Raw genomic sequence first — 72089 nt, 5'->3', positions numbered from 1 at the left:
AGTAAAGAGTACTTGTCAGGAGACGAGGTTGAACAAGGTATAGAGTGATACCGAAGATCAAACCTCGGACAAGTAAAATATCGCATGACAAAGGGAATTGGTATTGTATGTGAATGGTTCATTCGATCACTAAAGTCATCGTTGAATATGTGGGATCCATTATGGATCTCCAGATCCCGCTATTGGTTATTGGTCGGAGTGAGTACTCAACCATGTCCACATAGTTCACGAACCGTAGGGTGACACACTTAAAGTTGGATGTTGAAATGGTAGAACTTGAATATGGAATGGAGTTCGAATATTTGTTCGGAGTCCCGGATGAGATCCCGGACATCACGAGGAGTTCCGGAATGGTCCGGAGAATAAGATTCATATATAGGATGTCATTTTATGTGAATTAAAATGTCGCGGAAGGTTCTATGGAAGGTTCTAGAAGGTTCTAGAAAAGTCCGAAAGAAACCACCAAGGAAGGTGGAGTCCACATGGGACTCCACCTCCATGGCCGGCCAACCCTAGTGGAGGAGGAGTCCCAAGTGGACTCCCCCTTAGGGGGCCGGCCACCCCCCCATATGGGAGGTGGAAATCCCACCTCTAGTGGGAGTCCTAGCTTGGGTAGGTTTCCCCACCATATGGAAGGTTTTTGGTTCGGGTCTTATTCGAAGACTTGGAGACCAACACTTGGGGTTCCACCTATATAATGAGGGGCCAAGGGGAGGGGGCCGGCCACCCAAGAACCACCAAGGTGGCCGCATCCCTTAGTGGCCGGCGCCCCCTCTCCCCAAACCCTAGCGGTCTCTCTCCTCCACCACATCCCGCACGCTTAGCGAAGCTCCGCCGGATTTCTCCACCACCACCGACACCACGCCGTCGTGCTGTCGGATTCAAGAGGAGCTACTACTTCCGCTGCCCGCTGGAACAGGGAGGTGGACGTCGTCTTCATCAACAACCGAACGTGTGACCGAGTACGGAGGTGCTGCCCGTTCGTGGCGCCGGAACCGATCGTGATCAAGATCTTCTACGCGCTTTTGCAAGCGGCAAGTGAACGTCTACCGCAGCAACAAGAGCCTCATCTTGTAGGCTTTGGAATCTCTTCTAGGGTGAGACTCGATACCCCCTCGTTGCTACCATCTTCTAGATTGCATCTTGGCTTGGATTGCGTGTTCGCGGTAGGAAATTTTTTGTTTTCTATGCAACGTTATCCTACAGTGGTATCAGAGCCGTGTCTATGCATAGATGGTTGCACAATTAGAACACAATGGTTTGTGGGTGTTGATGCTTATGTTATCTTTAGTTTGAGTACTTTGCATCTTTGTGGCATAGTGGGATGAAGCGGCTCGGGCTAACTTTACATGACCGCGTTCATGAGATTTGCTCCACGCTCGACATGCAACTTGTATTGCATAAGTGGCTTTGCGGGTGTCTGTCTCTCCTACTATAGTGAAGATTCAATTTACTCTTCTATTGACAACACTAGTATCACCGTTGTGGTTCATGTTCGTAGGTAGATTAGATCTATATCGAAAAAACTAAACCACGTAAAATATGCAAACCAAATTAGAGACGTCTAACTTGTTTTTGCAGGGTTTGGTGATGTGATATGGCCATAATGTGATGATGAATATGTATGAGATGATCATTATTGTATTGTGGCAACCGGCAGGAGCCTTATGGTTGTCTTTAAATTTCATGTTGAGTAGTATTTCAAAGAAGTTGTAATAGTTGCTACATGGGAGAACAATCATGAAGACGGCGCCATTGACCTTGACGCTACGCCGACGATGATGGAGATCATGCCCGAAGATGATGGAGATCATGTCCGTGCCTTGGAGATGAAGATCAAAGGCGCAAAGACAAAAGGGCTATATCATATCACATATGAACTGCATGTGATGTTAATCCTTTTATGCATCTTATTTTGCTTAGATCGCGACGGTAGCATTATAAGATGATTCCTCACTAAAATCTCAAGATAATAAAGTGTTCATCCTTAGTAGCACCGTTGCCAAGACTTGTCGTTTCGAAGCATCTCGTGATGATCGGGTGTGATAGAATCAACAAGTGCATACAACGGGTGCAAGATAGTTTTGCACATGCGGATACTAAGGTGGCCTTGACGAGCCTAGCATGTACAGACATGGTCTCGGAACACGAGATACCGAAAGGTAGAGCATGAATCATATGGTTGATATGATGAACACTTTGAATGTTCGCCATTGAAATCACACCTTGTCTCGTGATGATCGGACTTAGGTGCGGTGGATTTGGTTCGTGTGATCACTAAGACAATGCGAGGGATATTGTTTTGAGTGGGAGTTCACCTAGTTTTTAATTAAGTTGAATTAAAATTTGAACTCAATTTGTCATAAACTTAGTCTAAACTATTGCAAATATATGTTGTAGATATGGCGTCCCCAATCAATTTTAACCAGTTCCTAGAGAAAGAAAAGCTTAAGAGCAACGGTAGCAACTTCACCGACTGGTTCCGTCATGTGAGGATTTTCCTCGCTGGCGGAAATCTGCAATATGTGCTTGATGCACCGCTAGGTGACCCTCCTGCAGAAACAGAAACCGATGAAGTAAAGAATGTTTACGTGACTCGGAAAACTCGGTACTCTCAAGTTCAGTGTGCCATCCTATGCAGTCTGGAAGTCGATCTTCAAAAACGTTTTGAGCACCACGATCCACATGAGTTGATAGAAGAGTTGAAGACTATTTTTGAAACTCATGCGGCCGTGGAATGCTATGAAGCATCGAAACACTTCTTCAGTTGCATGATGGAAGAAGGTAGCTCCGTTAGTGAGCACATGCTCGTTATGACCGGGCATGCGAAGAAACTCAGTGACTTGGAAATAGTTATTCCTAACAGACTGGGGATTAATCGTATCCTTCAATCACTGCCACCTAATTACAAGAACTTTGTGATGAACTACAATATGCAGAACATGAACAAAGAGTTACCTGAACTTTTCTCCATGCTTAAAGCTGCTGAGATTGAGATCAAGAAAGAGCACCAAGTGTTGATGGTCAACAAGACCACCAGTTTCAAGAAACAGGGCAAGTCTAAAGGCAAATTCAAGAAGGGTAGCAAGAAAGCTGCTACGCCTCCTGTGAAACCTAAGACTGGCCCTAAACCTGATGCTGAGTGCTATTACTGCAAGGAGAAGGGACACTGGAAGCGTAATTGCTCCAAGTATTTGGTGGATCTGAAGAGCGGCCTTGTCAAGAAGAAGAAAGAAGGTATATCTGATATACATGTTATAGATGTTTATCTTACTGGTTCTCGTACTAGTACCTGGGTATTTGATACTGGTTCGGTTGCTCATATTTGTAACTCGAAACAGGAACTAAAGAATAAACGAAGACTACTGAAAGATGAAGTGACGATGCGAGTTGGAAATGGATCCAAAGTCGATGTGATCGATGTCGGCACACTTCCTCTACATCTACCTTCGGGATTAGTTTTAAGCCTAAATAATTCTTATTTTGTACCCGCGTTGAGCATGAACATTATATCTGGATCTTGTTTAATGGAAGACGGTTATTCATTCAAGTCTGAGAATAAAGGTTGTTCTATTTTTATGAATAATATCTTTTATGGTTGAGCACCTGAAAAGAATGGCTTATTTCTGTTAGATCTCGATAGTAGTGATACACATATACATAACATTGATGCTAAGCGAATTAAATTGAATGATAATTCTACTTATATGTGGCACTGTCGTCTTGGTCATATTGGAGTGAAACGCATGAAGAAACTCCATACTGATGGATTACTTGAATCACTTGACTTTGAGTCACTTGATAGATGCGAAGCATGTCTAATGGGAAAAATGACTAAGACTCCATTTTCTGGTATGATGGAGCGAGCTACTGACTTATTGGAAATCATACATACCGATGTGTGCGGACCAATGAGCGTAGCATCGCGCGGTGGTTATCGTTATGTTCTAACCTTCACAGATGATCTGAGTAGATATGGGTATATCTATTTCATGAAACATAAATCCGAAACTTTCGAGAAGTTTAACGAATTCCAAAGTGAAGTAGAAAATCAACGTAACAAGAAGATCAAATTTCTACGATCTGATCGCGGAGGTGAATATCTGAGTTATGAGTTTGGCATGCATTTAAAGAAATGCGGAATACTTTCACAATTGACACTTGGGAACACCACAACGTAACGGTGTGTCCGAACGTCGTAATCGAACTCTCTTAGATATGGTTCGTTCTATGATGTCTCTTACTGATTTGCCGTTATCATTTTGGAGTTATGCATTAGAGACAGCCGCATTCACTTTAAATAGAGCACCATCAAAATCCGTTGAAACGACACCGTATGAATTATGGTTTAACAAGAAACCTAAGCTGTCGTTCCTTAAAGTTTGGGGTTGCGAAGCCTATGTAAAGAAGTTACAACCGGAAAAGCTAGAACCCAAAGCGGAGAAATGCGTCTTCATAGGATACCCTAAGGAAACTATAGGGTACACTTTCTATCACAGATCCGAAGGCAAAATCTTTTTTGCTAAGAACGGAACCTTTCTTGAGAAAGAATTTCTCACTAAAGAAGTGACTGGAAGAAAAGTAGAACTCGATGAGATTGATGAATCTTCACTAGTTGATCAGAGTAGCGCAGTACCGGAAGATGTTCCTATGCCGCCTACACCAACAACAGAGGAAGCTAATGATAATGATCATGAAACTTCAAACAAGATAGCTACTGAACCTCGCAGATCGACAAGGGAACGTGCCACTCCTGATTGGTATGATCCTTGTCTAAATGTCATGATTGTGGACAACAATGATGAGGACCCTGCGACGTATGAAGAAGCGATGATGAGCCCAGATTCCAACAAATGGCAAGAAGCCATGAAATCCGAAATGGGATCCATGTATGATAACAAAGTATGGACTTTGGTAGACTTACCTGATAGCCGAAAGGCTGTCGAGAATAAATGGATCTTCAAGAGAAAAACAGATGCTGATGGTAATATTACTGTCTATAAAGCTCGACTTGTCGCAAAGGGTTTCCGACAAATTCAAGGTGTTGACTACGATGAGACTTTCTCACCTGTAGCGAAGCTAAAATCTGTGAGGATTTTGTTAGCAATAGCTGCATTTTTCGATTGTGAGATTTGGCAGATGGATGTCAAAACGGCGTTCCTTAATGGAGACATTGAGGAAGAGTTGTATATGGTACAACCCAAAGGTTTTGTCGATCCTAAAAATGCTGACAAAGTATGCAAACTTCAGCGTTCAATTTATGGACTGAAGCAAGCATCGAGAAGTTGGAACCGACGCTTTGATAAAGTGATCAAAGACTTCGGGTTTATACAGTGTCATGGAGAGGCCTGTATTTACAAGAAAGTGAGTGGGAGCTCTGTAGCATTCCTGATATTATATGTAGATGACATATTATTGATTGGGAATGATATAGAACTATTAAGCAGTGTAAAAGGTTATTTGAATAATAGTTTTTCAATGAAAGACCTTGGTGAAGCATCGTATATATTAGGCATCAAGATTTATAGAGATAGATCAAGACGCCTAATAGGGCTATCACAAAGTACATACCTGGACAAGATTCTAAAGAAGTTTAGAATGGACGAAAGTAAGAAAGGATTTTTACCTATGTTACCAGGCAAGGGCTGAGCGGAAGATTCGTATCTCTTTTATCCAATTACACTATTTCAGAAACCTAAGGACTCGATCGTATGGATAATGTGTTCCACTTATTGAACAGGGTCTATGGTCGGTCCGTGACCCCTGGACGCCGAAGGCGTCCTTGGGGTGATCTCGTAGTAGCTGCTTCAGCTTCAGCCACGCGAATTCTCGATATTCCTTTTTTATTTCTCATCAAACGAATGGCATCTTCTAGTAAGACTCAAGGACCGGCTACGGCAGAAGAAAGAGAAAGGATGAGTCAGATCCCCTATGCCTCGGCAGTAGGCTCTATCATGTATGCCATGCTATGTACTAGACCGGATATAGCACATGCTGTCAGTTTGACTAGCAGATATCAAAGTGATCCAGGAATGGAACACTGGACAGCGGTCAAGAATATCCTGAAGTACTTGAAAAGAACCAAGGATATGTTTTCTTTGTTATGGAGGTGACCAAGAGCTCGTTGTAACCAGTTACACCGATGCAAGTTGGAACACTGATCCTGATGACTCTAAGTCACAGTCTGGGTACGTGTTTATATTGAATGGTGCTGCAGTAAGCTGGGCAAGCTCAAAGCAGTGCACGGTGGCGAAGTCTTCAACAGAATCGGAGTACATAGCGGCTTCAGAGGCTTCATCAGAAGCGGTATGGATGAAGAGGTTCATTGTAGAGCTCGGTGTGGTTCCTAGTGCATTGGACCCATTAGTCATCTATTGTGACAACATGGGTGCCATCGCCAATGCACAAGAACCAAGGTCACACAAGAGGCTGAAGCATATCAAGCTGCGTTTTCATTCGATTCGCGAGTACATCGAAGATGGAGAAGTAAAGATTTGAAAAGTACACACTAATCTGAATGTAGCAGATCCGTTGACTAAAGCTCTCCCTAGGGAAAAGCATGACCAACACCAAAGTGCCATGGGTGTTAGGTACCTTACAATGTAATCTAGATTATTGACTCTAGTGCAAGTGGGAGACTGTTGGACATATGCCCAAGAGGCAATAATAAAAGTGGTTATTATATATCTTTATGTTTATGATGAATGTTTATATACCATGCTATAATTGTATTAACCGAAACATTGATACATGTGTGATATGTAAACAACAAAGAGTCCCTAGTATGCCTCTTAACTAGCTTGTTGATTAATGGATGATTAGTTTCATAATCATGAACATTGGATGTTATTAATAACAAGGTTATATCATTATATGAATGATGTAATGGACACACCCAATTAAGCGTAGCATAAGATCTCGTCATTAAGTTATTTGCTATAAGCTTTCGATACATAGTTACCTAGTCCTTATGACCATGAGATCATGTAAATCACTTATACCGGAAAGGTACTTTGATTACACCAAACACCACTGCGTAAATGGGTGGCTATAAAGGTGGGATTAAGTATCCGGAAAGTATGAGTTGAGGCATATGGATCAACAGTGGGATTTGTCCATCCCGATGACGGATAGATATACTCTGGGCCCTCTCGGTGGAATGTCGTCTAATGTCTTGCAAGCATATGAATAAGTTCATAAGAGACCACATACCACGGTACGAGTAAAGAGTACTTGTCAGGAGACGAGGTTGAACAAGGTATAGAGTGATACCGAAGATCAAACCTCGGACAAGTAAAATATCGCATGACAAAGGGAATTGGTATTGTATGTGAATGGTTCATTCGATCACTAAAGTCATCGTTGAATATGTGGGAGCCATTATGGATCTCCAGATCCCGCTATTGGTTATTGGTCGGAGTGAGTACACAACCATGTCCACATAGTTCACGAACCGTAGGGTGACACACTTAAAGTTGGATGTTGAAATGGTAGAACTTGAATATGGAATGGAGTTCGAATATTTGTTCGGAGTCCCGGATGAGATCCCGGACATCACGAGGAGTTCCGGAATGGTCCGGAGAATAAGATTCATATATAGGATGTCATTTTATGTGAATTAAAATGTCACGGAAGGTTCTATGGAAGGTTCTAGAAGGTTATAGAAAAGTCCGGAAGAAACCACCAAGGAAGGTGGAGTCCACATGGGACTCCACCTCCATGGCCGGCCAACCCTAGTGGAGGAGGAGTCCCAAGTGGACTCCCCCTTAGGGGGCCGGCCACCCCCCATATGGGAGGTGGAAATCCCACCTCTAGTGGGAGTCCTAGCTTGGGTAGGTTTCCCCACCATATGGAAGGTTTTTGGTTCGGGTCTTATTCGAAGACTTGGAGACCAACACTTGGGGTTCCACCTATATAATGAGGGGCCAAGGGGAGGGGGCCGGCCACCCAAGAACCACCAAGGTGGCTGCACCCCTTAGTGGCCGGCGCCCCCTCTCCCCAAACCCTAGCGGTCTCTCTCCTCCACCACATCCCGCACGCTTAGCGAAGCTCCACCGGATTTCTCCACCACCACCGACACCACGCCGTCGTGCTGTCGGATTCAAGAGGAGCTACTACTTCCGCTGCCCGCTGGAACGGGGAGGTGGACGTCGTCTTCATCAACAACCGAACGTGTGACCGAGTACGGAGGTGCTGCCCGTTCGTGGCGCCGGAACCGATCGTGATCAAGATCTTCTACGCGCTTTTGCAAGCGGCAAGTGAACGTCTACCGCAGCAACAAGAGCCTCATCTTGTAGGCTTTGGAATCTCTTCAAGGGTGAGACTCGATACCCCCTCGTTGCTACCATCTTCTAGATTGCATCTTGGCTTGGATTGCGTGTTCGCGGTAGGAAAATTTTTGTTTTCTATGCAACGTTATCCTACACTTAACTCAATTAGGTTTTTGTGAAGAGAGAAGGGGTTAGTGCATCACAAACATTAAGTTGTATGATTGAATTCAACTTAGTATGTTTGAATTTCAAATTCAAACATCACATGAATATTTCATAATTCAAATCGAGGTAAATCATTAAACAAATATAAATAATCAAGAATATAAATAGTACATCTTATATAAAGCTCATTAAGGAAAAATGGAGCTTTATTGATATTCACACAAGATACAATGTCAATTACAATATTCAGAATTGAATTATGAATTTACAACACATTACAAGAATTGAAGAAATAGAAAAAAGAAAAAGAAAAATTACAAATAAATGAAATGGCCTAAACTACACAAGAAAATCTTCATAAAATGCTTGTGCTGAATGATCTTGATCTTCATCTTGATCATCTCATTGATCCCTGCAATCACACACAAAGAAAACATTGGATTATGCCAAGTGGCATTGCCACTTGGCAAGTTAGCAAAAAAATGGAAAATGAAGAGGATATGACCCTGGATCAGCCGAGCTGATCTACTCACAGGACCAAGTTCCAACAAGGAACCACACAGGCAGCACACACTGCATGTGTGCATGCCTCACAGCACACAAACCAGGGGAGTCACCAAAATGGTGCCAGGCTCAGCTGTCGACCAAGAGAGCCAAGTAAGGACCATATAAAACCTTTTCCACTGCCAGAACTAAAGCAGCTCATCAGCAGCAACTCACAAGAGGTAAGAACATCAAGAACTAGAAGAATATAGAACCACCAGAAACCATCCAGTTCCAGTTCCACCAAGAACTAGAGGCTGTTGAGCAGAAATTGATGGAGTGAAACACCACCAGCAAGTCAGGAGGAGCAGGGCAAGCACATAATCCAACCAGAAGCAAATCCACTACATCAACACTCATTCTAGGAGCTGGAGTGAGGTATACACAAAAATCATGGGCAAACATCTGTTTTGCTCATAAATAAGCATGTGCATCAAACACACACAAGCCATAGGGTGTGAGTACCCTGTTTGTGTCATCATGTGGCTACCAAGTCAGTTGGTGCAAGCAAATTTGGGTGAAGCCAATAGGAAATCACCAAGGGAACACTGGTTAGACCAAAACAGTGGCAAACCAAGGCAATCCATCAAAGAATTGATCCTATCTATTCAACCAGAGTCACTTAGCACCTAAAACCTAGCATACCATCAGACAGATAGATAATATGTGTCTATTCTTGTTGGTCAACATCAAAGATCACTGGTAATTCAACAAGGAAATTAACCAGTAATGCATTCACTAAGCCACAGCAAGCCAACAAAGGTGGGAGCTACCTAAACAGCAATGAATGGTTGTCAAAGTCACCTCAACCACTTAACCAGTCCAATAAAATAAGCCATGCTTAGTTATCATCAACCAGAAGGGTTCAAAGGAGGGCTAGGGTACCCAACCAAGGGTTGGCATCCATCTAGCCCTGCCAAAGTTAATAAAATAATCATTACTGCAAGCAGTTCACATCACTTATCCATTTAGTAAAGCCAGGTAATACAGATAAATGAATCATACAAGTAATCAAAGCACCAGAAACTTGCAGATGATCCAATGGATCATTACAAGCATCAGCAGCTGCTTGAGCAAGCACCATCACACACCAACACAAGCCTGTGTGACACACACACATCACAGAATGAGCAGCAGTGAGACACAGACACCAAACAGCAGCTTTTATTAGCCACTGATGATCATCTGATCATCAGGAGCTTGCTAAAGCATGACAGAGCATGTTACAGCTCAGCCCAGCAACAATACATTAACAATATGAATTACTCAGCCACAGGACATTAACAAATATATCACAGATAATTAAATCAGTCATATACAGGAGCAAACCATCCAAGGATGGTGAGATCTTGTAGCAAGCATGCTCAACAGAGCATTAATATGAACAACATCACAAGGGGTTAGCCAATTAGAGGCACTGGCACTTGCATAATGCAAGGCTTATGCATAATAATCAAGCCAGAGGCAAGGAAATGCACACACAGGAGAGGCATGATACACATAGCAACAACAGGAACAACTTAATTGAGCATAAGCATCACAGTATGCACATGAGCAAGAGCTCATGAGTTACAACAGCAAGACATAGAGAAGAGCAGCACACACAGAAGCAGCATATGCACAGCAGCAGCATACGCATAGTAGCAGCTGACATAGGCATCCCCAATGGGCCTGCCAAAGATAGTACCCAGGGTTTACTGAAGGCCCACTACTCGAAGAATATGAAGTTTGGAAGCCCAAGATAGTGTTAAGGAAAGCTAGAGTTGTATTAGAAAATATACACTTGTAATCTTACGAGACGGGTTAGAAACCCTCCCGGACTCTGTAACTTGTGTATTACGAATCCCTCGACTCCGCATCCTATATAAGGAGGGGTCGAGGGACAAAGAAAGCATCGATTCATTGTCTCACGCAACCCTAGTTTTCATAATCTTCGAGTACTTTTCGGCTGAAATCTTCGAGATCTACTTGCCCTCTACTTCCAACTAAACCTAGTCTACAATCTGTAGGCATTGATAAGTTAATCCCTTGTCAGCAGCACAAGCACAGCAGCTAGAATCCATGGCGCATATGGCAGCAGCAACTAGCACATCATAGTAGCACCAGAGCTAGCCTGGCAAAGAGCACATAGGCGCAGGAGTAGCAGCAGCACAACCAGATGGATGCCAGGGCATCCAGAGGAAGGGAAGAGGTAGAACAGGTAGCAGAGGAAGGAGGATGAAGGGGAGAACTTACAGGTGAAGCGAAGAGAAGCTCGGCCATGGCGGCACGGCGGCACACGCCGGGCGAATGGGGCGCCAGGCCAAGCCGAGCCAGGCACCACCTCGCCGCAACGCCAGCTACACCACGGCGGCGCCACGGCGCCAGGATCGTCGGCGGGCGACGAATCGCCGCGGATCACCACGGCCTAGCAAGCAGATGAGTTGGGGGCGAGAAGAGGAGGCGACGAGGACCAGATCGACGCAGTGGATCTGATGCGCCGTCGAGTGGCGATTCAGATGTACCCCATCTCACCGCCGGCGATGGCCGGAGGTGGCCGGAGAAAATCGGCGAGGGCGACGGCGACGCGAGTCGCCAGAGCTCGGGAGGAGCTAGGGTTAGCGCGAGCGAGCGAGGAAGGGGATGGGTGCGTCCGACCGAGCCGGACAGGCGGCTCAGGTTAGACTTAACCGATGGGCCACCCTGACAGGTGGGCCCAGGGGCATTTCAGTCTTTTCACAAATCCATTTAAACCAGAAACTTTGAAATTAGATAGAAAATGGATAAAAGCTCTAAAAAAATAATTAAAAATATGAAAACTGCTCAGCATAAAATTCTCTATCAGAATAAAATATAAAAAGGAATTTTTGAAGACAACTAAGATTAAGTCCTAATTTGATGATTATAATAATCATATAAGTCACACTTTATATTTTCAATAATGAAAATAAGTCCATAAATTCTTTTGGACTTTAAGAAAACCTTGACAACATTTCAAGGTAGTATTTTACCCTAAACAGAGTATCCCTAAATTGTTCTTAGTATTTAACTCTCACATAAAATGATAAGACACCGGAAGGGGGGAACAAACCCTAAAAAATGGAAAGCATGCATAATTGCTTCTTTAACCATTGCCCTTATCGGACAATGATGCTATTTTTCAGCAACAGAGGACAAGGGTCAGTCCACACCATCCAACTGCAACACTTTGCAGTGTTCAGGCAAGTTCATCGCTTGCTCATGTCATTCGAGTATTTTTTTCAAATTACTTTCAAAGTACTATGTTTATCACTTATGCATAAAAAGGCAAAACCACTATTTTCATAACTATGAATATGACTATGTGGTTGGCAATGGAACCATGGATTGTGTTGACATGGTGGAGGTTCCATTGCAATGGGTTTATATCCATCTAGGATTAAACAACAAATGTCGTCCAGTGATTCTTGTGCCGTAATAATCGTGTTAACCATAAGATCTGGAGTGGGACGGAGTAGTCAAAAGTGTTTCCACCTCTCGTACATCAACGGATGCGCTTACCGTAGCAGTTGTATCTTGCGAGAACAACCGGAGGGTGGGGATCCCATTCTAATTCCCCACGGTAATGCGGTCTATGATGGGTTGCATCTACCGGCGAAGCAGTTCATGGTAGAGCCCAGAACTGTTGTCGCGGTCGGGGTCCATCCTTAATTGGTATAAGAGGACCGGCGAGGACCCATGGTCGGGAGTTTGCAAAAAAAGGTGGGTGTGCGAGGTAGCGGAGGAACATGATTGGCTAGACCTTATACCGGGCCTCACACCAAAGGAAGTGTGGACGGGAAAGCTGCCCGGTTGGCACCAAGGTTAAGATCTCTTATGGGTAAAGCAACACACCTCTGCAGAGTGTAATGAATCGTGACCTGTCACTCCCTGTTCCGGGTTTGGAACTGCGAACGCTGCCGGAAAGGAACTCCATGAAGTTCTAGTAAACCGGTGAAGGCTGACGGACATAGTTCTTCTGAATAAAAGCAACCTCTTGAAGAAATGATTATAAAAACCTGCATTGGTATTAGACTTTCTGGTCTGATATCATAGCTAGTGCATTAAACACCTCTTTTCTATAATGAACTTGTTGAGTACGCTCGTACTCATACCACTCTTTAATCCCCTGCTTAGATTGTCTGAATCGACTGGAGGAGGACAGCAACGACCCTGAAGGAGAAGAAGTCATCGGCTATGAAGAACCAGACCTCTCCGGAGGTATAGAAGGAATAGACTATCTCATCGTCTACGGAACCGGCGAGGGTTCCGGAGGAGAACAAGCATAGACATACCGAGTAGTAGTAGTATCCGAGCAGTACAAACTCTTAGTACTTAACTTCTCGAGGAGAATAAATGTATAACCTAGTAAGACTCTTATATTGTAAGTTGAGTCGGGTTCGCCTCGAACCCAGGAGCATTCCTCTTAGGACCCAAGAGGAACTCCGAGATGATATGTACATGTTGCTTGTAATAATAAATGAATGAGTTATGGACCTGCTATGTTCTATTGTACTACTCTGAGGGATGTAATATTTGCGGATTGGTACTTCGTGAATGTTATATCAACGACTGGCATACTACAACATGCAGTGGTATGCAGGGTCACCACAGGCGCTTGGCAATTTCTTCTGCAAGGCGGAAAATCCACACAATTATGCACTGTGTTGGTTCATGATAAGACACGCTAGCAACTCGGAGTTTATACCTTCATAATTTTTTACGCGGGTTTCCGGGATTGACAAGGTCTTCTGGCTATTCTCGGCGTTCTGGCGCAGCCCTACAATCTCTGTCATTTGCTCCAGCACATGGACGCGCAGGTCTTCGTGCAGTTTCCGTGCATTCTGAGAAGCAGGCAGTGGTTAGCCGGAAATTCAAAATTCTGGGGGCTGGCGAGTGATACGTCTCAAACGTATCTATAATTTCTTATATTCCATGCTACTTTTATGATGATACTCACATGTTTTATACACATTATATGTCATTATTATGCATTTTCCGGCACTAACCTATTAACGAGATGCCGAAGAGCCGATTCTTGTTTTCTCTGCTGTTTTTGGTTTCAGAAATCCTAGTAAGGAAATATTCTCGGAATTGGACGAAATCAACGCCCAGGGTCCTATTTTTCCACGAAGCTTCCAGAAGACCGAGGGAGAGACGAAGTGGGGCCACGGGGCGCCTCCACACTAGGGCGGCGCGGCCTGGACCCTGGCCGCGCCGGCCTGTGGTGTGGGGCCCCCGTGAGGCCCCCTGACCTACCCTTCCGCCTACTTAAGCCTTCATCGATAATAGCCCCAGTACCGAGAGCCACGATACGGAAAACCTTCCAGAGACGCCGCCGCCGCCAATCCCATCTCGGGGGATTCAGGAGATCGCCTCCGGCACCCTGCCGGAGAGGGGAATCATCTCCCGGAGGACTCTACACCACCATGGTCGCCTCCGGATTGATGTGTGAGTAGTTCAGCCCTGGACTATGGGTCCATAGCAGTAGCTAGATGGTTGTCTTCTCCTCATTGTGCTATCATTATTAGATCTTGTGAGCTGCCTAACATGATCAAGATCATCTATCTGTAATGCTACATGTGCGTTTGTTGGGATCCGATGAATAATGAATACTATGCTATGTTGATTATCAATCTATCTATGTGTTGTTTATGATCTTGCATGCTCTCCGTTGCTAGTAGAGGCTCTGGCCAAGTCATTGCTTGTAACTCCAAGAGGGAGTAATTATGCTTGATAGTGGGTTCATGTCTCCATTAAATCTGGGGGAGTGACAGCAACCTCTAAGGTTGTGGATGTGCTGTTGCCACTAGGGATAAAACATCAATTCTATATCTAAGGATGTATTTGTTGATTACATTACGCACCATACTTAATGCAATTGTCTGTTGTTTGCAACTTAATACTGGAGGGGGTTCGGATGATAACCTGAAGGTAGACTTTTTAGGCATATATGCATGCTGGATAGCGGTCTATGTACTTTGTCGTAATGCCCAATTAAATCTCACACTACTCATCATAACATGTATGTGCATTGTTATGCTCTCTTTATTTGTCAATTGCCCAACTGTAATTTGTTCACCCAATATGCTATTTCTTATGGGAGAGACACCTCTAGTGAACTGTGGACCCCGGTCCATTCTTTTACATCGAATACAATCTACTGCAATACTCGTTTTACTGTTTTCTGCAAACATCATCTTCCACACTATACATCTAATCCTTTGTTACAGCAAGCCGGTGAGATTGACAACCTCACTGTTAAGTTGGGGCAAAGTACTTGGATTGTGTTGTGCAGGTTCCACGTTGGCGCCAGAATCCCTGGTGTTGCGCCACACTACACTCCGCCGCCATCAACCTTCAACGTGCTTCTTGACTCCTACTGGTTCGATAAACCTTGGTTTCTTACTGAGGGAAAACTTGCCGCTGTACGCATCACACCTTCCTCTTGGGGTTCCCAACGGACGTGTGCTTTACCGTCACAAGGAAGCTACTTTCTGGCGACGTTGCAATCCAACTCCCACGTCAGCAGCATATTTTCTGGCGCCGTTGCCGGGGAGATCAAGACACGCTGCAAGGGGAGTCTCCACCTCCAATCTCTTTACTTTGTTTTTGTCTTGCTTTATTTTATTTACTACTTTGTTTGCTGCATTATATCAAAACACAAAAAAAAAATTAGTTGCTAGCTTTACTTTATTTACTGTCTTGTTTGCAATCTCCATATTAAAAACACAAAAAAATTAGTTACTTGCATTTACTTTATTTAGTTTGCTTTATTTACTACTGCTAAAATGAGCAATCCTGCAATTGCATCTTTTTGTTTCTTGTTTTTATTTCACTAGTTAGGCTTAATGGAAAACAACAAAAAAATTAGAGATCTTTATGAACTTTATATTGAATTAGGACATGATGTGTTTGAAGAGAGAATTAAAAAACCTATGGAACTTTATATGCACGCTAATGGCAATGTTATTAATATGAACGCTTTGAACACTATTGTTGCTAATGCTATGGAAAATTCTAAGCTTGGGGAAGCTGGTTTTGATGAGTATGATATTTTTAGTCCCCCAAACATGGAGGATAAAATTTTCTTTTATGATACTATGCCTCCTATATTTGATGATTATGGTGATGAGAATAATAATGATAGCTACTTTGTTGAATTTTCTCCCACTACAATTAATAAGAATGACTATGCTTATGTTGGGAGTAGTAATTATTTTATGCATGAGACTCATGATAAGAATGCTTTATGTGATAGTTATATTATTGAGTTTGCTCATGATACTACTGAAAGTTATTATAAGAGAGGGAAATATGGTTATATGCATCTTAATAATATTAAGTTTCCTCTCTATATGCTGAAATTTTTGAAGTTACACTTGTTTTATCTTTCTATACTTATTGCATTATGCCTACATGACTTATTTATTTACAAGATTCCTTTTCATAGGAAGTGGGTTAGGCTTAAATTTGTTTTGAATTTGCCTCTTGATGCTCTCTTTTGCTTCAAATACTATTTCTTGCGAGTGCATCATTAAAACTGCTGAGCCCATCTTAATGGCTATAAAGAAAGAACTTCTTGGGAGATAACCCATGTGTTTATTTTACTACGGTACCTTGTTTTATATTTGAGTCTTGGAAGTTGTTACTACTGTAGCAACCTCTTCTTATCTTAGTTTTATTGCATTGTTGTGCCAAGTAAAGTCTTTAATGATAAAGTTGATACTAGATTTGGATTACTGCGCAGAAACAGATTTCTTGCTGTCACGAATTTGAACAGTAGTCTCTGTATGTAACTCAGAATATTATGCCAATTTACGTGCGTGATCCCCAGATATGTACGCAACTTTCATTAGTTTTGAGTTTTCTCATTTGAGCAAGTCTGGTGCCCCAGAAAAATACGTCTTTACGGACTGTTCTGTTTTGACAGATTCTGCCTTTTATTTCGCATTGCCTGTTTTGCTATGTTTGATGGATTTCTTTGTTCCATTAACTTTCAGTAGCTTTGTGCAATGTCCAGAAGTGTTAAGAATGATTGTGTCACCTCTGAACATGTGAATTTTTGGTTATGCACTAACCCTCTAATGAGTTTGTTTCGAGTTTGGTGTGGAGGAAGTTTTCAAGGATCAAGAGAGGAGGATGATACAATATGATCAAGAAGAGTGAAAGCTCTAAGCTTGGGGATGCCCCGGTGGTTCATCCCTGCATATTTCAAGAAGACTCAAGCGTCTAAGCTTGGGGATGCCCAAGGCATCCCCTTCTTCATCGACAACATTATCAGGTTCCTCTAGTGAAACTATATTTTTATTCCATCTCATCTTATGTGCTTTACTTGGAGCGTCTTTATGTTCTTGTTTTTGTTTTGTTTGAATAAAGTTGGATCCTAGCATTCATTGTGTGGGAGAGAGACACGCTCCACTGTTGCATATGGACAAATATGTCCTTAGGCTTTACTCATAATATTCATGGCGAAGGTTGAACTGCTTCATTAAATTGTTATATGGTTGGAAACGGGAAATGCTACATGTGGTAATTGGTATAACATCTTGAATAATGTGATACTTGGAAAATTGTTGTGCTCATGTTTAAGCTCTTGCATCATATACCTTGCACCTATTAATGAAGAAATACATAGAGCTTGCTAAATTTTGGTTTGCATAATTGGTCTCTCTAAGGTCTAGATATTTTCGAGTAAAGGTCAAACAACAAGGAAGACGGTATAGAGTCTTATAATGCTTACAATATGTCTTTTATGTGAGTTTTGCTGTACCGGTTCATACTTGTGTTTGCTTTAAACAACCTTGCTAGCCTAAACCTTGTATCGAGAGGGAATACTTCTCATGCATCCAAAATCCTTGAGCCAAACACTATGCCACTTGTGTCCACCATACCTACCTACTGCATGGTATTTCTCCGCCATTCCAAAGTAAATTGCTTGAGTGCTACCTTTAAAATTTCCATTCTTTATCTTTGCAATATATAGCTCATGGAACAAATAGCCTAAAAACTATTGTTGTATTGAATATGTACTTATGCATCTTATCTCTTATAAGTTGCTTGTTGAGCGATAACCATGTTCCTGGGGACGCCGTCAACTATTTCTTTGTTGAATATCATGTGAGTTGCTATGCATGTTCGTCTTGTCTGAAGTAAGGGCGATTTACCATGAGTTGAATGGTTTGAGTATGCATATTGTTAGAGAAGAACATTGGGCCGCTAACTAAAGCCATGATTCATGGTGGAAGTTTCAGTTTTGGACAAATATCCTCAACCTCATATGAGAATTTTATTTGTTGCTAAATGCTTATGCATTAAAGAGGAGTCCATTATCTGTTGTCTATGTTGTCCCGGTATGGATGTCTAAGTTGAGAATAATCAAAAGCGAGAAATCCAATGCGAACTTTCTCCTTAGACCTTCGTATAGGCGGCATAGAGGTACCCCATTGTGACACTTGGTTAAAACATATGTATTGCCATGATAATCCAGGTAATCCGAGCTAATTAAGACAAGGTGCGGGCACTATTGGTATACTATGCATGAGGCTTGCAACTTGTAGGATATAATTTACATGATACATATGCTTTATTACTACCGTTGACAAAATTGTTTCTTGTTTTCAAAACAAAAGCTCTATCACAAATATAGCAATCCATGCTTCCCTCTGCGAAGGGCCTTTCTTCTACTTTTATTGTTGAGTCAGTTTACCCATTTCCTTATATCTTAAGAAGCAAACACTTGTGTTAACTGTGCATTGATTCCTACATACTTGCATATTGCACTTGTTATATTACTTTATGTTGACAACTATCCATGAGATATACATGTTACAAGTTGAAAGCAACCGCTGAAACTTAATCTTCCTTTGTGTTGCTTCAATGCCTTTTACTATGGATCTATTGCTTTATGAGTTAACTCTTATGCAAGACTTATTGATGCTTGTCTTGAAAGTACTATTCATGAAAAGTCTTTGCTATATGATTCAGTTGTTTACTCATTACATTAACCATTGCTTCGAATCGCTGCATTCATTACATGTGCTTACAATAGTATTGATCAAGATTATGATAGCATGTCACTTAAGAAATTATCTTTGTTATCGTTTACCTACTCGGGACGAGTAGGAACTAAGCTTGGGGATGCTTGATACGTCTCAAACGTATCTATAATTTCTTATATTCCATGCTACTTTTATGATGATACTCACATGTTTTATACACATTATATGTCATTATTATGCATTTTTCGGCACTAACCTATTAACGAGATGCCGAAGAGCCAGTTGCTGTTTTCTGCTGTTTTTGGTTTCAGAAATCCTAGTAAGGAAATATTCTCGGAATTGGACGAAATCAACGCCCAGGGTCCTATTTTTCCACGAAGCTTCCAGAAGACCGAGGGAGAGATGAAGTGGGGCCACGGGGCGCCGCCACACTAGGGCGGCGCGGCCTGGACCCTGGCCGCGCCGGCCTGTGGTGTGGGGCCCCCGTGAGGCCCCCTGACCTACCCTTCCGCCTACTTAAGCCTTCGTCGATAATAACCCCAGTACCGAGAGCCACGATACGGAAAACCTTCCAGAGACGCCGCCGCCGCCAATCCCATCTCGGGGGATTCAGGAGATCGCCTCCGGCACCCTGCCGGAGAGGGGAATCATCTCCTGGAGGACTCTACACCGCCATGGTCGCCTCCGGATTGATGTGTGAGTAGTTCACCCCTGGACTATGGGTCCATAGCAGTAGCTAGATGGTTGTCTTCTCCTCATTGTGCTATCATTGTTAGATCTTGTGAGCTGCCTAACATGATCAAGATCATCTATCTGTAATGCTACATGTGCGTTTGTTGGGATCCGATGAATAATGAATAGTATGCTATGTTGATTATCAATCTATCTATGTGTTGTTTATGATCTTGCATGCTCTCCGTTGCTAGTAGAGGCTCTGGCCAAGTCATTGCTTGTAACTCCAAGAGGGAGTAATTATGCTCGATAGTGGGTTCATGTCTCCATTAAATCTGGGGGAGTGACAGCAACCTCTAAGGTTGTGGATGTCTTTGTTGCCACTAGGGATAAAACATCAATTCTATATCTAAGGATGTATTTGTTGATTACATTACGCACCATACTTAATGCAATTGTCTGTTGTTTGCAACTTAATACTGGAGGGGGTTCGGATGATAACCTGAAGGTAGACTTTTTAGGCATAGATGCATGCTGGATAGAGGTCTATGTACTTTGTCGTAATGCCCAATTAAATCTCACACTACTCATCATAACATGTATGTGCATTGTTATGCTCTCTTTATTTGTCAATTGCCTAACTGTAATTTGTTCACCCAATATGCTATTTCTTATGTGAGAGACACCTCTAGTGAACTGTGGACCCCGGTCCATTCTTTTACATCGAATACAATCTACTGCAATACTCGTTTTACTGTTTTCTGCAAACATCATCTTCCACACTATACATCTAATCCTTTGTTACAGCAAGCCGGTGAGATTGACAACCTCACTGTTAAGTTGGGGCAAAGTACTTGGATTGTGTTGTGCAGGTTCCACGTTGGCGCCGGAATCCCTGGTGTTGCGCCGCACTACACTCCGCCGCCATCAACCTTCAACGTGCTTCTTGACTCCTACTGGTTCGATAAACCTTGGTTTCTTACTGAGGGAAAACTTGCCGCTGTACGCATCACACCTTCCTCTTGGGGTTCCCAACGGACGTGTGCTTTACCGTCACAAGGAAGCTACTTTCTGGCGACGTTGCAATCCAACTCCCACGTCAGCAGCGAGAAGTTTAAATCCTTAGATTGGGAAAATTCTAAATTTCCACTAAGGTGCACGTTTAAAAGCATTGGCCTACACATGTTACTCGGAAAAATGTCCAACCCAATGCTTGGGGGCTAGTGTTACCTGGCGCAAGTGTTTGTGCTTGGCGAAGAAAACCTTGAGGCTACTCTCAAGATCGGTCAGCCTTTCCTCGTCCGAGTTCGCAGGCCCCCACACTTGGTCCATATGGGCGGAAATCTCCGCGTGGCGCTGTGAGAGGGGGGCTTTTTGCAGAACTGGGAAGAGATGAGGGCGAGTCTGGGGCGTGCCTGTGGCACGTCTTAGCGATAACTTCTTCTCAACTTCATCAGCCGGAGCTTCAGCTGAGGTAACAGAAGGCTGCTCAGGCGGAGGTGCGGACGAGGACGCGCCCTTGCCGGACTCGCCTTGGCCGGTTTCGGCAGTTGGTTCTTCCGGGAGGTCATCTAGGTTGATGACGTCCTTGGGATCCGGCTTGGCGGTCGAAGAGGCCTTGGGCGGAACCTCCACTTCCGGTGTGACGGGCACATAAGCCGGAGATGGCTTCGCTTTCTTCTTGGGGATCTTGGGGGGCTGGCTTCCGGAGCTTTTGTTACAAAATGAAAGAGGCATAACATTTAGCATATGTTGATTCACAGTAGCAAAAGGAATTTTCAGACGGAAATCAAAAGCTTACCCGGAGGGCCTGAAAAACTGGTGGATGTCAGGTTGGGATCGGTTGCTGGTGTCGATGAGTTTGAGGCGCTTCTTCTCCGCCCCCGCTTTTCGGGTGGCCACGGTGCTAGGCGCTTCGCGGACGCGTTTAGCGGCTGGGCTGGTGGAAGCACCTCCTTTCCTCTTGGAGGGACGCGGAGCCTCGGGAACTTCCGCTTCGGACGTGACCTCCGGGTCGGTGTTGCCCGCGTGAGGGATTCGGAGGAGCGTTCCGAGTTCGCAGTCCTCGAGAGCCTCGAGCTAAGTCACCCAGCCAAGCACTTAGACAAATTCAGCAAAGACTGAAAAAGGAATCAACAGTTGAAGTCAAGAAAACGTACCGCGGTCCCGGAGCCGTTAGTATGGATATCCATGTTGCACACATGGATCCGGAGATCGCGAGGAACCTTGATCAGCACCCGGAGCCGCCGGTCCAAGGCGTCGGCGGAGAGGTTGTTCTTAGAGGCGCGCATGATGTCGTCGCGCCCCGTGTACTGGAACAGCAGGCGGTCCCGATGTTGTAGGGGTTGGATCCGCTTAGTGAACCATGATAGAGTAAGGTCCTTCCCCGACAGGCCCTCCTCCGTTAGCTTGCAGATCCGCCTAATCGCCCGAGTCAGTTGAGGTGACTCGGAGAGATGGGGACATTGAGTCCAGGCCGGAGTCTCGGTGGGGGGCAGTCCTTGTAGACTGGCAGTACCTTTGGGGAAGCCGGATCGGCTACGTCCTTCAGGTAGAAGAAGTTGCCGGACCAGTACCGCACTGATTCATGGCGATCTGTGTGCGGGTACACGCGCCCGGAGCGGAGCTTGAAGGTGACGCCACCGCAGGTGGCCAGCGTAGAAGTCTGCGAAACTTTCTCCTTTTTGACGCAAAAGTAGTACTGGAAGCGGAAGATCCGGGGCGATCCGGAGGTGGCCTTCACACAGCGTCACGTGGTTGCTGATGGCCAAGATGTTGTTCTGAGTGATGTGGTGAGGTTGAAGCTCATACGCCTTCAAGATTTCCGAGAAGAAGTCGCTGGGCGGAAGAGAGAAGCCACGCTCAACGAGCGCCTTGGTCACCACCCACTCTCCGACTTGAGGAGTGGGACTGATCTCGCCTGAGATCGAACGCCAGGATCCGGGTTTCAGAAAACCCTCCGCCTCAAGGTTTTGGAGTTCGACCTCTGTGGTGAAGCAGGGCCACAATTTCCCTTTGGCCTCGCTATCTCGCGTGCGGGCCTTCGATTTTTTGGTGGCCACCTCCTCCACCTTCTTTTCCATCTGTTCAGCACCTGTGGTTTCCTCCGGGTTGGCTGACGGTCCTTCAATATTCTTCCTGGAGTCTTTTCGAGGCTCCAGGTGAACTGGGACGAGGGGAGGAGGGGCGAAGGAGATTGGTGTAGCCATGATCGGCTCGGACGAGGGAGGCGGAGTAGAAGAAGACATCTACGAAGAAAATAGGAGCAGGATAAGACTTAGTCGGATCCCACGTTAAATATTCTAGTCACCCCTACCAACTACGGCGAGAAGATAAAAGCTTGAAGGCTTACCGGAATGGTTTCCGCGGTGGTCGGGGTCGCCGGTGACGAGGTTTCACTGCGGTGGCTCGCCGGACTTAAGAACTCGAAGAACAGCACGCGGCGGCGACGGCGCTCCGGCGAACTTCCGGTGGACTCTGGTGCGGCGGAGTACGAGCTCAGAGGCGGCGCTGTGCTGAGAGGTGAAAAGGGGGCGAATGGGGTGATTAGGGTTGGACGGCGGATATTTATAGGCCGAAGGGAGGAGATTCGTGCTCTGCATCCTGTGGTCGGAATGCAAGCGTCGCACCGTTGGATGAGTGACACGTGTCAGAAACCCTAAGCGGTAAAAATGGCTAAGGATAAGTTACCGCTCAAATCACCCGAAGATGGCGCCAAAATTGGCTGAACCGTTTGAACCTTTCGTAGGTTCCGGGTGGCAGTTTGAAATACTGAAAACTCTTGTCCAAGCAGGGGAGTAACCCGGAGACGTATGGCAATGATGCTGTCAATGGATGAAGTCCCGCGGGATAAAGATATTTTCCGACCAAGAGTTGGGAAAGAAGAAAATATGAAGTTGGCGTTCTTCAAGTTTCCCCGTGTTGCCAAGATTGCCGGAAGACGTGAAGCGTTAGCAAGGCGGAAACAAGAGGTGAATCTCGGAGAACTCTGGGGGCTACTGTTGTGGGTATACTTCATGGGTGTACCATCGACAGTGCCTAGATCCGGCAAGCCCGGGTGGCCCACAGACGGTGATGTGGCATGTGGCCCATCGGGCGGCCCAGTTGATGTTGATCATGAAGGATGAAGTCCAGCCCAGGATCAGGGAGCCGGATCCCAACCGACCTTCGGAGGAACCCGGATCCGTCAAGGCCCACGAGGAACCTGGATCCAGTACGACGTAGAAGGAAGGCGGAACCTTGACGTACACGGCAAGACATTGTACCGTAGTTAGGCAACCTGTAATCCGGCTAGGACTCTCCATGTAAACCCTAGATCCGTGCGCCTATATAAGCCGGATCCCGGAAGCCCTAGAGGCACAACCACAACTCATTGTAACAACGCGAAAGCGCCCAGATAATTCCAGACAAGCAGCAGTAGGCCTTGCCATCGTGCGAGTGTTCCGAAGCTGGGTAAATCGCGTACCACTGTCCCGAGTGCTGTCCGCCCTATGGCCCCTACTTCTTCTCCCCCTCGTGAGGATCCCTCCTCCGAGGTACCGTCGATTAGGCAACGACACAAGGGAATCTTCAAAGACCCAAGAAATTTGTAGGGAAATTCACTCTGCTAGCAATCGGGTACATATAAAGAGATTTTACAGTAAAGATTTCAGATTTAGTCAGCAGCCACTTAACTCTATGTGGAGTATTTTTTAACCTAATATAGGAACATAGCTCCTTGAGCTCTTCCCAGTCAACGTCTCCTCACGTCTAAAACTCAAGCAGGACCAACCTTTTGTAAAAATAGTATGTAGTGTAACATGCTGACTAAAAGTTAGGTTATAAAGCGAGAAAAATCTTAAATAAAGAGGTTTATGAAAAATCCCGTTATGCTCCCAAAACCTCGTCTTCTGTCCATCATTTGAAATCATTTCACAATATTTATAAATATATTTCTTATGGGAATAATACCAGCCTAAAAATGTGAGTGGGAAGGAAATGGCCTACATTGAGTCAAAGTCTTTTATTCAAGTACTTTGCTCTTATCATCTCCTGCCACAACCCATCTTTATTTACAATCTTCCAAAATTATAACTGTATTTTTACGGTTATAATTCTAAGTGTGTACATCTTCTATTAGAATATTTCAGTCTACGCAAAAAAAAACTCACATGACAATTATTAGCGCATATAAAATGGTAGCAAAATTGGGAGGAGAGAAAAGGGGAAGACACTAGATAACTAGTCTATGTTGTTATAGATTCTATTACCACCAATTTTGAACATTACTTTAATGAGACTTTTTTTAGGTTCAATGTGAATAAGATTTATGTCTTATGTAGGTTTCTCATGGATGTTATTATGATTATGGTCATATACAAGATAACCTTGATCTATTTATTATTCAAATATGGAGAGCATAAGAGTTTAGAATTTTCTTGATATTTGAAAGGCACATCATATACACCATGGTTCATTGCCTCATTGAGATGACGTTGACTTTAGGATTGACGGTAACAACAATTGAAAGGGCTCTCTTGGCAACAAAGATCATCAAGACCAAGTTCGGAACAAGATGTACATGATGCTTCTTGATGACTTGGTGACATGCTACATCGAGCGGGGGATATTCAAAAAAGTTGCTCAATAGAATCATGGTTTTCTTTTAAAAAAGAGCTTTGGTCTAGGAGTTCTAAACGTCATTAAAGATTCATTGTTGATATGGTTTTAGATTCTACTTATATTTCAATATATTTATATTTTCATTGTACTAAGTGATTATGTTTGAATTATATGTAGCATTAATGTCTTAGAACTACTTTGGACTTTGCATATATTTTAGAGTTTGCCCCACCTCCAAAAAAAATTAGAGGTGGGGCAAACTCTAAAATATGTGCCCACTAAGAGCCACTAATTGGGCAAGTGTAACCATGTATCTTGGGCCGGACGGCACTGCGGCACTGGTCTTCTGGGTTTTGGCTTAGGTGACTTGTTATTGGTACCGAAGAACATACCCCTATTTCCTGCATGACGGGCGGGTGAGCAATGTTCCGCCCAAAGCAGCCTCAACATGGGATTTTGTCAATCACATCCACAGAATTCTGTCATCTTAATGTGTTTACATTCTTTTGTGCGTAACAATCTTACACGATGCACACAATATCGCTCGCACGTCCACATCCACATGTCAATCACGCATTAATTCACACTCACACGCTGGACTTCACCATGTCGCTGTACCCCGTCTGCAGGTCGTGGAACCTCGACCACAGCATGATCCCGCCGTACTTGCTGGACTTCTTCACCACCGGAAGCACCGTTGAGATGAGGTCGCTCGTTTGGATGAACCCGCTGCCGGCTGCCGCGGGCGCCGCCGGGAGCCCCAGGAACACCTGTTTCGCCGGTATCCCCGTCCACCTGTCCCACGCGCTCGCCAGGTTGCCCACGCCGGCGGTGGCGTTGAACTGGCACGGCGGGTTGTTGTAGAACTGCACCCACACGTAGTCGAACAGTCCGGTGTTGAGCGCCGGACCGAGCGACGCGTCCGGGAACGGGCACTGCGGCGCCGCCGAAAGGTACAACGGCTTGTACCCCGACAGCTTCTTGAGCTCCCGCGCCAGGTCGTCCCAGTGCGCGCTGTTGCCGCTCTCGATGTCGAAGTCGACGCCGTCGAGGACGGCGTCGCCGAGGGGCCTGGAAGCCGACGCGCCGCCGAGGTAGTTGTCCCAGATGTACTTCGCGACGTTCTTGGCGTCCGCCGCGGATGAGAGGCCGTACCTAACGACGCCGCCGCCGATGGAGAGCAGGACCTTGACGCCGCGGCTCTGGCAGGACTTGATTTGGGCGCCCACGAAGGTGCACCCGTTGGACGCCGGGTCGCAGTGGCCCGCCAGGTTCAGCACGGGCGTCTGGCCGTTGCCGAAGGTGAAGAGGAACGCCACGTTCACGAACTTGAAGTTGCCCGTCGCGCACGTCTGCGCAGCGAGTCCTCGTTCCCGTTCTGGCCCCAGTAGATCGCGATGCTGCCGGCGCGCGCTCCGGCGGCCAGTCCGGCTACGGTAAGCAGCAGCATTGCCAGAGACAATTTGCTCGCCATCTCGATTTCCTGCCGGTGGTAGCTGAATAGTATGGAGTACTACTATGCGAACGAAGGAAGGTTCTTGGTGTATATATAGCTGATGAATCATCCAGCGATCGAGGCGCCAGAGCAGCAGCGACGCAGCTTCGTTCAACGGCTCATCGTTCGTTAGGCCGGTCTGCTCTGCTCCCCGCCGTCACAAGTTGACCGGGCACGTCTGGATGAAGATATGAGAATGAGTGGTGTTAGCATCTGCGACTGCGACTTAATTGTCCTCGCAATCAGGGCGTTGGCGGAGTGCAAGCTGGGCACAGTCGGCAGCGGTTGACCTGAACTCGTCCTTGTTTTTCAGACTAGCTTCCGTTGATCGCGCGCCCATCTGCCCAGATGCCAAGGGAAGACTCCTTCCTCACCAGTTTCTCCTCCAAATTTGCTTCGATTTGCTGAAACCTTCGGGTGCGTGAGAGCGCGATGCTTGGGCGGTAATGCCGCCGCATGTGCAAGTGTGGCTGGCCTAATTTGTTATTCCGAGAGGCGGCTCTCGGCAACTAAACTTGTTTTTGAACAAACGCAGACTAGCAACCGTTTGCTGATATGCACAGACTGCAGAGGTCCCATATCACGGATGATACCGTGGAAATAAAAAGGAAATTAATCTTCTAGTCTCTGTCGGTTGTGAAATGTCACGCATAAGTCACAAGACATTTAAAGTTCCAACGATTAGGTTGTGGCCCTGAATTGTACTCATGGAATGGGTAGTTGGAAAATTCAATCAATCCCATTTTTCATACACCCTATACATTTTGCCTTCGTTGTTGTAGGATCTGCTTATATTATCACATCCTTTTTCATATTAGCACTACTGCACTAGAGCTTATCTCCCGTGACCTTTCGCTGTCGGTTCAACGATTCAGGCACAACAAGTATCTAGAAAATAAAAATCTATTCGACGAACAAACAAAGCCATGTGACTCGGACATCTTCGAGCTGTTCGCAGGGTAGGCCAAAATCCTCCAAACTTTACGGCCGAATCCGACGATTAACAACTTTAAGAGATGTCCCTGGAGAACTGATTGACCTTTTTTTTGTAATGCCACTGCGGTGAGGAATGGATAATCACTTAATCAGCCGACTAAATTGGATTACCCTGTGTGCTCATCCCGATTCCCAACTTGACAAAAACTATATATTGGATGATGTCCACTTGTCCAGTGCTGCACTGCACTAGCAACTGTTAAATTATAGGACAATGTTGATAACATAAAGGACATAATTGGCACTTTCATACATTATATATAGTGAAAATTATGTAGTTTGAATACGAACGACCGCACTGAAATTATTTAGCGAAAAGTGAACGCCACTGGAATATGTTATTTGGAGATGTGATCAATGCTTCATACTTCATAAGGTGGAGTGTTACTCACACGAAAAAAATGTTTGTAGCATCAGTACCTACAGAAATTTAAAATTTGAGGTTTCAACAACATCGATTCACAACCGAATTTTGAAAAACAAGATGGTAATTGTAAACGTGTGCAATTTTTTTATACAAATAACTGGTTTTGTTGTTAAATAAGTGGATTTTCCTAATCCACCATGCTGATAACCATGGCTCTAGCATTGACCTCCAGATTTAATGTTTTAAAACTCGTAGAACCAATACTACATTTTATGTTGCACTTCAATTCTTTTAGTGCTTATGATAAAAAAGATAAAGTTGGCTACTTTTTTTTATCAATAAACTGAGACAATAGAACAATTTGTTCCACTCGATAAACAATTATTACAACACTCTGAACTTCCTTTTCTCTATGATTTTTTTGTAAAGTTGGCAGGGAAATAGTATTTCCTCAGTTTTACTAAGATGTACCATTATATAAATACAAATCTGTAATGGATTGCAAATACAAGACAGACAACAAACAATAGAGTCTTCAATATTTTAACAGGTAGACAGAAATCTTCATAAGTCATATTCTCTCGCTTCAACATTCACATCTTTTTCTCTCAAGAAAAATCACATATTTATTTTGAAACAAGGCAAATGATTTGCCATTTTCATCAATAGAGAAGAAGTTCTAGAACAAGTTTAGCCTAGGAAAAGTCTTAGGCATTTACACCAAAACCTACACTTCCAGAATTACATTCACATCTTGCTTGTGTACCAAACATGCACGGCAAAGGCAATTTTTTTTTGCCAAGTGTTACACTCGGCGCAGGCTGGTCGATAAAGATTGCCTCGGCATAGACTCTTTACCGATTGTTTTTTGCGGGTGCTTGGCAAAGGCTTCGCCATGTAATTTTTGTCGAACACACGATGGACAAAAGAAGACGCATGTTTGGATACTGTTAAGGCGCAACGCCTTTGCTGAGTTCAGACAAATGGCAAAGACTGTGTGCCTTATTGTGCTGCCACGTAGCCTGTTGGATTTGCCAAGTGTTTTTAAACAACACTCGGCAAAGAGTGTATCTATATTAAAGAAAAGGGATGCCGAGGCTCCGCCGTCCTCTGACATGCCCAGGCCCGGCGGTGCTATTCCACCGTCATTTAACGTGGCAACATCAAGCGGGAAAAGCAGCGTCCTCTTGCCGCACCTGGTCACGCCGCGACATATCCCTACTCTCCACCGCCATGTAATTTTCCTCGTGGCAGCATAAGCGGCGGCCGCGGGCAAGATCTGGTCGGCCGGCCTCATGGCGGTGGAACACAGCGGCCATCGTCGGAGCCAAGGAACGCGTCGGCCAGCTTCATAGTGGAGGGACGCGACGCCATAAAGTTACATAAGGATAAATTTTATTCATTGTACAACGTAAGTCCATGAAAATCACAAATAATTAACATTAAGCTAGTTTAATCTTGAAATAAATATCTAGGTTTTATTCGCAAAGTAATAACGGAGAAGGAACATTTTCTCACAAAATAGAGTGTCATCTTCTGACTAAAGGACCACGGCGCCATGGTGGATTGCAGATCCATGACTTGGAGGCATATGCGTAAAAACTGTCGCGTGATTTTTATTATGTTGAAATGCTGATACATCCATACAGGCATATGCGTGTCTACGAAACATAAGTTGACACCACTGCCATCTACACTGGACTCACACCTGACACCTCCAGTGATATAACTCGTGACAAGGACAAAGAATACACACACAGAAACAAAACCACGAGGCTGAGAAGACCACCAAACAAATACACACATGCAACACATCGTCGGGACGAAAATTGCAGAGAATCACACTTGGCTCTTGATGGCGTCGCTGTAACCCGTGCGGTCGTCGTAGAACTTGGACCACAGCATGACGCCACCGTACTTGGGAGAGCCCTTGATCAGCGGCAGAACACGCGAGGTGAGCTCGCGGGCGGGCACGAACCCCGTCCCTGCAGCATCTTTGGAAGCCGGTAGTCCAAGGAAGATCTTCCCCGCCGGCACCGACTCCCACTTCTTCCATGCGTTAAGGAATGCACTCCGACCAGCGCTAAACTGGCACTCCTCATTGTTGTAGAATTGCACCCACACGAAGTCGAACAGCCCCGTGTTGATCGCGCCGCCGTCCCACTCGTCGGGGAATGGGCACTGCGGCGCAGCGCTCAGCAGCACCGTCGTGCCACCGTTCTTGCCCAACTTCTTCAGGTCCGTTGCGAGATTGTTCCAGAACTTGGCGCTGCCGAGCTCGATGTCGAAGTCGATGCCGTCGAGTACGGCGTCGCCCAAAGGGCGAGAGGAAGACGTGCCGCCCAGGTAGTTGTTCCATAGGTACATGGCGACCTGACTGGCGTCGCCAGGGGACGAGAGGCCGTAGCTCCCGTCGCCGCCGCCGATGGAGAGCAGGACCTTGACGCCGCTGCGCTGGCACGACTGGATATCTTTGCTCTGGCTTCTGCAGCCACCTGACGAGGGGTCGCAGTGGCTGGCAAGGTTTAGCTCCGGCGTCTGGCCCTTGCCGAACTTGGGAAGGAAAGCAAGGATGACAAACTCGTAGTTTCCAGACGCGCACGTCTCGGCCAGTGACGCCTCGCCGTCGTTCTGGCCCCAGTAGACGGCTATGCTGCCGGCCTGGCACGTCGCGAGGAAAGCCACGACGAGGGAGCCAGCGAACAAGAAGGGGGTGAGAGATCGGCTTTTCATGGCTGGCCTGGGATAAATTACCGGAGCTTGCCTAGCTAGAACAGGAAAGAGTGTAGAGAGGCTACTGAGAGACAGTGAGCTGTGCTTTGTGTTTTGAGTTGTGATGGGCTATTGCACACATCTGGTGTTTTTATAGTGGCTTGATGAAGAGCGCCTCAGCTCGTGCCGTACGTCACTGATGCTTTTTTTTTAAAGTAGCTTTCGTGGCGTCGCACGTCCGCTCCTGCGTCTGAATTTACCGAGACCTAGTGGTTGCGGTCAAGTAAAGCACACTACTTAACCATCCGTGAATGCTTAGCCACGGGCAGAAACTACCCATGCTTAATTTACTCGGACTGATCAACCGTTCATCACAGATTACTGAAGCAGAGCGCGTTCAGATCACAAACCAACCCACCGTAATAAACTAGAACACCAACAATACGTGCGACAAAATATTGTGCTTTCTGTGTTCCCTCTCCCAGAAGAGTAATTAACAAGCGGCTTATACACCTCAATCTCAAATATTGTAAAGTTAGTTAAAATCAAACTTTACAATACTCGACCGAAATTATAAAAAATATATTAACTTTCATAATATCAAATACATATAATATGAAAAAATATTTTTATCATAATTATAATACAATAAATTTTATATTGTAGATGTTGATGTTTTTTGTAAATATCTGATCAAAGTTTACAAATGGTTCAGAGGTCATTATTGGAGCCTGCTCATATAACTTACTAAAGCAAGTTAGAGATTGTAAATTACTCTGACTTTCCTTTCTCAAAGACATATGATTTAGCTCTAATATGATTCAAATTATTCTGCGTAGTTTCAATTTGTGGTTTAATTAATTTTACCTGCCAACCAAAATTATGACATAACAAATTTTGTTTATATAGTTTATACATTAATTACCTAAAATAATTAGCTATGTCACATAATACACAACATCTGCTACAGTACACTCTAACCTTCTTAAAGGTTTTGTTACACTATCCTATTAGGGCTCTCACTTACTTTCTCAACGTGAGAGGACCCAGTTCCACCATTATTGTGTGTACATTCATGTTGTAGGACCAAAACCTTGAGTTTGCTTCGATGCGATAATATTTAGCAAAACACGGCACAATCCGTTGTCTACTTCAAGACTAATTAGAAACCAATATTGTGCACATGTGAAATGGCAGGACTATCAAGGAGTTATTGGTAGCCTCAACTGACCATAATTTTTTTTTGTGTGCTTTGTCGGTAAATTTGACTTTAACCAATCTTCACTTTCCTTGAAGTTCCTTTAAAGATAGGTTTTAGAAGAGATCTCACTAGTAAAGAGTGGGCGGCATGGTGTTACCTGCCAAAACCCACCGGCGAGCAGCGACGAGCAACACGAAGAGCCGGGAGGCTCCCAGGACTGCTGGTGGGCCCTGGTCCCTCGGGCGACGGCCCGCAATGCTCCGGCACACGTCCTGGCGGTTGCAAGGGCGTGCCACCTGACCTATACCTGGTCAGGAAGGTGATGGATTGCTTCAATTAGTTTCCTGCATGGCAAACACGTAAACATTAAATACGAGCCCCGATCGGCTCTTAGGTTGTCCTGTGAATCGGCTCAAAGAGCCGATTGCCCCATGATTCACGTTGGATTTACAATGACATGGGGACCCTGCTTTATCAATGCAAAGTTAAACCAATCTACAACGGTTTAGGGTTTTCACCGCATGACCGGAACATCCTACACGTAGTTGAGCCTAGCAGATACGAAAGATGATGGAAAGCTAGTCCCAAAAGAGGCCTAAAAACCAACATGAAGTCGATTCCCGGAACAATCCCTTCTAGGGTCAGCCAACTACACCTTACGCACTACCGGATCGTTCAACCCGTTTGCAAGGCCTAACCATGCGGATATCAAACTAATCCTTGGAGAACAAGGAATAACTATAACAGATCGGATCTACTAAATAAAGATTAAGCAAGATGCTGCCCTTACACCCGAGATAGGTGTAAGGGCAGCTAGATATTGAGGGACAGCGTAGCTAAACAAGCATAACATTAAAGCATCGACGTCAGCCCCAAAACATCTACGATAAGGGTGTTGCTCGTCATCAAAAAGGCTTCAGCACGAGCAACACCAGCAACGAATAAACAGATACTGCCTAGATCGCAAGATGACGCTCTCGAAACAAGGGGTGGCGATGCGCCTGGATTGGTTTATCGTGAACGTGATCGTCCTCTTTCTCAATAACCCTAGGTACATATTTATAGTCCGTGGACTTTCTAATTCAGGAATAAACCTAGTCGTGTACGAGCTAAACTCTATCTCTTAATTCTAAACTAAGATGCAATCTACCATAATGTACAGATACACGGGCAATCTAGCCCAAATTCTCGCACAAGGCCGATTCAGAGACACTTCGTGTACGTATCCTCCAAGCCCATCTCAATTACAGCCCATCTTCTGATTTGGCCAAAATCTGGTGATAACACATGCCCCCCTGGTTTTGGCAATAATAATTCCAAAACCACTCTGTTTTTTCTTCGTCGGGTCACGCGTTGCAGAGCAGAACCGCTTCAGTGTCTTTCCATCATGATGCCTTGTCTTCTCAACTTCTGCACGATTGACAGTTTTGGCACCGCATCCTCGAAAACTGCTCAAGCATTGAATCATCTCCACTATACCCCCTTTATTTAACCGCATCGAGCAGTTCGCTTCCTCATCGCCTCCTCATCCTCTGCTCCTCTGTAGCACTCGAAAACCCTCCTCCCACCATGGACTCCTCCTCCTCTTCCTCCTCCGGTCTCTCTTTCCAGTCCTCCTCCTCCAGCGAGCCGATGCCGGAGTATGACCCGATAAGGGCGTACGAGGCCCGCGCCCCGGAGTGGTGGGATGAGAGGGACTGGGACTTCTCCGTCGAGTCCGAGGACGATGATTCCTTGACCGACGGGGAGGAGGACCTCCACTTCCTCGCGGACGGGGCTTTGGAGGAGGCAAGCGACGACGACGCCTTCTCTTGGGATGCGGGCCTCTCCTCCGACGAGGAAGACGAGGAAACGGAGGAGGACACCTCCTCCGACGAGTACCCGCCGGCGAAACGCCTCCGCGCCGGGTCAGAAGACGATGACGACGACGATGATGAAGATGAAGACGAAGCTCCTGCCAAGGGCTTCAGCAGCGACGAGGAGGTCACCGGCAGCAGCGCCGACAGCGGCACAGACGACGACGACGAGGGCAGCGACGGCCCCTAGGCTAGGGGCTACTAGCATAGGACTAGTAGTAGCAATTTAGGTAGCAGATCATCCTTTTGAGAGCAATCGACTCTTCCTTGTAAAAAATCCTCTTATCAATAAAGAATATTTCCCAATTCGATTTCTCCGATTGTCCAAGTAAGTGCATATACCAAGAACCGATAGTAATATATCGATTTTTCACCGTCAAACGCCAATAAGGCCAAATTCAATTACCCAAATCCAAACGGTAATCTGTGACCCTTGCTTGTAACAGTTTGTTCCTCTAGAGTCGATGGCTGCGCATCGGCTTTTTTATTCTAAAGTCGATGTCTGTGCATCGGCTGTACTTTGCAAAATTTGCAAAAAAAAATTACTGGCCGATTTCATGCATCGGCCCCCATATTTTACTGCCCATCATCCCACATACTTGGGAAATACTTCTTGAGATGCTGGCCATTAACAGCCACTGGGAACTTCACGCCGCTCAGCTCCTCGAGCATGTATGCGTTACCCTTTAAAACTTGGTCGACTCTGTACGGCCCGTGCCAATTTGGAGACCATTTACCATACACTTTATCCTTAGTCCCCAACGGTAACACAGCTTCCCATACCAGATCACCAACGTGGAACTCTTTTGGTCTCACCTTCTTATTGTACGCGCGAGCTACCTTGGCTTTGTTCTCTTTAATCTTCTCAAGCGACCACAGTCTAAGTTCCGTGACATCCTCAATGCTATCACTCATCAGGGCTGCATATTCTTCAGTTGTTAAATCATTCTGAAACGTAATCCGTCTCGAGCCAGCCGTGATTTCCCAGGGCAACACGGCTTCTTGTCCATAGACCAGATGGTATGGCGAGGTTTTTATCGCTCCATGACATGACATGCGATAAGCCCACAAAGCCTCTGACAATACCTCGTGCCAACGTCTAGGGTGCTCGTCGATTTTCCTCTTAATCAGCTTGATAAGGCTCTTGTTAGACGCTTCAGCCTGCCCATTTGCTTGAGCATAGTATGGAGACGATCGGATCAGCTTAATTCCCATGTCCTCACAGAACTTTCTAAACTCGCGAGAAATAAAAACCGAACCTCCATCGGTCGTGATAGTCTGGGGAATCCCGAACCTATGAATGACATGCTCCTTCACGAAATTGATGACATCTTTCGATGCCACTGACTTCATAGGGACGGCCTCCACCCATTTAGTGAAATAATCTGTAATGGCCAGAACCCACTCATGGCCTTTGCTCGATGGAGGATTAATTTTGCCGATCATATCCATGCCCCAACCTCGAAACGGCCAAGGCTTGATGATGGGATTCATCGCTGATGCAGGTACCATCTGAATACTCCCAAACTTCTGACATGCTTGACACCCTTTATAGTACTTAAAACAATCCTCAAGCATGGTGGGCCAATAAAATCCCGATCGCCTGATCAGCCATTTCATCTTATGAGCCGATTGGTGAGTTCCACAGGCGCCTTCGTGTACCTCGTGTAAGAGCCGATTCGACTCGGCCGTTCCCAAACATTTGAGGAGTAACCCTTCCAAAGTTCTGTAGAACATGTCATCCCCAATAAGGACATACTTCATGGTCTTGTATCTTATCCGTTTAGGTGCCCCCCGAGCCGAATCTTTCAAGTAATTGAAGATATCGGCTCTCCGATCATCTGGCTCCAGGAACTGTACCAGAACATCGGCTCCATCTGCTACGTCCTTGTAGCCTGACGCCATCTGTGCGAGATCGTTTGCCTCGGTATTTTGTGACCTTGGGATCCAATTGAAGTTTAGGTACCTAAATTGTGCCATTAGCTCACGGCATTGCATCCATAATGGGAAGAGCGACTCGCTTTCGCATCTATATTCCTCCGTGAGTTGGGAAATCACCAATTTGGAGTCTCCAAAAAGCTCCACGGCTTCTGCCCCGGCTTCCAATAGCAACTCCATTCCCTTGTGTATTGCTTCATACTCGGCGACATTGTTGGTGCAAGGGGTAGGTAGCCTGATGGAGAAGGAATATGTTGCCCCCCGAGGCGACACGAGTAGAATGCCGATGCCGCAACCATCATCACAAACCGATCCATCGAAAAACATTGCCCATGCACGCACAGACAGTGCTGCTATATCAGTGTTGATTCGTTCAGCAATAAGATCGGCCAACGCTTGTCCCTTGACTGCTTTCGCAGGCTGATACCGGATATCAAATTCTGATAATGCAAACATCCACTTACCGAGTCGGCCTTTCAACACAGGAGCCGACAACATATGCTTGATGACATCTGATTTGCATATGACGACAATTTCCGCTGACAGCAAGATGTGATGAAGCTTGGTGCAGGTGAAAAATAAGCAGAGGCACAACTTCTCGATCTCAGGGTACCTAGTTTCTGCATCCAACATCCTTCTGCTGAGGTAGAAAACCACTTTCTCCAGACCATCATAAACTTGCACCACCACTGAGGCGATGGAAGTGTCAGCTACTGACAAGTAAATGTAGAATGGCCTGTCCAGCTGGGGCGGAACCAACACAGGTGGCTTCGTTAGATACTCCTTAATCTCGTCAAATGCTTGTTGTTGCTCTGCCCCCCAGCGAAACTCCTCATCAGATTTAATTTTTACCAACCCCATGAACGGCTCAATTCGTCCTGACAGATTGGAGATGAACCTTCTGACGAAATTGATTTTGCCGATGAGACACTGGAGTTCCTTCTTCGTGGTAGGTGGCTTCATTGTTCGCACTGCCTCTTGACTTTTCAGGCCGATCTCAATTCCTCGTTCATGAACCAAGAAACCCAAGAATTGACCGGCCGTTACACCAAAAGCACACTTCTTTGGATTCATTCTTAGTCCGAACTTTCTAGTTCGGTCCAGGACGTGTCGCAAATCTTCCAAGTGTCCTTCCACTGAAACAGACTTGACTACCACGTCATCGATGTAAATCTCCACCAATTTGCCGATCAGATCATGAAAGATGTAGTTCATGGCTCTTTGGTACGTTGCGCCGGCATTCTTCAGTCCAAATGGCATGACCACATATTCAAACAAGCCCACCGAGCCCGGTACTCTGAATGCAGTCTTGTGTATATCTTATGGAGCCATAAAAATTTGGTTGTAACCGGCATTGCCATCCATGAAACTCAAAACCTTATGACCAGCAGCTGCATTGATCAACGTCTCTGCTACCGGTATTGGGTACTCATCCTTTGGAGTGGCTCTATTGAGATCTCGAAAGTCTATGGCGACGCGCCATCGGCCGTCCTTTTTCTCTACAGACACGATGCTAGAAATCCACTCAGCATACCTGCATGGCCTGATGAACCCGGCGTTCAACATTTTCTCGATCTCTTTCTTGACTTCTTCTAAAATTTTGGCCTTCATCTGTCGTGCCCGCTGCTGGAACGGCCGAAATCCTTTCTTAAGAGGGAGCCGATGCTCAATGATGCTCCTGTCTAACCCGGGCATCTCTGCGTAATCCCAGGCGAAACAATCTGGGTATTCTTTCAATAAAGCTATCATCAGGCTCCTCAGATGCGGATCTAACTTTTTGCTGATAAATGTTGGTCGTGGCTTATCCCCAGGACCAATGTCAATCTCTTCTAGCTCATCAGCTGATGTAAACCCATACCCTAGCTTCCCGTCGCCTGCTAGATCGATGCTGAACACAGGCAAAACGTATGGCAAGGATAATTTTGGCCGATTGCTGGAATCGGCCTTCTTCTTGATTGCATTGCTCAATGAGGGTTTACAACTTATTGGTGCTCTATGACGACTACGTGACATGCTTGAGGTGAGATCATTGCTTTTTATTTTTTGGGGCCGATCGCAGGGATCGGCCTTGCCACGTACGTCGATTGATGTTGCTCTTGCTACTCTGTCAGGCCGGTGGATAAGACCAGCCTCACCCCGTTTTTTGAAGCTTCGATGCGCTCACAGCCGTCCAAACTGATTCCAGAGATCGGCTCTTGGTCGTCTGCATCCCAAATATTCATGGCAGCTAATGAGATCTCGATCGAGTCATCTGCATGAACGACCTCCACTTCATCTCCATCCCACTGTATCAGGCATTGGTGCATTGTAGATGGAATGCAGCAGTTGGCGTGAATCCAATCCCTCCCTAGCAGGACAGCGTAGGTGCTCTTGCTGTCGACGATGAAGAATGATGTAGGGATGGTTTTTCGGCCTACGGTTAAATCCACGTTCAGAACGCCTGGTGTCTCTGATGCTTGGCCGTTGAAGTCGCTTAGTGTGACGTTGGTTTTGATCAGATCTGCATTAGAGCGTCCCAAACGCCTTAACATGGAGTATGGCATTATATTGACTGCCGCTCCTGTGTCAACCAACATCTTGCCGACGGGCTTCCCATTGATATAACCTTTCAGGTACAGGGCCTTCAAGTGTTTGTAGCCCTTCTCTCGTGGCTTTTCAAAGATAACTGGCCGTGGACCGCAGTCAAACTGTGCTATCGGCACTTCCTCAGTTCCTGGAGCTCGAAACTCCGATGGAAGTATGAACACCATATTTGTGCCAGCCGATGCACTCGCATCGGCTTTTACTTGCTTGGGGCGCCATTCTTTCTTCTGTGGACGACTCTCCTCGTCCAAAGTCTGCTGAATTTTCACGGCCAGATCAGGCCGAGCTTTCCTCAACGTGTGCAGGTACTGCGCTTCGGCTTCCTCCAAGTTACGTAGCCGCTGAACCCTACGCTTTTGAGAGTGGCTGAGTCCATCAGGACACCACCTTGGCCGGTGGTATCTGTCCTCTTCTTCATCTTCTGACTCCTCAAAATCTTCATCTTGAGATGACTCAGCTCGTTTGTTCTGTGGTGGGAGAGGCCCTAGACGCTTGAAAACTGACACTTCTCCTGCGTCCTTCTTCTGCCGTCTACACTCCGGGCAGTTTTCGATTGTAGGCAATCGGCTCATTCCTGAATCCCAGCAGTGCTTAAAGAAAGGACAGTCCCAGTGTCTATCCATGTCCTCCTGCTCTCTTGACCTCCCTTTAGCGCGGCGCTCATATCCTTCGTCGTCTCTATCGTACCGACGATATCTTCCATTGTCTACGTCAGATCGACGATATCTTTCGTCTACTCTGTCATATCGCCGATGTCGGTCGTACTGATGCTCATATTTATTCAGGAGATGCGCGGAGAGCGGTCGTTGGTACCGCACGTTTCTCACTTGTTCCTCGGTGAGATACCGTCTATCATCATATCTGGGCCGGTCGCGTGGATCGGCCTCCTCCTTATCTTTGCCACGGGAGTGACTGATGTCTTCTTTATCCTTGCCATGGCGGTCTACAGGCCCTGCCATGTTAACCTCAAATGAGAAACTGGGCCCGCACCCCGCGGAGTGATTGAGTTCCACCAAGTTAACACCAGGAAACGGGTGCGTGTCTACTTTCATGGCAAACTGACCGAGGATCAGACGGCCCTGTTCTATCGCCATTTGGATCTGCCGACGCAACACTTTGCAGTCATTGGTGGCATGGGTGAACGAGTGATGCCACTTGCAGTACGGTCTCCCGTTCATTTCTTGCGCCGTAGGGATTTTATGGCCTTCGGGTAACTTCAGCTGCTTTTCTTTCAGCAATAAATCGAATATCTGCTCAGTTTTGCTTATATCGAAGTCAAACCCTTTTGGAGGCCCTTGTGGTTTTACCCATTTGCAGGACACGGGAACTGCCCCCCGAGCCCATTCAGCCACGGCCACTTCCTGGTATTCTGCAGAATCCTCAACTTCTTCCTGTCTCGATCAGGCCTATCGGACGCTTGAACTTCTCTTGGTACAGCTCGGGTGGCGCTGCTCATACGAGTTAACCACGGACCATGTGCGCCCGTTGAACTGTAATCCACTTGGAAAGCCGGATCCTTGATCGGCGCTGCGAGGCCCAACATTGCCAGCTCGATCGCTTCCTTCTCATTTAGACGAGCCGAATAACATCGGTTCTTAACGATCTGAAAGCAGCTGGATGTACTCCGACACTGTTTCTCCGCGTCTTTGTCGTACCTATGCCAGATCGGCAATGCCAGCCTCGGTAGCCTCTGAGTGATATTGGACATGAAACTGCTCTTCCAGTTGCTTCCACGTCCGGACTGAGTTTGGTGGCAACGAGGTGTACCACCCAAAAGTCGATCCCGTGAGAGACTGCGCGAAAAACCTCACACGTAGCGGATCTGATGCTGAAATCATGCCCAATTGTACCAAATATCGGCTTACGTGCTCGATCGAGCTAGACCCTTCTGATCCATTGAACTTTGAGAACTCAGGGAGCCGATACTTGGGTGGTAGTGGGATCAAATCGTACTCGTCGGGGTACGGCTTGGAATAGCCGATTGTTTTCCTCTTTGGCAGGATGCCGAACTGGTCTCTCAAGATGGTACTGATTTGTTCCACAGTATGAGCTATAGGGACCGAGCTTTCATGACTCGTTCCGGTGGCATACTTAGCTAGCCACGCCTGTTTGTCGGCGTCTGCTCCAGAAATCCCTGCCGATGCAAGCTGGTTCGTGCGCTTCAAGTTATTGCAGTCCGACACGTATGTGCACACGTATCCATGTGGGATCTCTTTGGGTGGCTCATAGAGGAATTGGCAATCGCCAGGATCGCCTCCAACCTTGTAGACGACGTACGCCGGTGAACCCTGAAGCTCTGGAGCTGTAAGCGCGAACGGCAGCGGCGGTCTGGTCTGGAACGGTATTTCCCCCTGGTGAGTTCCTAGGGCAGGTCCTGACGGAGAGTACTGATGCTTCATGATTTCCTGAACCACGCGCACTGCAATGCGCTCGAAGGAGTTCACTAGGCTCTCAGAATGACGGTGTATAGAATGAGCCACCATGTAATTGAATTCCTGACGACGCAGCTACGGTGCGTTCCTCTGAAGGGGTAGACAGATCTACTTCGTCGAGAACACCTTCGGGTGAGAACCCTTTCCACCTGATGCCATGCGAACGGGTCTTCGTGAAAGAGCCGATGAGATCGGATTCGAAGACGGCTTTAATCTCATCATACTTCTTCTTGTGCTCCTCAGGCAGCTCTTGGTACGTGACTGGTTCGTCAGCCACCTCAGCTGCAGATTTCGACATAGCTACTGCAGATGTCGACGTACTTGCGGCGGATGTCGAAATAGTTGATGTTGTTTGTCCCACCGGGCGTGCCAGAATGTGTTGCCTGCCAAAACCCACCGGCGAGCAGCGACGAGCAACACGAAGAGCCGGGAGGCTCCCAGGACTGCTGGTGGGCCCTGGTCCCTCGGGCGACGGCCCGCAATGCTCCGGCACACGTCCTGGCGGTTGCAAGGGCGTGCCACCTGACCTATACCTGGTCAGGAAGGTGATGGATTGCTTCAATTAGTTTCCTGCATGGCAAACACGTAAACATTAAATACGAGCCCCGATCGGCTCTTAGGTTGTCCTGTGAATCGGCTTAAAGAGCCGATTGCCCCATGATTCACGTCGGATTTACAATGACATGGGGACCCTGCTTTATCAATGCAAAGTTAAACCAATCTACGACAGTTTAGGGTTTTCACCGCATGACCGGAACATCCTACACGTAGTTGAGCCTAGAGATACGAAAGATGATGGAAAGCTAGTCCCAAAAGAGGCCTAAAAACCAACATGAAGTCGATTCCCGGAACAATCCCTTCTAGGGTCAGCCAACTACACCTTACGCACTACCGGATCGTTCAACCCGTTTGCAAGGCCTAACCATGCGGATATCAAACTAATCCTTGGAGAACAAGGAATAACTATAACAGATCGGATCTACCAAATAAAGATTAAGCAAGATGCTGCCCTTACACCCGAGATAGGTGTAAGGGCAGCTAGATATTGAGGGACAGCGTAGCTAAACAAGCGTAACATTAAAGCATCGACGTCAACCCCAAAACATCTACGATAAGGGTGTTGCTCGCCATCAAAAAGGCTTCAGCACAAGCAACACCAGCAACAAATAAACAGATACTGCCTAGATCGCAAGATGCGATCTAGGCAGCATGACGCTTACCCGGAAGAAACCCTCGAAACAAGGGGTGGCGATGCGCCTGGATTGGTTTGTCGTGAACGTGATCGTCCTCTTTCTCAATAACCCTAGGTACATATTTATAATCCGTGGACTTTCTAATTCAGGAATAAACCTAGTCGTGTACGAGCTAAATTCTATCTCTTAATTCTAAACTAAGATGCAATCTACCATAATGTACAGATACACGGGTAATCTAGCCCAAATTCTCGCACAAGGCCGATTCAGAGACACTTCGTGTACGTATCCTCCAAGCCCATCTCAATTACAGCCCATCTTCTGATTTGGCCAAAATCTGGTGATAACACATGGTTGCAAGATCAATGAACAAATATCATATTGTTTCCTAAAACACTTGCGGAAGCTAAATGTTAAGATATTCACGTAAAAAGTTGTACTCATAAAGGATGACCTTCCTATACGTAAATGAAATGTGTGTAATAAATAATGTTTTTGTGATTCAGAAACATTGAGCATTTTAATGACATGGAATTGGTTTTACACACATGGCAACACACTCCACAACAATATGAAAAAGAAATAGAGAATCAGAATAAATAGATTCAAAAAAAACTCGAAATAAATGAATTGAATGAAACAAATAAGTGAAAATAAAGAAATTTAAGAACACAAAGTTAAGCAAAAAACTACAAATCCTAAAAAAATACGGATACTTTAAAAATAAATGTGAGAATCTTATAAACGTAAAACTTAGAAACAAGGGGAAGATATGAAATATTTTAAGTATTCCAGAAAGTCAAGAAAATCAGAGAATTTTCACAAATAATACATGTTCTTTATGAATCCCTTAAAATTATTTTATTTCATTTATTTTTTCAATTTAATTATTGTTTTTCCATAATATTATTCAATAACATGTTCCGCTTATTTTTAAAATTACACTTTTTTTTATTTCCGGCATTCATATTTTTCGAGGTGCATCACTCGTCTTTGAAGGAAATCCTAACGATTAGTTCCTACAAGCACAATAATGTTTTTTATTAATTAGTAATGTAAGGTTGATTTTGGTTACAAATGCTTAACTTTTGAAAATAAGATAAAAAAACAACTTGAGGAGATATCAAATGAAATGAGGTATTGGGTGCATCAAGCCATCGTGTTTTGACTCGTAGCGGGTAGCTAGCTAAACAAATGTTTATGAAAAGGATTTCATCAAAGAAGATCATCGTTGCTAATCACAAGTTCACAACACTCGTCTATACCTAAAATGTTACGATAGTTCAACATGGACTACATATAGATTGAAATTAGTAAAGATGCACACTTAAATACATATGGATGCATACAAACACGGAGAAAAATATGGAACATTTTATAATTCTGAATGGATTGATACCAAAGAACTCGATGAGGTTGAATGAACAAAACACGATTATTGTAGTTATGGTGGTCAATTACACACATAGAGCCTTAAGAATTAAGGATTTTACATAACACCAACAATTATATATCCGAGAGGCGAAAAAATGTCAACATAATAGAACTTAGCTTCGAAATATCAATTGTGTACCTTTTTAATCATCATTACACATACATGCATATCTCTGGAACACTGTTATGCCAACTACCAATATATATGATCTCGTCTCAAGGAATTTACACACTATAATATGATAAAGAACATGACGGGCACACGGCACTGAAATGCCGGACATGTGTAATGACGTGGATAAAGTGCCTTACACAACGGAGAAAATCACACATAGCTCTTGATGGCGGAACTATATCCGCTCTGATCATCGTAGTACTTAGACCACAACATGACGCCACCGTACTTGGGCGAGCCCTTGATGAGCGGTAACACACGTGACGTGAGCTCGTTGGCAGGAATGAATCCCGTGCCTGCCGCATCCTTTGAGCTGGAAGCTGGCAGTCCCAGAAAGATCTTACCTGCCGGCACCGATACCCACTTATTCCACGCATCCATGAACGCAGTGCGCCCTGCGTCGAATTGACACTCCTGATTGTTATAGAACTGCACCCACACATAATCAAACAACCCTGTGCTGATTGCGCCGCCATCCCACTCATCAGGGAAAGGGCACTGCGGTGCCGCGCTCAACAACACCGTCTTCCCGCCGTTGTTGCCCAATTTCTTGAGGTCTGTGGCGAGGTTGTTCCAGAACTTAGCACCGCCGAGCTCGATGTCGAAGTCGATGCCATCGAGTACAGCGTCGCCGAGGGGGCGCGAGGAGGAGGTGCCACCCAAGAAGTTGTTCCACAGGTACATGGCAACCTGACTAGCATCACCGGGGGACGTGAGGCCATAGTTCCCATCGGCACCGCCAATTGACAGGAGAACTTTCACGCCACGTCTCTGGCACGAGCTGATGTCCTTGCTTTGGCTTCTGCAGCCACCAGACGAAGGATCGCAATGGCTTGCAAGGTCTAGTTGTGGTGTCTGGCCTTTACCGAACTTGGGAAGGAACGCCAGAATGACGAACTCATAGTTCCCTGATGCGCATGTTTCAGCAAGCGAAGCCTCGCCGTCATTCTGGCCCCAATAGATGGCGATGCTGCCTGCGTGACACGTCACAAGGAGCCCCAAAAAGAGGAATGTGATGAGCTGAAAGGGAGTGAGAGCTCGGCTTGCCATGTCTGGGTCTGCGATGAGTACTGCGAGCGTGTGTAGCTGCTAGATGCTCACTGTGCTGGAGAGGCAGTGAGGTGCGCTCTGAAATTTGAGTTGTGATATGGCTTGCGTACGTTTGGTGTTTTATAGCGGATTTGATGAAGCATCTCAGCCCCGTAGTGTCCCGGATACCGTGGCTCGTCCGCTCCTGCATCCGAATTTACTGACAGCTGCGGCGCGAAAACGTTCCGTTGCGTTGGGATGCCTGCATGCTTATCTTAGTCGGAGTGGTCAAAGAATGATTAGTGAAGCTGACTGCGTTCAAATCACAAACATTATTCTTCTTTTTTCGATGAAAATCACAACCGCTCCACCTTATTAAACTAGAGCACCAACAATACATGCATGCGATTAAAAAAAGAGTCTTCTCCTTGTTCGCTATCCCAGCAGAGCACCGGGCAAGCTGCATATACAAAGTCTTATATGATTGGTGATAGTTTACTGCAGCACGTAGTGCTGATAGTGGTTTGATAGTAGGTTAAAATCTAGTTTACCGGCAAAGGACAGAACATGTTTAAGGTCGGTTGAGGCAACGAACAACTGCTTGGTAGTTCCTTTTTTTTTTGACACAAATACAGTGGGGAAGGTTCCCACTATGTCATTTCATAAATTTTTATAAAAGTTCATATTTACATGGTGGGGAGCAAGTCCATTCATAAAATGTCTAACCAGTCCTGCATGCCCTTTTTTAGACCTGGTTTAACTCGATGCCTGATAGTGGCAATCGATTCTCTAAAGAAGGAAAAACATCTATCTACGTCTATGGTCTTCTCATAAAAAATGATTGAATTTCTTTGGTTCCAAATACTCCAGCAACCTGCTATCATGGCTTCCTTGAAGAATTTGTTGAGATATCTATGCTTTGCTTCAACTATCATGTCAATAATATCCAGTTCTGTGTTCCATTCTTCTCCAATCCTCCACCAGAAATTTTGACTGAAATCACATTGGAAGAAAAGATGCATCATGCTCACACGTGTTTCATCTTCACATAAAACACATATTTGATTTTCCACGTAGAAATTCTTTCTAAGCATTTGTACTTTAGTATCCAGTCGTATCAGTAGCCAAAAGAAGAATTTCTGTTTGGGTAAACATGCTGATTTTCAGATCCATTTGAAAGGTGGTGGTGCATCAGGTGCATTTAACAGAGCCATATATACTTTTTTGGCAGAATATCTATCACCTCCCCATGGGAAAACCCATTTATCATGTTCATTTGAGTTTTCAATGCTCAAACTGTTTAGATCATGTGAGAGTTCAACACACTGATGTGCCGCAATCATAGACAGAGGAAGATTGAATATACTGAATATATTTCCATGTGCAGGTGTAGATGCCTCCTTGACAGTAATATTCCCTTTCTTGGTACGTGAAAGAAAAAAGATGTGGATATTTATCCTTCAGAGCTATATTCCTCCACTTGTCATGCCACATCAGAATACTGTTGCCATTGACAGGGTACATGTTGTAAGCTGTTTAAATTCAGTAATCAGAGAAGTACAGTCACACCACTCGAATGACCCTCTAGTAGAATTTACCAACGGTAAAGCTCCATTTTGGTAGTAGGCCTGCCAGATCAAATTGACCCATGGAATGTTATGGTGATTATAGAACTTATATAAATTCTTCATCTGTAGTGCTTTGCTCTGCTCTCTTAAATCCAATACTCCAAGTCCACCAGCACTTTTTGGGAAACAAATTTTCTTCCAGCTTGCCAAACACTTACCATTTTTATTAATTTCTTTCCCATGCCAAAGGAATTGTCTACTTGCTTTCTGTATATGATCTAGATTTGTATTATGCATTTTAATAGCACATATTGCATGATTAGGCATGGCAGAGATAACAACTTTAATAGTAACAAGTCTGGCACTGTAAGACATCATATTTGAAAGCCCAGATAGTCTTTTATCCACTTTGCAAATCATAGGTACTAAATCATCAACTCTTGGCCTTGTAGTACCCATGGGAAGTCCCAAATATGTGAACGGGAGAGATTCTCTTTTGCAACCAAAATGGATTCATGGCTGCAAGAAACCATCCTATTCATGGCTGCAAGAAACCATCCTATTCCTCCAGCTGGATCTGAGATGGAGCCTGTGGTTGCACCAACTTGGGAGATGCATCTCATTGATGATGAAATGCTCCTGAACTTTGATCTCTCCCTGTTTGCACATGGTGGTGCTCCTCCTCCTAGGACTAGATCTGCTCCTGATATGGACATGATGTTGAAGATAATGAAGAGTATGATGAAGATGATGATGAGGATGGTGATGAGGACTCCCCACCCACTGGAACAGAGTTCTATTGATGGGAACGCTAGCATCCCTACTCTTTTCTTCGCCTTTTTGGTGTTCGATGCCAAAGGGGGAGAAGAGAGTAGATTCTAGGATCACGGGGTTCCTCGGTTGTTGCACAAGCCATGCCATTGATACTTTATTTGCTTCTTACTTGGGTTGTTATATTTGCTTGCTTTCATTTCCGGAACCATTTGCTACTTTGAATAATTCGTGTTTGAACAAGTTATTGTATGCTTAATCTCTATGTTAGGATGATTATGCTTTATGCTTATATCTTGATATATACCTGTCCATACCATGCTTGTTTCCTAAAGATATTGGGGGAGCTTCTCATATTCTACAAATGGTGCACTTTGCATTCAAACTCAAACTCTTCAAGTGCACACATTATGGGGGAGATGTCTTAATATCTTATATGGAATCAAGGTTTGAGCTGATCATAATATTTATATGTGAGTCTAACTTGGTTTTTCATCGTATACTAAAAAGGGGGAGATTGTAAGGGTATTTTACCCTTATCCATTATTTTGGTAACAATGACACCATTGCTAGAGTAATCGGACTAATACATGTCTATAAGATTATTCCCAGGTATTAGCCAAATAGGCATAATGGTGTATCAACGGAACAAGAAGGTAAAGGGAGACCCCCACTTCGACAAAAATGAAGAAATGATGTTCTGCCTCTGGCTGGTCTATGGTCCGGTTGGACCGGCCGTGGCACCGGCTGGCCCGGCGCCGACCGGCCCCTGGACCGGTGCCATCCGGGTGCTATCCAGTAAAGCCTCCACCTCCGCCCGGTGTTCGCCCGGCGCACGGTCCGGTTTGGACGGGATGGTTGATGCGTGCAGTTAACACACGTCCGTTGGGAACCCCAAGAGGAAGGTGTGATGCGTACAGTAGCAAGTTTTCCCTCAGTAAGAAACCAAGGTTTATCGAACCAGTAGGAGTCAAGAAGCACGTTGAACATACTGTGGAAGATAACTATTCTATTTCTTATGATGACACTATGCCTCCAATCTTTGACAATTATTATAAAGAATGCTATGAAACAGGTTATAATTATCCTTATGAAACTTGTAATAGTTATGATGGGATTGCCAAAAACCATTCCCTTAGTATGCAACTTGTTTACCATGTTCAAATTCTTGATAATGATCCTGTTCCAATTACTATTAATAAGAAGAGTTTTTCTTATGCCAAAATTAATGATACTTTTATGCATATGAACCATGATAAGAATGTTTTAAGTGATGGGTATACTGTGGATTTCATCAATGATGCTACTGAAAGTTATTATGAGAGAGGGAAACATGGTTATATGCATCTTAATAATATTAAGTTTTCCCTCTTTATGTTGAGAATCTTGAAGTTACTCGTGTTTTATCTTCCTATGCTTGTCACTTTGTTCTTCATGAACACAGCTCATGTCATACCATCACAATTCTGGAACAGAGCACAGTTGTTCATAAACTGTAGTGAAAAAAAGTTGCTGTATTGAAATGAGCCAATCATGATCCTTAATCTTTTAGCACCTACATGTAATGTACTTTGATTTTAAAAGAGGTTTTAGCCTGTATGATCCTTCAGCACATGTATGATCCTTTATGTTTTAGCACGGTTGAATGTAATCAAAGTATATGGTCAAATGGTTTTAATCTAACCGAAAGCTGTTCACTCAACTGAGAATATCACCAACACTCAACTGAAGAACATCTACATGCTCCTCCCTTTGGCTTCCGCCGACTAAATCACCAACCTAGGAAACATGATATGCAGAAGAAAAGTTATTGCCACATAGAGCTTCGCAATGTAGGATCCGATTAACAACAGAGGTTGAGAAGAGGAACGGCTGAGGGTATGGGTGATGTACCTTGTGTTGTGCCTTGTCCAAGTCCATTATGGCATGGTCGATCTGTGGATCCATCCTCCCGAGTGCATCCAACACCTTTCCATTGATCAGCCGCAACGCATCGGCGACCGCCTTGGCGAGGAGCCTCCGCTTCTCCGCCTCCCTACCGGCATCCGCCTCGGCCGCGGACGCGCGGTGCACGGCCTTGTTGGTGTGCAGGGCGACCTCCACCACCGGAGCGCCGCGGCTCTCCAGGATCTGCTTCGCGCGCCCGCCTTGGTCATCCCTGCTGGCCACCATGGCCACACCTGGAGCTCTGCCGCCTACACTTCCCTCCGCTCGATCTCCCCTACCCTCCGCTCGACCTCCCCAGCCCTCAACACCTCGTCGTAGCGTGGCCGGCCACAGGAACGAGCGCGACCATCCTGGGCAGCCGGCATCTGCATATGCTTCCGCTCGTCCCTCATCCGTGTGGTGCTCTGAGGTCACCAGGAGGAGGCGCACCTGAGCGTTGGAGGACCGAATGAAGGTGGGAGAGATTGAAGTGGCCGGGGCGATGGGAGGTGAGGCGGCGACAGCAGGGACGGTTGGTGGCGGCGGCAGCGGTGGAGCAGGAACGGTTCGGCGACGACGGCGGATGGGTCGGGAGGCGCTAACCTAGCAAGCGGCGGCGCTGGTTCCGTGGTTCGTGAGAGAGGCGATGTAGTCAATGAAATGGATTCGTTGGGCTTGGCCCATTCGGCCGCGATAACGCGCGACGAAGTGCGACGATGAAGGGTTTGACGTATTGGTAGAATAAGGAACACGTTCCTCCTTTTTAAGTAGTGTAGATTATGTTGTGGAATCTTTGGTAGTAATGTTTGAAGCAGCTAAAGTGACATGTCATTTGTCTAGTTTGGTGCCTTATTTGGTTCCTAGGGGAGTTGGCACATTTGGAACACACTCGCACGGTGGTGAATTGGTGGATGCAACGCCCACGTATCACAATTTGATTTAGCTTTGCTAGCTTCTTATAGTAACAAAAAGATAATGCTAAAAAAGAGATTATTATTTGCAAATCCTCCACGTGCGCGCCAAGAGTCTTAAGTCGCGAATATTCACGCGAGCGCACGCGCTATTTGTGTGTGATGCATGTCTTTCTACTACTATTTGGAAGGCACTAAAGATTCTCCCTTATAAGTTGGTCTCCACCTCTCTAAAGTAGCAAGGTGGGACTAAAAATTTGCCATGTTGCTACCATTTCTACCCAGACAACGGTTGGGCCTTATTCGGCCCAAACCAGTAATGCGATTGAGGCTCGGTAGCAGAATGAAGGGTTGGTTGCAGCATGGAGACTGACTAATTGCTTTAGCTCAGTCAATCATATATAGAAAAGCACCCGGTGCACCATTAGACTTATTTTACTTATTAGTGGCACCGATTTTCATTAGTGCCAACTACCAAGTATAGTAACGCTTAGTTTTTTATTACGTAAAATATTTTGTACTAATTAAGCAGCTACATGCTGTGCATCTCTTGTTGTGATGCTTGTTCTTCTATCTGACAACGTGATCGAATACTTGCTCCAGCTGGGCCAATCATATATAGGCGAGCAGCCGGTGCACCATTGTTAGACGTACTTAGTATTAGTAGCATTAATTGAATTAGAGATAAGTAGTAAAGCTTAGTTTTTTGTTACGATAAATGGTTAGTACTCCCTCCATTTCAATAAATAAGGCATCATTATTTTTCATTTTTTTTAAACTAGAATTACTTTAAATATATAAAAATTATCGGTATAAATTTAGCATCGTTAGAAAGTGTCCTTCAATACGAATCCAATATTAATTACCAATGGCGGAGGACGAACTAAAACTTTGGTGTGGCGGAAACGATAATGCGAAAATAACATAGGATTAAAAGCAGGGCTAGGTTCATGGTAAATTTAAATTCTCGTTGAAGCCAAAACTTGCTAGAATGGGAGCTCCGTCCCTACTAATTACGTACAATATAATTAAGATTTTGTTACTCAAAATTTGGTTAAAGTTCGTATTAAAATACTTATGGTCCCTACTCATGAAAATGGAGGTAGTAATACTAGCACCCAGCAGCTTGCGGCTAGTTTCCTTTTTGCTTCTTGCCGTTCGGTTCACTTGCGACTCTTCTTTAATTAACACTATTTCTATCTAATCGATTGGCGGTTCGACTGCCCGTTCCTCAAAAAAAAATGAAGATAGTAATTAAGCAACTACATGATCCGCCTCTCTTTCCGTGATGCTCGGTCTTCCGTGTGACCAACTCATGACCAACTACTTACTCTAACTCGGTCAATCATATATATATGCAAGTGCCCGGTGCACCATTGTTAGACGTACTTAGTATTAGTATCACTGGTTTTATTAAAGGTAAGTAGTAGTACCTTGGTTTTGAAACATAAGCTTTTCTAGAAAGGCTAGTTTAGTTTTCTAAAAAGGCTTACATTATAAAACGGAAGTAACACTTGTTACACCTACATGCTTTGCATCTCTTGCCATGTGACGTGGGTTCTTCCGTCTGACCTCGCTTTAGGCCAAAACTAGGTTTTTTATTTTAGCTAGATTTGTCTAGGTGACTAACCACCTCCTGACTTTCCAACCAGGTGCATCACATGCTAGCGCTATGATGGGCACCAATGTTTGACGTAATTATTAATTATTACTAAACAATAGTGCTTAATTTATAATTATGTTAACATTTATTACCTCTGGTCTAATTTTTAAGGTTTTTATAATTTTTTTATAAAAGTCAAACATGAAATGTACAATACAAGATATATCATGAAATATATTTTTGTGTGATGTCTATATGGTTTTGTAGTTGTTAATAGTTTTTCCTAAAAGTTTGGCCAAACTTTGCTTAGCTTGAATTTCAAAAAAAATATAAACCTTATTTATTAGAACATGCTAGTAGTACTAATAGAGCACCGTTGCAAGGCTCCAGGCTCTCCGGTGCCAGCCAACCTCATCGCCACCTTCTTGTTCGCTTCTACGCTCTCCAGCAGTCACTTCCGGCCACCATGGTTGCTCCGCGATCATCGACCGTTGTCGGCACTATTCGGTCACCATGGAGATTGGGTGTGAATAGACCATGAAGAACTATAGGTGGTTAGATTTTTGCCGGATGACGTGCAACATGGCGGATGGCTAGGACATCCATGCATGTTACGAGCTAGCTCCATGCATATCCAGCTAATTAGTTCATCAAATTAAACCGAGTGCGTAGCTGTAGCTCATATATGCAGTTATTGCATGAATTGCTGGCCCTCCGCCTGTGAATAAGTGTATGTTTAGGTTCTGTTTAATTTAACCAACATTTTACCAAAAAGTAGCAACATATATGACATCTAATTACTATTTTATGAAGCTAGTTTTTAAGATGGATCAGCTACTTTTCTCGAGAAAGTTAATCAATTTTATTGAAGTTTGACTTTTCCAAAAGATAAATGTATATTTATTTGTGAACTCAAGGAGTAGTTTGTGCATGAACTGTTAGTCAGCTAGCGAGCGTGCATGGCCCATGCTAACGACCAATTTGCTAGCTAATGGAGGCGCGTCTGGCCGGAGATATATGTCATTGGTAAAGACCGTGCAACAACGAGTTTGCGGGCTCATAGCGTGGTGTCGGCGCTGCTTTCGTGTGTATGGCTAGTGCTCGAAGAACCATAGTCTGCGAACTGCATGCTGTGTCAACATTCTGGTGCAACCATGCCCTCCTGGTTAAGCATTACTGGTGTATACCGATCGGTCAACCGTAATCATGTTACTTGTTTCATATTGATATCCCAATGATATTGCTCTGATCAGTAATGTGTACCGATCTGGCGCAAACCCATGCTCTCTGGCGCCAACCATACACGATCGTCAGTTGCATGCATGTGCAAACGCCAAGGCAGCCATGCCACATATATACTGTGTTATGGATTTAAACGATTCATCTGTGAGGCATGCGTCACAATAATGAGGCATCCATCCTTCAGGTGTATGTGCAAGAAAACATCAAGCATCAAAGCATTTGAGCATGCACACGGCCGGGAAATACACACATCTTTGTTGTTGGGCAGCAATATCAGCAAGAACAAAGCACAATGGTCAGGGTCCAAAATAATTTTATCTTATGTTATTTCTGATAGCATTCCATGCATATCAATTTTTAAGATGGAATGATTTCTTATATTTTGTGCACTTATAGTCTTGTACTGGTATAGCATGCTTAAAAGTCAGATGGAGATACACGGAGGTACAGGGGACAGAGACACAGAGAGATAGAGAGAGTCGTGTTTGTGACTTTTTTCGTGTGGTTTCATCGTGTTTGTGGCTTAATTATTCTACTAGTTGAATGCATGTGCGTTGCTACGGGTTTTGATTTATTTTATCGCACTTATAAACATAGTATATGTAGAAATTCATGTGTCTAGAAATATATAGCCATATAGTATTTTCAAAATAATACGGCGCTGCTTTGCTTAATGTGTATTTCTAAATATTGAACCCAACTTATTATTGCTTATAAAAATATGAAGTCAACAAAAATAGCATGTTTCAGTTGAAATGTCCTTATGGCGACAAACTCTAGTTTCTTCTTAGTTGACAACGATATAAATTATCCTACTCTACACCCTATATGTTTTGCACACAATGGGATATGAAACAGCTCTGCTTTGTACCTCTCTCATGTTCTTTTGAATCCAACATACACGATCTGTCATATTATTTCTAAATTTAAAATGGATCATAGCTCGATATATTGAGATCAATTTCAAAGATATATATGAAATGGTTGTTAGGATCAATCTAAAATGAAAGCCTTTGTTACATGAAGCCTTTGTTACATGATGGTCATGCATCAATCATACACTGAAGCAACCTAGAGTGATGTCACATAACCACAATTCATTAGGGAGCGTTCTCACTGGAATATTGTGCGTTGGAATCACCGTAAAGCAACTGAGAATGGAACAACATCAGAAAAACATGCTTCAAGAGTAATATCATGTGTCAAACCTTCCACCGTTATGTTGGTTCAGTTAAAAGCTTGCACTGGCCCCCTCGCGTCGCTCCCCGAGCGACGCCAGGGGCAAAAACCTAGCGCCGCCAAGCTCCTCCCCGCCTTGGCCTCTCCCGCCGCTGCCGCCGGCGGCCTCCTCCGCGGCGGTGGCGGCACCCCGCTGCCGAAGGTGGTCGGGGAGTTCTGGGCGCGAGGTGGAGGGCCGGCTCGTGGGGGCGGTGGCGGTCGGGGCTTGAGGAAGCCGAGCCGGCGGGCTCGGGCGGGGGGCTGCGGTGGTGGCTGCTCGCCGGCGCTGCGGTGGTCGCAGCTGCTCCGGCGACGGTCGCCCTCGGTGCGGGGCCTTGCGGGGCGGCCTGGTCGGCGTCCTCCCAGATCGAGATCCGCTCGATTTGGGGGGCGTGCAGGTCGGCCTCGCTCAAGGAGGCCAGGGCGGCGGCCCTGGGTCGCCTTAGTGGCGTTGGTGGTGTCGGGGTCGTGCCCCCGACAGCGGGCAGCCGGCAGGGGAGGCCGGTCTGCATCTCCGGCGCCGGCGGTTGGCTGGAGAAGAGGATGCCAGGGCAGCGGCCCCGGAGACGCGGTGGCGACGGGGATGTGCCGTCCCAGCTTCTCCTTGGCGTGGCGGTCGCGTGAAGGTCGGAGTTCGGGGGGCTGCGGAGGGCCACCGCGTGTGGCAGGCTAGCTGGGGTGCGACGGTGACAGGTTGACGCGAGGGGTCGGCCTGTTGCGCGTGGAAGCCGGAGCGGCGGCTCCGGGAGCGAGGTGGTGGTGTTGCTATGCCTCTGGCCGCGTGGGCGGCAGGGCATGCTTCCGTTGGCGTGGGCGGCGTCTCTTTGGCTAGTGGTTTGTGCTCGTCCGGCGTTTGTGGAGGCGGCGGTCATGGGTCTCCGGATGAAAATCTTGCCCGACTTGGTCGGTGCCGACAACGGCGTCGCCTTCGGGCGTCGCTTCCTTCTTGAAGGCGTTGTCGTGGAGTCCCGACACCCCTCCACCCATCATTCCAGGGTGAATACCCAAATCCGGCTTGCCGGATTGGATGACGGCGGCGTCTTTGGATGTCGTGACCTCGTTGGAGGCGTCATTTTTTGGAGTCTTGGAAGCCACTTGTTGTCGATGCCTGCACCACTGGTCTGGGTCGTGGTCTTCGGGTACCGTCGGTGTGCGAGTGCCGCTGGCTTGCTTCTTGCGGCTTGCCTCTCCCCGCGAAGCTTGAAAGGCCTAGCCGTCTCCTTCGGCTCTGACTTCCTTTCCAGGGACGTGGACCGGGCAGTCGTGGTGCTCGCCGTTGCCGTCGTGCTGGTGTCATTCGACGGTGCTCCGTACCTAGTTGAGCTAGGTCGTGTGGCCAAGTGTGGTTTTCACCGGTTTTCCTTAAAACTGTGCCGTGTAGGTTTTCTTTGTCTGGTTTTCCTTATAAACCGGACACGGGTGTCGAGTTTGTATCGGTTTTCGGTCGGTTTTCCTTATAAACCGGCTAAATTTCCCTCTTCTTAATGAATAGGCAGAGCTCCTGCCGGTTGCTCCAAAAAAAAAACCTTCCACCGTTACTATAAAGTCATCCAACTTTGCCACATTATCTATATCATTAACGAAAACTAATACAATTAATTTTCCTCGTTACTTGACATTAGCTATAATGGAAAATTTTAGTACTTTATTGTACTCACGTTTCACCTTATGTGAAACACCCCGTTCAAAACAAGAAAAAACCTCATGTACAGCAGCAAAGCGTATTTTGTGACAATGTGAGCCGGCCTCCTCTTCTTGTGTCGTTTATCCTCGGAGATTCATATTATCTAGTTGTTTGCATAATCCTGCCAAGAATTTATCTCCATTAAGATTAGTCAACAAACTAAGAACTTGGTAATTATTTATGTTATAATAGAATAATTACATTACTCTCTCTCTCTCTCTCTCTCTCCCTCTCCCTCTCCCTCTCCCTCCCCCTCCCCCTCCCTCTCCCTCTCCCTCTCCCTCTCCCTCTCCCTCTCCCTCTCCCTCTCCCTCTCTCTCTCTCTCTCTCTCTCTCACCTTATTCAAAGCCTCAGATTTTTCTTCAAGAGAAGTCTGGACAAACTGAAACATGTCAACACAAAATATTAAATAAGAGAAACGATAGAAGACAAGAAAAAACATCGACAAGGGCAGGTTCGTTTGAACCAAAAGGGTTCCTGTCCCTTGACGATGATCTGTTCGAGCGCATGCAGAAGGAAAAAAAAAAGAATTTTGTTTCCGTTTCCACGGCCTTGATGTTGTCTCGACCACAAATAAACTACTTTTCCAGAATGCATGATCCTAAAAATACAGTAATAAGAAATGTTAGATTGCTATGTCATAGCATGTGGAATCCAATGGAAATGATATTTAATTAGATTTACGGCAAGTTCTTCAGGGTGATGTGGTCCACAAATACAGATGTAATTGTTATAACGATAAGCTTGGAAGAGAAACCACTACAGGAATGGGAGAAGACGCCGACGGCCAAACTGTACGCCGACGGCTTTTTATCGGGGCCGTCGGCGTACGGCCTCGCCGGGGCAGCTCAGGAAGCCGACCGTCGGCGTACAAATACCGTCGGCGTAGAGGGGGCTACGCCGAGGGCAGCCGTCGGCGTCACGTTGGCCCTCGGCGTAGTACCGGCATCGCCTCTGGCCCAGTCCGCGCCGTCGTCGCCCGCTCACGGCGTCAGTCAGACGCCGACGGCCACCCTCGGCATAGGGCATGGCCACCCTATGCCGACGGCCACCCTCGGCATATAGGTTTTTTTTTTTTTTCCCTCTCTCATATTACTTTATAATATGTTTCTATTATTTATTTACTAGTATGAATTATGTAAAAAATGGTTCTATTTTTTAAGAATTCGTAGATGCCATATGTAGGTCCCATGGGTGACGCTCTTCGCAGATGGGTCAACCGGAGCCACTAGGCCCAACATTTGCTATCGATGTACATATGGGTAGATCCGCGGGGTCCCCGCCCTACGGTTTCTCGAACCCTAACCCTAACTGTAACCCTAACTCTAACCCTAACTCTAACCCTAACCGTAACCCTAACTCTAGCCCTAACCCTAACCCTAGGGTTTCCACATACATTGCTAACTCTAACCCTAACCCTAACCCTAACTCTAACCCTAACCCTAGGGTTTCCACATACATTGCTAACCCTAACTATAACCCTAACAGATCACTTGGTAAAACCCTAACCCTAGGGGTCCCGCCCTAGGGTTTCCCAAGAAACAGATCACCGGAGCGTCAGAATTGTTGGAAAACTTGCTTCTGCCCCTAACATACATGTACAAGTGTGATGTAAGGTTTGGCTAACCTTGGATGTACCCGGCGTTGACGATTTCCGCATAATGGGCTACCAGTTGGTAAAATCCAGGATCTGTATGTGGAAACCCCCGCCATGGCTCGAACGGAGCCTATTTTATGGTAAAGTATGCCCAACCTATGGTTTCCATGTACATATGTCCTAAACAAAGCAAAATAAATAAAAAAGTCCACTGGTAAACCCTCGCACGGAGAAAGCTATAGGGGTAGATGTGTGGGGTCCCCGCCCTAGGGTTTTCCAAGTTCTGAGACCACCGGAGCGTCGAGAATCATTTGGAAAACTTGTGTGTGCCCACATGGCATGCACAAAAGTGATTTGAGATGGTTTTATATCCAAGGATACCCCCCAAGGTGTGTCCGGCTTCTCGGACAGGGGGTTCCTACACTTAGGCAGATTCTGGATGTATAGGGGGGAACTCCCTCGGAGGTGAACTGGAGAGAAAAGTGATACATTTAAGAACTTAAGACCCAGACACGATACAAAACACTTAAATAACTAGACCCACACACATACCAAAGCGCTTAAAGTACTAGACCCACACACGAACTGAAACACTTAAAGAACTACACCCACACACAGGAACCAACACACTTAAAGAACTACACCCACACAGGAACCAAAACACTTAAAGAACTAGACGCACACACAAACCAAAACATTTAAAGAACTACACCCACACACGAATAAAGCACTTAACGCTAGACACACGGACTCGACACACACACATATTAATCAGAGAAGTCGAAATCTTCGTCCTCGCTGGGGGTGTCCTCTGAAGCGGTGGTTGTGAAGATCCACGACCACCGTTCATCATCCTCCCCCCATATCGACGCCTCTCCTTTCGCGTACTCTGCTTCAATCGCAGCCTTCCTCTGCCGCTTTCCCGCCCTCCTCTCTCTCCTGTACGTCTGCTTGTCCTTCCAGAATGCGCGCTCTGCCTCGACGGCTCCGGGATGGTCTCTGCGCCACTGTGCCATGAACTGCTCGTCCGCCTCGGTGGTATCAATCCGCCGCTGGCCAGACCTGTACCGCCGCGCTTCACCCTGTGAGCGAAGTAGCGGCTCAGTAGAGAGACTCTGAGCTTCCGTCAGAGACCTGACCTCCGGGAAGTTCATTTCGTGGCGCGGCCGGCCAAACCTCCAAGCCGCAACGTCGTATGCGCGGGCAGCAGCCTCCTTCGTGTAGAAGGTGCCGAGCCACACACGCGTACCACCGGCGGTGATTTCAGCCGCGAAATGTCCCGCAGGCCGCAGGCGAACGCCGATGAAGCCCGTGTTGCTACGGCGACGAGGAGCCATCTCAGCGGCAGCTCAGCTCAGAGGATTTTGTGGTGCTGTTGGATGAGAGAAGTGATGAGGGGAGAAATGTTGCTGGTGCTGTTAGTGGAGAAGACATGGCTATATATAGGCCGACGAGGGGCTGAAACGGCGGGAAAACTTGGCGGGAGAGAATGGGCGGGAAAGGGTGGGCGGGAAAACTTGGCGGGAGAGAATGAGCGGGAAAGGGTGGGCGGGAAAACTTGGCGGGAAATCATGGCGGGAAAAAAGGGCGGGGGAGAAGCAGCGGGAAAGGGTGAGCGGGAAAAAAGGGCGGGAGAGAAGTAGCAGGGCGTAGGGAATGGCCCCAAAACTTGTGTGTGTCCACATGGAATGCACAAAAGTGATTTGAGATGGTTTTATATCCAAGGCTACCCCCCCAGGTGTGTCCGGCTTCTCGGACAGGGGGTTCCTACACTTAGGCAGATTCTGCATGTATAGGGGGGAACTCCCTCGGAGTTGAACCGGAGAGAAACTTGAGATCATATGGGATGATCCTTGTTTCCACATGTACCTATGACCTAACCAAGCTCAAATGGAGGCATATGCCCAGAGGACCCCGATGGGATGCGATCAAAGGGTAGACAGCGCGGTCAACAGAACTAGGGTTTCGTCGGAAATCGAGCATCGGATCTAGGGAATGGCCCCAAAACTTGTGTGTGTCCACATGGAATGCACAAAAGTGATTTGAGATGGTTTTATATCCAAGGCTACCCCCCCAGGTGTGTCCGGCTTCTCGGACAGGGGGTTCCTACACTTAGGCAGATTCTGCATGTATAGGGGGGAACTCCCTCGGAGTTGAACCGGAGAGAAACTTGGGATCATATGTGATGATCCTTGTTTCCAAATGTACCTATGACCTAACCAAGCTCAAATGGAGGCATATGCCCACCGGGGGACCCCCGATGGGATGCAGTCAAAGGGGTAGACCGCGCGGTCAACAGAACTAGGGTTTCGTCGGAAATCGAGCATCAGATGTAGGGAATGGCCCCAAAACTTCTGCCTTGATTCCATCCAAAAGAAGGAGGCATTCAGGTGGCTCAAATACGTCGTGATGTTCCCGGATGGTTATTGCTCGAATATGAGTAAGGGAGTTAATCTTTCGACGGGAAAAGTCACCGGGCTCAAGAGTCACGACTATCATATATGGATTCAGCGGCTCATGCCGGTGATGCTTCGAGGGTATATCCCCGAGAAAGTCTGGCGAGTGCTTGCGCAGTTGAGCCATTTCTTCCGCACGCTCTGTGCTAAGCAGATATGTCCCGAGGTTATTGCAAAGCTACAACATACAGTGCCGGAGTTGCTATGCAATTTGGAGATGATATTTCCGCCAGGCTTCTTTACTCCGATGGCACATCTCATTGTGCACCTCGCCAACGAGGCACTCTTGGGTGGTCCGGTGCAGTTTCGTTGGCAGTTCTGTATTGAGAGAGAGTTTAAGTATATTCGAAAGATAACTGGAAACAAGGCCAAGATTGAGGCATGCATAGCTGAGGCAATATGCCTTCGGGAGATGGCAGATGCCGCGACAACGTACTATCCCGATGATGTTCCCACTCAGCATAACCCGGTCACTCGTTACAATGTCGACGTGCCCGAGAATGACCCCAAGCTAAAACTATTCCAATTCCCCGGTGGCAAGGCTGGTAAAGGAACAAAATATAAATTGGAGAACGAAGAGAAGGATTGTATAATGCTATATGTGCTTATGAACATGGAGGAAGTGATCCCATTCGTAAGGTAAAATGGTGAACAAATTACTTTGCAGCTAGTAACCTCGTCTCGGTCTAATGCTTATTTTCTCCTTTCAGCGATTTCACGGATGAAATGTGGCCGTATGATGAATTGGCCGAAACCTCGGAGATGGACACTCTACTGAAAGACGGTGCTCCCGGAATTAATAAAAACTTTGTGACATGGTTCATGGAAAAAGTAATTTCTAACCTTTCCTCTTACATTGCAACATGTGACTTGTCCCTCTTATTACACGTAACTAATGCACACAACAAATTTGAAATGTTCTTGTAGGGCCGTGAGAGAAACGTTGATATGATAGATGAGTTGAAATGTGTTTCCCAAGGTTGTAGCCGTGAGGTGACCAAGTATGAGAAGTATGATGTGAATGGGTTTCGCTTCTACACAGAGACGCACCAGAAGGGCCGTGCGAATCCCAAAACGATAAATACTGGGGTCTTCACCAAAGGAGCCAACAACTTTGATTACTACGGAAGGTTACAAAGTGTATACGAGTTGACATTCAATCGTACGAACGTGCAACTCAATATCGTCGTGTTCAAGTGTCATTGGTTCGACCCAATAGGTGGACAGAGAAGTGATAAGTCCATTGGGTTAGTTGAAGTTAAGCCTTCAACCACCTATAGCGGAGTCGATGTCTTTATTGTGGCTCACCAAGCCAAGCAAGTTTATTATTTGCCCTACCCATGCCAGAAAGCGGAACTCAAGGGTTGGGAAGTCGTCTTCCAGGTATCGCCACATGGTAACCTACCGATTCCCTCTGAGGATGATTACAACAACATTGACCCCGTGACATACGAGGGGATTTTCTATCAAGAGGAACAGGACTTCGGGGAATATATTTTAGAACCGTTTGTTCAAGAAGACCTCGGGAACGATGCAGAAACTCGTGGTGAGTCAGTGGTGGATCTAAAGGACATATCTATGCTCGAGAAGTTACTTGAGGCGAATGACAATTATGATGAGCCTCCACCCGTCGACCCTTCAACTTTGTACTCACAAGATAGTGATAGTGATAGTGGGCTAGAGAAAGAGAAAGAGAAAGAGATGGAGTATGAGAGTGAGCGTGAGAGCGATGATGGCTGGTGAGGGTCTTTTATTCTTAGTATTTATTTGAACATGCTTCTTAATTGCATTGTGCCTTTTATTCTTAGTATCTTCATTTTATTATGTCAACATGCTTCTTAATTGCATTGTGCCTTTTATTCTTAGTATCTTCATTTTATTATGTCAACATGCTTCTTAATTGCATTGTGCCTTTTATTCTTAGTATCTTCATATAATATGTCTTTGTGCTTAACTGTTTTATTCTTCTCAATGCAGGTGACTGGACAATATGAGCAGCGGCAAGGCAGACTCCGAGAGCTTGCTTAAGACGCTGGCGCAGGTGAAGAGGAATATTCCTAGAGTGCCTAGACGGAGTGATCGAGCCCCGGTGCAAAATCCGCGTTACGCCGATGGTACCGATGGAGGACGAGAACGAGGAGGACGAGGTGGAGGTCGAGGACGAGGACGAGGAGGACGAGGTGGAGGACGAGGTGGCGGCGGGGTACACATGGACTTTGACGAGCCACCCTCCGCTTTTGGCGACGTGGCTCCTGAGTTGTACCTTGAGGGTCCGTCTAGTGGGGAGGTGGAGATGGAGACGGAGTCTACACACGAGTCGGACTCTAGGGCTGAGTTGGAGGTCATGGAGGGTGAAGGTGCGCCGAAGCCCTTGAAGCTTCGTGGAGAAGCTAGAGTCCCCGATGCGAGGAAGGAGCCGAAGACCCATGATGACAAGGCCCTTATCATTCCTTCGAACCATGAGTAAGTGTACTACTTCAGAAATTTCGAACATGTATTTTCATCTTGGGCATAATAAACAATTTGGCATGTGTACTAATGTGTGATTTATTTGCAGCAACTGGACATGGAATGCCAAGCCCCCCCGCATGCCTAACAGCTTGCTTGGGGCTCTGATTAAGAAGTTCTGGCCCGGCAGATACACTCCCCTTAGCACGGTCCCCGGTGGCTGATGACCCACAAGTATAGGGGATCGCAACAGTCTTCGAGGGAAGTAAAACCCAATTTATTGATTCGACACAAGGGGAGACAAAGAACACTTGGAAGCCTTAACAACGGAGTTGTCAATTCAGTTGCACCTGGAAACAGACTTGCTCGCAAGAGTTTATCAGTAGTAACAGTTTTATAGCAAAGAGTGATAGTGAAATAACAGCAGAGTAACGAGACAGAGACATAGTGATTATAGTAAACAGCAGGATTAAAATACTGTAGGCACGGGGACGGATGACGGGCGTTGCATGGATGAGAGAAACTCATGTAACAATCATAGCAGGGCATTTGCAGATAATAATAAAACGGTGTCCAAGTACAAAGCAATCAATAGGCATGTGTTCCATATATAGTCGTGCGTGCTCGCAATGAGAAACTTGCACAACATCTTTTGTCCTACCAGCCGGTGGCAGCCGGGCCTCAAGGGAAACTACTGGATATTAAGGTACTCCTTTTAATAGAGTACCGGAGCAAAGCATTAACACTCCGTGAACACATGTGATCCTCTCATCGCTACCATTCCCTCCGGTTGTCCCGATTTCTGTCACTTCGGGGCCATCGGTTCCGGACAGCGACATGTGTATACAACTTATAGATAAGACCATAAACAATGATTATCTTCATGAAACAATAACATGTTCAGATCTGAGATCATGGCACTCGGGCCCTAGTGACAAGCATTAAGCATAACAAGTTGCAACAATATCATCAAAGTACCAACAACGGACACTAGGCACTATGCCCTAACAATCTTATGCTATTACATGACCAATCTCATCCAATCCCTACCATCCCCTTCGGCCTACAGCGGGGGAATTACTCACACATGGATGGGGGAAACATTGCTGGTTGATGGAGAGGCGTTGGCGGTGATGGCGGTGATGATCTCCTCCAATTCCCGTCCGGCAGAGTGCCGAACGGAGACTTCGGCTCCCGCGACGGAGTTTCGCGATGTGGCGGCGTTCGGGAGGGTTTACGGCGACTTCGACTTCTCTTCCGGTGTTTTTAGGTCGAGGCGAATAAGTAGTCCGAAAGAGGGCGTCGGAGGCCGGCCGAGGGGCCACACCACAGGCCGCGCGGGCCCCCCCTGGGCCGCGCCGCCCCATGGTGTGGGGCCCTCGGGCCTCCACTTCAATTGCCCTTCTGGCTCCGTTAGTTTCCTGGGAAAATAGGGCCTTCTGCATAAATTCCGAGGTTTTCCCGAAAGTTGGATTTCTGCACAAAAACGAGACACCAGAGCAGTTCTGCTGAAAACAGCGTTAGTCCGTGTTAGTTGCATCCAAAATACACAAATTAGAGGCAAAACAATAGCAAAAGTGTTCGGGAAAGTAGATACGTTTTGGACGTATCAACTCCCCCCAAGCTTAGCTTATTGCTTGTCCTCAAGCAATTCAGTTAACAACTGAGCGATAAAAGAACTTTCACGAACACATTTGCTCATATGATGTATATATTCTCATGGTATGGCTAATACTTAAGCAGTTCATAATGAGATACATGCAAATAAGATCATCTAACAGCTATGTCAATCATGGAGAAGCACCAACAATTAATAATAAGCATCATGAATCATGTATATAAGCAGAATTGTAATGTTCATAAGAGAGCATGATAAAGTGGTATCTCGCTTGCCTGTATTTGGTTGGCAAAACATAAATGCCCGGGCACCTCTGGAGTTCATAGAAAGACTAGAAGTAGTGATTGTCAAAAGATAAATGCATCAAAGTTATACCACAATCAATCATATTTTGAGACAAGCATATTATACTAAGAATGACAGTTGTGCTCTCAAGATAGTGCTCAAAGAAATAATGGAGACACAACATAAAAGTAAAAGATTGACCCTTCGCGAGAGGAAGCGAGGGATTAACATGCGCTAGAGCTTTTTATTTTTATAAAGACAGGAGTAAAATTATTTTGAGAGGTGTTTGTTGTTGTCAACGAATGGTAATGGGTACACTAACTACCTCGCCAACCGGACTTTCAAGAGCGGCTCCCATGAATTATTGCATATTTATTTGGCACTCCTTCCAACCTTTCTTTCACAAACCATGGCTAACCGAATCCTCGGGTGCCTGCCAACAATCTCATACCATGAAGGAGTGCCTTTTTATTTTAGTTTTACTATGATGATGACACTCCCCCCAACCTTTGCTTACACAAGCCATGGCTAACCGAATCCTTCGGGTGCCGTCCAACAATCACAAACCATGGAGGAGTGTCTATTTAAGTTAATTAATTCGGGACTTAAGAATCCCATTGCCAGCTCTTTTTGCAAAATTATTAGATAAGCGGATGTGCCACTAGTCCATATGAGAGTCCGTCAAAAGTAAATGACAAGGTTGAAAGCTAAACACCACATACTTCCTCATGAGCTATGAAACATAAACACAAATTGAGAAGCATTTTGAAGGTTTTAAAGGTAGCGCATGAGAATTTACTTGGAATGGTTTGAAATGCCATGCATAGGTATTTATGGTGGACACTCTGGAATAACTTGGTTTTCATGTGTTTGAAAGCACGAGCAGCGTTCCCGCTCAGTACAAGTGAAGGCTAGCAAAAGACTAGGGAGCGACAAATCAAGAGAGCAGTAACGGTCATAATCATGCTTGCGGCAAAATAAATTAACGGAGGCATAAAAGTGATACAAGAACTCTGAAGCAATATAGATCATCGAGGCTTAATTGACTTTTTGTTCAGTCATATGCATGCGTGAGCATGTGCCAAGTCGATATAAATGAATTATTCAGAGGAGGATACCATAATGCCATACTTACTTATGAATAAAACAATGCAGACAAACATACATGACATGCTACTCATATTAATAAATTGAAGCTAAACATGAGAGATCATGAACTACTAGACTTTCTCAAATAACATATACCTCACATGAACCAACTAAGCATGCTCACATGGATGAGTATATGTACAAAAATGAAAACAAATAGAGTTCATACCAGCCTCTCACCACAATCAGATTGTCGTAGATCGTCATTATTGCCTTTTCACTTGTGCAGCTTGGATAATATGAAATGAAAACCACGCTCCAGCCACCGAAGACCATTGAACTCAAAAAGAACTTTACAAACCAGAGAAGAACAGCAAATATTTTTGGTGTTTTCAAATTGCAAATAAGAACAAGAGGAAACAAACAAACAAAGCAAAATCTTTTTGGGTTTTCTTATAGCAAACTAGCAATAGCAAATAAAGTGAAACAAATGCAAGAAACCAAAGCAAACAAATGGTGAAGAGAAACAACAGAAATATTTTTGGTCTTTTTGTGTTTTGGGAAGGAAACAAAACAAAAACAAGAAATAGCGAACTAAAAGAAACACAGAAAAGCAGGATGACAGAAATCTGCCAAAACCTGACAGCAGTACAGAAATCGATTTTTACAAAAATCTTACGTTGCTCAGATCGAAAAGTGTTCAACTAATGAAAGTTAGATAACAACCTGGGGAACCTGCACAAAAATTTGCAGCTTAAAATGACGTTCTGGCTATTTTTGACGATTTTTACAGTAACGTTCCAGAATCTGTTTTCAGGCAGCACTTCCCCAAATATCATCTTCCTCTCATTAGAAAACCACTCAAACGAACAAAACAAGTATGTGCAAGTATCCAGCAATCATAATATGCAAAGATTGAGTGATGCCGGTATACCTAACCCCACGCTTAGGCTTTTGGCCTAAGTGGAGTTCAATCCCATCGATCCCCTGAAGTAGTGTCTCCGTAATAGGAAGAAGATGGGTCGTATTCCGGTATGTGCTAGAAGAAGCACCCGGATATGTGACGGTGTGGTCGTAGGAGGTCCCGACATCCTCGGAGTCATGTTGCTGGTGGAATTCTTGTATCTTCATATGTTCATCCACCTCCTCCTTGGTGCACGACCATGATTGCCTGTCAATACTTAACAAACCAGGTTGGGGAAGAGGGATTTCCTTCTCCTCCCCGTCGAGAAAACAACATTCTATACACCATATTATCTAAAGTAGAGTCAGTGGTAACAAAATGATGACTCTTCATAGCAGTAATATCGAGTCTCCTAGGGGCCAATGGCACATCATTAGGATCAAGAGGAAGATTAAGATATGTTAAAACACGCAATGCGATAGTTCCTCCAAAAATAGGCCCCCTGGTAGTCAGGCGGCGAGCAATAAGAGCACCGAGGTGATAGGAGGTTTGACCAGTAAGTGCAATATGCAAGAAAGCAAGATGGTAACTAGAGATATTACTAGTGTTCTCCCTACCAAGAATGCTAGTAGCAATGTAGTATGCGAAATACTTAATGGCGGGAAGTTGGATGTTCCTTATCTTGCCCCGCTGGATGGTGCGACAATCATCCTCGGTGATCCCTCGGTAGAGCTCCAGCAAGTCCCGGGGATTGTCATCAATCCTACTTGCTGTACCTACAGGGGCAATGTCCAAAGCACAACAAAAATCCTTCAACGGCATAGTCACGGTCTTACCATAGATTCTGAATGCAACCGTTGGCTCATATTGTTTGTTGTCGAACTGAAACTCTCGACAAAGATCTTGGTGAGCATGTGGTATTGCTCCCTTTCATCGCTCATATAGGTGGTTAACCCTGCCCTGTTGACAAGGGTCAAGAAATCCTCCAGTATCCCTGCATTCCTTAGAAAATCATAACATGGAAAAGTAGAAGCATTAGGGGGACCGTGGTCCTCTTCGGGCGCGAAGCTAGGCGCGAGGATGTCTTCATTGTATGATTGCCTAATCCGGGTGGCGGCCCTAGAAGGCCTCCCGGTGCTGGTTGTCCCCTTCTTGAACAACTCTCCAAAGCTAAACTTCTTCATAGCTTCTCTGAAATTTTCAACAAATGACATAAAAATTTGATTTGGTGACATATAATTGAGGGAAACTACAATAGGAACTTGCTAGAGTACTAATCATGCATTAAAACTAGTTTCTACCACTTAGAACAAGCATGCAAGCTCACTAATCATGTTACCTACAGCAGCAAAATATTCAAGATATACTCAACCAAACGAAATTCTACTTGGATGGGTGGAGGAGTCACATACCGAAGAGCAAATGTGCCAAATTTCAGACAGAAATCTGGGCTGAGTAAAGAGATCGAAAAATCTGGAGTTCTGGAGCAAAAACGCGAGTGAGAGGAACTTGGTACGAGTTTTTTCGGGAGAGAGACTATTCTGGGCGAAAGAGATGACAAAGTGGGGCAGAGGGGGTCCCACACCACATGGTGGCGCGGCCACCTCCTTGGCCGCGCCGGCCAGTGGTGTGGCGCCCTCTGGTGCCCCACAGGTCATCCTCTGGTACTCCCAGGTGCCTCGTCGAAAAATAGGACCAACGGTATAATTTTCGCGAATTTTTGAAAACTTTGAAAAATGCATATTTTCTGGGTATTAAGTTTATTATTACTGGCCAGGAAAAATTTTGAAATCTTCGAATAACTCAAGAACTTTGCAAATTAAAAGTGCTACAGCAACTAGAGCAAGTGGAGGAAGAAAGAGATGTTGTTTACCCTCTCCATGCATATAAAAAGTATCCGTTAACAAGGTTGATCAAGTCTTGTCACCAAATAACTTTTTCATAGCATAAGAAGAAATAAACCTCAAATCAATCATGTTACCTTGAATTGTATTGATATGGATCCAATCACGAGAGTGTGATATTCTTCCTTAGGCTCATATATAGGACAATCAATAGTTCCCACTTTGATAGTTCTCACATTAGAAATAGTATTAACTCCACATGCCTTCTCAATCCTCTTGGGAAAATAAACGGTATGCTCCCTATCATCAACATTGAAAGTAACCTTTCCTTTATTGCAATCAATAACAGCCCCTGCGGTGTTAAGAAAAGGTCTCCCAAGAATAATAGACATATTATCATCTTCAGGCATTTCCAACACAACAAAATCAGTTAATATCAAGCGAGTTAGTAGTAACTTGAACAGGAACATTCTCACATATACCAACAGGAATAGCAGTAGATTTATCAGCCATTTGCAAAGATATATCAGTAGGTATCAACTTATCTAGGTAAAGTCTCTTATAAAGAGAAAAAGGCATAACACTAACACCGGCTCCCAAGTCACATAGAGCAGTTTTAACATAATTATTCTTAATAGAACAAGGAATAGTAGGTATACCTGGGTCGCCCAACTTCTTTGGAATTTTGCCACTGAAAGAGTAATTAGCAAGCATAGTGGAAATTTCCTCATTGGGGATTTTCCTTTTGTTAGTAACAATATCTTTGATTTACTTTGAATAAGGAGTAAATTTAATGGCATCTGTCAAAGGGATTTGCAAGAATAAAGGTTTCATCCATTCGCAAAATTTATTATAGTGTTCTTCTTCCTTTGATTTTAGTTTCTTAGCAGGAAAAGGCATTTGCTTTTGCACCCAAGGTTCTCTTTCATTACCATGTTTCTCAGCAATAAAGTCTTCTTTAGTATACTTTTTATTTTTAGCATGCTTCTCAGGTTCTTCTTCAGCCTCTTCTTTATCAGGAGTATCATTCTTATCATTATCTTTATCATTATCATGTTCATTACCACTTTCAGTTTCAGCATCAGAAATAGAAATACTATTAGGATCATTAGCAGGTTCAGAGGATTCTACAACATTTTTATGTTTCTTCTTCTTTTTCTTCCTAGAATGAGCACTAGGTTCAATGCGTTGAGAATCTTGTTCAACTCTTTTGGGATGCCCTTCAGGATATAGAGGATCCTGGGTAGAGACACCACCTCTAGTTGTTACTTCATAAGCATGTTTCTCTTTAGAATTATTCCCTAACAAGTCATTTTGCACTTTAGTGAGTTGATCAATTTGAGTTTGAATCATTTGAAAATGTTTAACAAGCATCTTAACATCATTGGAGGTTCTCTCCACAATACCATGCAATTCACTAATAGCTTGAGAATTTTCCATTAAATGATTCTCTACCCTCATATTAAAATTTTCTTGCTTAACAATATAATTATCAAAATCATCTAAGCATTGTGCAGGAGGTTTCGAATACGGAATATCTTCCCTAGTAAAGCGTTGAAGGGAGTTTACCTCAATCATGGACGAAGGGGGAATTATCTCACATATATCTTCAATAGGAGGTAGATTCTTCACATCTTCAGATTTAATACCTTTCTCCTTGAGAGAATTCTTGGCTTCCCTCATATCTTCATCATTCAATTTAATTAAACCCCTCTTCTTCACTATTGGCGTTGGAGTTGGTTCAGGCGTATTCCAATCATCATAATTCCGGCCTATTTTAGCCAATAATTCTTCAGCGTCGTGCAGAGTTCTTTTCCTGAAAACACAACCAGCACAACTATCCAGGTATGCCCTAGAATCAATGGTTAGTCCACTATAAAATATATCAAGTAATTCATGCTTTTCTAAATCATGGTCAGGCAAAGCTCTAATAAGAGAGCAAAATCTCGCCCAAGCCTCGTGCAATTTCTCTTCATCTCCACGATCAAAACTATAAACTCTCTGCAAAGCAGCATGTTGAGCACTAGCAGGAAAATATTTCCGAAAGAAAACAGCAAGCAATTCTTTTGGACTTTTAATAGAACTAGGTGGCAAATTATTATACCAAGTTTTAGCGTCATCCTTCAATGAGAATGGAAATATTTTAGTAACAAAGTAAGTACGCTTCTTAACGTCATCAGAAAACAAGCTACTCAAAGTAGATAACTCAGTCATGTGTTCAACAGCACTTTCTTTTTCAGTACCACAGAAAGGTGTTTTCTCAACAATAGCTATATGAGATAGATCAAGAGAAAAATCATAATCTTTATCCCTAATGTTTATAGGAGATGTGGCAAATTTAGGATCAGGAGACAGTTTATATCTAACAGTATATTCTGCAAGCAACTTTTTAATTTTTCTTGCATCAGTAGTAGCATTGCATTTTTCAATAAAATCATCATCAAGCTCCACATAATCTTCCTCAGGATCATCACTAAAATAACCAAGTTCAGGTGAACTAACAGGTGTAGTAGCATTAGGAGTTTCAGTATTTTCAATTTGTCTAGACCTAGCAATTGTAGCATCTAGAAAGGATCCCAATGAACCACTATCATCAAGCACAGCAGAAACATTATCAATATTATGAGAGTGTTCAGATTCAGCAGATGTACCCACATGCGAAGCATGTGGCGGTGAAACAAGTTTATCAATCACAGATGGTGAATCAAGTGTAGCGGAGGTACTCAGAATTGTACCTTTTCTTGTAGTGGATGGTAATATGGCGATCTTAGTATCGCGAGTTTTACCCATGATGGAGAATTTGCAGCGAACAATATTAATCCAAGTGAACTTCCAAATAAAGCTATGCTCCCCGGCAACGGCGCTTGAGAAAATAGTCTTGATGACCCACAAGTATAGGGGATCGCAACAGTCTTCGAGGGAAGTAAAACCCAATTTATTGATTCGACACAAGGGGAGACAAAGAACACTTGGAAGCCTTAACAACGGAGTTGTCAATTCAGTTGCACTGGAAACAGACTTGCTCGCAAGAGTTTATCGATAATGTGAGTTTTATAGCAACGATGCGATAGTGAAATAACAGCAGCAGAGTAACAGAGACAGCAGTAGTGATTATAGTAAACAGCAGGATTAAAATACTGTAGGCACGGGGACGGATGACGGGCGTTGCATGGATGAGAGAAACTCATGTAACAATCATAGCAGGGCATTTGCAGATAATAATAAAACGGTGTCCAAGTACAAAGCAATCAATAGGCATGTGTTCCATATATAGTCGTGCGTGCTCGCAATGAGAAACTTGCACAACATCTTTTGTCCTACCAGCCGGTGGCAGCCGGGCCTCAAGGGAAACTACTGGATATTAAGGTACTCCTTTTAATAGAGTACCGGAGCAAAGCATTAACACTCCGTGAACACATGTGATCCTCTCATCGCTACCATTCCCTCCGGTTGTCCCGATTTCTGTCACTTCGGGGCCATCGGTTCCGGACAGCGACATGTGTATACAACTTATAGATAAGACCATAAACAATGATTATCTTCATGAAACAATAACATGTTCAGATCTGAGATCATGGCACTCGGGCCCTAGTGACAAGCATTAAGCATAACAAGTTGCAACAATATCATCAAAGTACCAACAACGGACACTAGGCACTATGCCCTAACAATCTTATGCTATTACATGACCAATCTCATCCAATCCCTACGATCCCCTTCGGCCTACAGCGGGGGAATTACTCACACATGGATGGGGGAAACATTGCTGGTTGATGGAGAGGCGTTGGCGGTGATGGCGGTGATGATCTCCTCCAATTCCCCGTCCCGGCGGAGTGCCAGAACGGAGACTTCTGGCTCCCGCGACGGAGTTTCGCGATGTGGCGGCATTCTGGAGGGTTTCTGGCGACTTCGACTTCTCTTCCGGTGTTTTTAGGTCGAGGCGAATAAGTAGTCCGAAAGAGGGCGTCGGAGGCCGGCCGAGGGGGCCACACCACAGGGCCGCGCGGGCCCCCCCTAGGCCGCGCCGCCCCATGGTGTGGGGCCCTCGGGCCTCCACTTCAATTGCCCTTCTGGCTCCGTTAGTTTCCTGGGAAAATAGGGCCTTCTGCATAAATTCCGAGGTTTTTCCCGAAAGTTGGATTTCTGCACAAAAACGAGACACCAGAGCAGTTCTGCTGAAAACAGCGTTAGTCCGTGTTAGTTGCATCCAAAATACACAAATTAGAGGCAAAACAATAGCAAAAGTGTTCGGGAAAGTAGATAC

General features: G+C 45.2%; 2 protein-coding genes and 1 pseudogene across 2 annotated transcripts; all 3 read right to left on the bottom strand.

Moving 5' to 3' along the window:
- Window positions 1–25703: 25703 nt before the first annotated feature.
- On the bottom strand, window positions 25704–26823 carry LOC127344348 (acidic endochitinase-like; annotated as a pseudogene).
- Window positions 26824–29699: 2876 nt separating this feature from the next.
- LOC127344347 (acidic endochitinase-like) lies at window positions 29700–30925 on the bottom strand. The gene has a single exon (XM_051370584.2). It carries the CDS (start codon window positions 30838–30840, stop codon window positions 29947–29949), a length of 894 nt encoding a protein of 297 aa, XP_051226544.1. The 5' UTR covers window positions 30841–30925; the 3' UTR covers window positions 29700–29946.
- Window positions 30926–43781: 12856 nt separating this feature from the next.
- LOC139837675 (acidic endochitinase SE2-like) lies at window positions 43782–44681 on the bottom strand. Its single transcript, XM_071826994.1, has one exon. It carries the CDS (start codon window positions 44679–44681, stop codon window positions 43782–43784), a length of 900 nt encoding a protein of 299 aa, XP_071683095.1.
- Window positions 44682–72089: the final 27408 nt, after the last annotated feature.

The sequence above is a fragment of the Lolium perenne genome, chromosome 3, assembly GCF_019359855.2.
Source record: "Lolium perenne isolate Kyuss_39 chromosome 3, Kyuss_2.0, whole genome shotgun sequence".
Taxonomy (NCBI): Eukaryota; Viridiplantae; Streptophyta; class Magnoliopsida; order Poales; family Poaceae; genus Lolium; species Lolium perenne.
The sequence above is the reverse complement of the archived record's forward strand: the minus strand, read 5'-3'. Positions and strand labels throughout refer to the sequence as shown.

Coding starts and splice junctions, on each gene's coding strand:
- LOC127344347 (XM_051370584.2), bottom strand. CDS start 30,840: ATGAAAAGCCGATCTCTCACCCCCTTCTTGTTCGCTGGCTCCCTCGTC.
- LOC139837675 (XM_071826994.1), bottom strand. CDS start 44,681: ATGGCAAGCCGAGCTCTCACTCCCTTTCAGCTCATCACATTCCTCTTT.